General features: G+C 36.8%; 1 protein-coding gene and 1 non-coding gene across 2 annotated transcripts; both read left to right on the top strand.

Moving 5' to 3' along the window:
- The first annotated feature begins 17771 nt into the window (after window positions 1–17771).
- On the top strand, window positions 17772–20372 carry LOC108473242 (pathogenesis-related protein PR-1-like). Its single transcript, XM_017774759.2, has 2 exons — window positions 17772–18303; window positions 20066–20372. Exons 1-2 carry the CDS (start codon window positions 17784–17786, stop codon window positions 20134–20136), a joined length of 591 nt encoding a protein of 196 aa, XP_017630248.2. The 5' UTR covers window positions 17772–17783; the 3' UTR covers window positions 20137–20372.
- A 16051-nt stretch (window positions 20373–36423) lies between these two features.
- LOC128294918 (small nucleolar RNA R71) lies at window positions 36424–36530 on the top strand. The gene has a single exon (XR_008285225.1). It is a non-coding gene; the product is annotated as a small nucleolar RNA R71 (small nucleolar RNA).
- The last annotated feature ends 35559 nt before the right edge of the window (window positions 36531–72089 follow it).

The following is a 72089-nucleotide window of genomic DNA, read 5'->3' as shown; positions in this document are numbered from 1 at the left end:
GGGGTTAGATGTCGATGTCCAGAAACTAGAAGTTGAAAGACTCGAAAAAGGAAAGAACAAGGCTGAAGAGGATTTGGACAGTTTGAAAACAAACTACAAGAAGCTGTGAAGGTTAATTAGAATTGTTGGGTTAGGAAAAATGTCTGAACAGTGGCGGCAGGAAGTTAAAGAAGAGAAAAGTAAAGCCAGCCAATGGGAAGAAAAATTTCTAGATGCTCAAGCTCGAGAAGGTACTCTAAAAAGGAGTTTGGTAGAAAGCCAAAGCGGGAAAGAGGGATTAAAGATTCAGGTGTCAGAATTAGAAAGGTCATTGTATCAGTACCGTACCCGTAACTCTGTAATCGAGTTGAAAGCTAGTCAAAGCAGAATTGAAGAGTTAACAGAAAAGATAGAAGAACTTAAAGTAGCACTGAAAGATCGTGAACTTCAGATTGAACTCCTTGAGGTAAATAACGAGCAATGGAAGGAGCAACTTCATCAATTTCAAGATCAGGTCAAGAACAGGGATTACGTCATGGGCGAAGCTTTGACTCAAGTGCAAGAAGTGGCTGATCACTTAAAAACATTAGCAGTACAGGCCGGTGTGCTGAGTTTAAAATACGAGTCAGAATCGGACTGAGGCCGAGAGCTAGCTTGGCTTCTTAGACAGGTCAAGGCCTTAAGTATCAGGGCCAAGTCTTATATGTAATCTGTTTTATGTAAAGAAACTTGTTTTCTAGAAAAGTTACTCTAATGAAATTGAATTAGAATCAATGCCTTTTTTGCATTCATTGCATTCATTACATTGCATCATACGCACTAAAACTAAAAAAAGCCCTAAAAATCATGGCAGTTACTCTGGAACATCGTTACGGTACAAGAGGAAAAACAAAAGCAATGGACCAAAGGTTAGAGAGATTGGAACAAATGCAAAAAGAGATGCAGGATCAACTACAAACACGTATGCAAGAACAGCTGGCCAAAATCTAGCAAGATGTGAGGGACCGGATGCTGGAGTCCCAAAAAAGTATGATGGATCAATTAACGCGACTATTGGCTGGCGGATTAGAAAAAGGGTAAAGCCCCACGATCAATGCGGGAGATGATAATGAAGATCCTATCTACCCTCCGGGTTTTGCCCCAACGAACGTTCAAACACAACCAGATATGTACCCAAGAAGGCCATCAGTCACAATTAGGCCTCAGCCATTTCAAGCTGGTGTTTCGGTGCCAATGAACTATCAGGCTGGGCTCCAATCCAAGGGATAACTCGACTAAACCTGTTGTCCCCAATCTCAATGAAGTGATAGAAATAGAAAAGACAAAGGTAGAGCTCCCGAAAGAACTCGACGAACGGTGTAGATGGTTAGAAGAAAAGTTAAAAGAAATGGAAAAAGCTGACTATCGTCGTGAAGCTCACATCACTATGTTCTGCAGACGAATGGCAGGCCATGTCAATAATGACCAACTATTGATTCATTGCTTCCAAGAAAGCCTAGTTGAGGCAGCTTCTAAATGGTACAACCAATTGAGTGGTACCGAGATTAATTCATGGAAGGATCTAGGACAACCTTTCATGAAGTAGTACGGTCATGTGGTGGACATAGCCCCTGATAGAATCACTTTACAGAACATAGAGAAAAAGCATAACTAAAGCTTTAGACAATATACTCAACGATGGAAAGAGGTGACCATACAAATTCAACCATCTCTACTAGAAAAAGAAACCACCAAGCTCTTCATTAATACACTGAAAACACCTTTCATTAATCACATGCTGGGTAGCGCAACCAAGAGTTTTTCAGACATAGTGATGTCTGGAGAAATGATAGAAAATGCGATAAGGTGCGGGAAAATAGAGGCTGGAGAAAATGCCAAAAGGTTAGCACCAAGAAAGAAAGAGCACGATGTAAATAATGTGAGCATATATTCAAAATCGATCACCGTAGGCCAACCAAGGTCGAAAACCAGTGGTCAGCATGACGAACCCAAACAAGATCCCAACACAAAGTAAAATAGGGAGAAACTCCAATTTACGTCCATCCCAATGACGTATAAGGAGTTATATCAAAGTTTATTTGATGCACATGTTGTGTCACCCTTTTATCTAAAGCCAATGTAACCCCCATACGCCAAATGGTATGACGTAAATACCCAATGCGAATACCATGCAGGAGCCACAGTACACTCAATAGAAAACTGCACCACTTTCAAGAAATTGGTTGAAAGACTCAACAACATGGGCATCGTGAAATTTGATGATACATCTAGTGCAGAGAATCCATTACCTAACCATGGGGATAAGGGGATAAATGTGATAATCGAGAGTTCGGGGAAAGAAATTAAGATGAATATCGCAGAAGTGAATACCCCGCTGGAAGAAGTATGGAAGAAAGTGGTGGAACGAAGGTTGATAACACAGAATTCAAGGGCCAGACCCCGAGAAGCAAAGAATTATTGCAAGTTCCATAATCAAAAGGATCATGAGATTCAAAAATGCAGCAAATTCAGGGCTTTAGTACAAGGATTGATGGATAATAAGGAGTTAGAATTCTTCGAGTATTTCAGGAGCCCAGAAGGAACAGATGTGTGTGCCTCAGAAGAGGGGTCGACGAATAATGTTTACAAATTCAACCACCCAGTGGTTATCATATCATGTCAGAGAATTAATGAAGCCGGGGTATAAGTTGTACCAAAGGTCGTAATCTAGAAGCTCGTTGCTTTCCCCTATAAAGATAGCAAAAGGGTACCGTAGAACTATAGCTGCAATGTGACGATCCCGAGAGGCGAAATCCTGACTAATGTATCAGAGGAAGGTCAAGAAGTGGGTTTCTATATGCGCAGTGGAAGGCGTTATGATACCCCAAATACAAAAGTTGAACATGTTTAAGGAAAATCATTAGTGACTGAGCAAAAGAAAGAGAAGCCGGCGAGACTTTAACCGACTATTAATGAATTAGTGACGGAAAAAGAAGCCAAGGAATTCTTCAAATTTATAAAACACAACAAGTATAGCGTCGTGGAACAATTGCACAAACAACCAGCTTGTATATCAGTACTGGCCTTACTCTTAAGCTCAGAAACCCATCGTAGCGCATTGATGAAGGTGCTGAATGAAACTTATGTTGCTAATGATATTTCAGTAAATAAATTGGACCGCTTAGTCAACAATATAAGTGCCAACAATTTCATATTCTTCAATGATGATGAAGTACTTACAGGAGGCAGAGGATCGACTAAGGCTTTGCACATCATAACCCACTGTAAGGGGTATGCATTACCGAGGGTATTGATTGACAATAGATCAGCCTTAAATGTTCTACCATTTTCTATACTGAACAGACTGCCTATAGATAGCTCTCACATGAAAGTTTGCCAAAACATAGTGAGGTTATTCGATGGAACATAAAGGAAGGTAATAGGAAGAATCAAAATACCCCTTCTAATCGGTCCGAGCATGTACGAGGTAGATTTCCTAGTCATGGACATCAAGCCTTCGTATAATTGCCTATTGGGGAGGCCATGGATACACTCAGCAGGGGCAGTCCCTTCATCGCTACACCAAAAGTTGAAATTGGTAACTGAAGGTCGGTTGGTAACGATAAATGCTGAAGAAGACATCATCGCAGTAGTGACCAGTGACGTGCCATATCTAGAGGCAAACGATGAAGCAATCGAATGTTCCTTTCAGTCTTTAGAGTTTATGAATGTGACATTCATCACCGAAGGAAATAGGATGCCAATGCCCAAGTTATCTAAGACTGCAAGAATAGGCCTACGGTTAACTCTTGGAAAAGGAGCCCTACCGGGAAGAGGACTTGGGAGATACCTCCAAGGAAGGATTAAGGTACCCATAATGAAGGACAAACAAGACCGTTTCGTCTTAGGATTTAAGCCAGACGTGAAACAAAGAAAGAAGGAGCTGGAAAATAAACAATAGAGAAGAAGAGCGCGATTGAGCAGAGAGGAGATTAAATGGGAATCAATGACCTTTCCCCATATATCAAAGACTTTTGTGTCTGGAGGAGTCATTTACCCTGAGCAGGGGACGTCAGGAAAGGAAACCATGGAAGGAATTTTGGACATTAACGCCACATATGAAGAAGAAACTGGAGTAGAAAATTTGTCAGGTATTCGCCCTTATGAGCCGGGAAGTGTTCTGAATAATTGGACTATAGAAGAGATTCCTGTAGTCTTTAGAACTAACACCGAGTAATGTTCAAAACACACTTATTACTCTAGGCCTAGGAGTAATAAGAGTCCTTTTTGTGAAATAGGCTTGTGTTCAAAATCGTTATTTCAATAAAATGCATACTTTTGTCTTATTCCGTGCAAATATTCTTTCATTCATAATCATACCATACATGTCATTATTCTTAGATTCTTTTGTATCTTCCTTCGTACCTACAACAGGTCTCTAGATATCAATGATATGAGCGATGATGCTACCGACTTAGAATTCCCTTTTGAGCGGGATATGTGTCTAGAGGGATCTCAGGACTTTGAAGATGACAGAGACTGTAACTTATCCCCTGACTTGTTAAGGATGGTAGAACAAGAGGAGAAACAGATTCTACCTCACAAAGAGTCAGTAGAAATTGTGAACTTGAGAGATGAACAAGAAAAGAAAGAAGTAAAGATCAGAGCTTGCATTACCATAGACACCAAGCAAAACCTCATTGAGTTACTCCAAGAGTTTAAAGATGTCTTTGCATGGTCATATCAAGATATGCCTGGGCTAAGTACTGATATTGTGGTACACCGGCTCCCCATAAAAGAAGAGTGCAAGCCAATTCAACAGAAGCTCCGAAGGATGAGGCCTGATGTTTTGTTGAAAATAAAAGAAGAGGTCAAGAAGAAATTCGGTGCTAGTTTCTTACAAGTAGTTAAATACTCAGAATGGGTACCCAATATCGTCCCCGTCCCTAAAAAAGATGGAAAAGTACAGATGTGTGTAGACTACAGGGATTTGAACAAAGCCAGCCCAAAGGACAACTTTCCATTGCCCCATATCGACACCTTAGTGGACAATACGGCAGGTTACTCACTGTATCGACACCTTGTGGACAATACGGCAGGTTACTTACTGTTCTCCTTCATGGATAGTTTCTCAGGGTACAATCAGATAAAGATGCATCCTGAAGACATGAATAAGACCACATTTGTAACCATGTGGGGAACCTTTTGCTATAAGGTGATGCCATTCGGATTGAAAAATGCGGGAGCAACATATCAGAGAGCCATGGTAACCCTATTCCATGATATGATGCACAAAAAAATTGAAGTCTATATTGACGACATGATCGCTAAATACCGGACAGAAGAGGAGCATGTGCAAGTCTTGAGGAAATTATTTTTGAGGTTAAGGAAATTCCAGCTGAAGCTCAATCCAGCAAAATGTACCTTCGGGGCTAGGTCAGGAAAACTGCTAGGATTCGTAGTCAGTGAAAAAGGGATTGAGATTGACCCAGATAAAGTCAAAGCCATACAAGATTTACATCCACCGCGTACTCAAAAAGAAGTTCGAGGATTCCTAAGAAGACTAAATTACATCACTCGATTCATTTCACAACTAATCGAGAAATGTGACCCCATATTCCGTCTCCTTAAGAAACATAACCTTAGATTTTGGGACGAGGAGTGCCAGAAGACATTTGACAAGGTTAAGCAATATTTGTCAAATGCTCCAGTGTTAACACCACCTAATCCAGATAAGCCATTGATATTGTATTTAGCAATATTTGAAAATTCTATGGGATGTGTGCTTAGCCAACACGATGGGTCAGGAAGGAAAGAAAGAGCAATTTATTACCTCAGTAAGAAGTTCACTGAGTGTGAAACAAGATACTCGGTAATTTAAAAGTTGTGTTGTGCCCTAATCTGGACAACCCGAAGACTGAGACAATACATGTTGTACCACACAACTTGGCTAATTTCTAAAATGGATCCTCTGAAGTACTTGATGGAGTCGACTACTTTGAATGGGAGAATGGCCCAATGGCAAATTCTACTTTCTGAATTTGATATAGTCTATGTGAATCAGAAAGCTGTAAAAGGGAGTGCAATAGCAGATTTTCTAGCCAGTAGAGCTCTAGAAGACTACGAGCCTCTAAACTTTGATTTCCTAAATGAAGATCTAATGTACGTGGCAACCACTGAAAGAAGACCCTCAGGAGGGTCATCCTTGGAAGCTAAACTTCGACGGAGAATCAAATGCTGTGGGTAACGAAATTAGGGCAGTCTTGGTATCCTCGAACGGAGACCATTATCGCTTCACTTGTAAATTGGATTTTGACTGTACAAATAATATGGTCGAATACGAAGCATGCATCATGGGAATTCGCGCAGCTATAGAACGTAAAATCAAGGCATTAGAGGTATATGGAGATTCTACACTAGTGATTTATCAAATCAAAGGTGAATAGGAGACGAGAGACCCTAAGTTGATCAATTACCGAAGTCTAATCCTTAAATTAATTAAAGAAATTGATGATATTGTCTTCTGCTACCTCCCGCGAGAAGAAAATCAGATGGCTGACACCCTAGCAACTTTAGCTTCTATGATCAAGGTGAACAAACAATAGGATGTGAAACCAATCCAAATGAGTATTTACAAGGCTCCGGCTCATTGTTACAATATCGAAAAAGAAGAAGAAAAGGATGATCATCCTTGGTACCACGATATACTGCGGTATGTGAAGAATCATGAGTACCCTGACCAAGCTACTAAGAATGACAAAAGAACATTGAGAAGACTGGCCAATGACTATGTCTTGGACGGGGAGATCCTATACAAAAGAAGAAAGGATCAAGTACTGTTAAGATTTGTAGGCGCTATAGAGGCTAAGAAAATCTAAGAAGAAGTTCATGAGGGCGTCTGTGGGACACACGCTAATGGCTTTACAATGGCCAGGTAAATTATGAGGTTTGGTTATTATTGGTCCACCATGGAAGGAGACTGTATTAACTACGCCAAAAGATGTCATAAGTGCCAAATCTATGGAGACAAGATTCATGTGCCTCATTCACTTTGCATGTTATAACTGCTCCATGGCCTTTCTCGATGTAAGGCACGGATGTGATTGGGCCAATTTCGCCAAAAGCTTCAAATGGGCATCGATTCATCTTTGTGGTCATTGACTATTTCACCAAGTGGGTAGAGGCCGCTTCATATGCCAACGTTACAAAATCGACAGTTAGCAAGTTCCTAAAAAAGGAAATCATTTTTCGATATGGAATGCCAGAAAGGATCATATCTGACAATGCATTGAATTTGAACAACAGCATGATAGCAACGGCCTGCAGTCAGTTCAAGATCAGACACCACAACTCGTCACCGTATCGCCCAAAGATGAACGGTGCAGTTGAGGCAGCTAATAAAAACATTAAGAAGATTGTAAGGAAAATGACTGAAACTTATAAAGAATAGCATGAGAAGTTACCATTCGCCCTCCATGCTTATCAAACGTCTGTCAGGACTTCCACCGGGGCAACTCCTTTCTCATTGGTCTATAGAATGGAGGCAGTTTTACCAATCGAGGTTGAGATTCCTTCCCTCTGAGTTTTGTCAGAAGTAAAGTTGGATGAAGCAGAATGGATCCAGTCCCGATACGATCAATTGAATTTGATTGAAGAAAAGAGGCTAAGGGCTATCCGTCATGGTCAGATGTACCAAAAGCGAATAATGTGAGCTTACAACAAAAAGGTTCATCCCAGAGATTTCAACGAGGGAGACCTAGTATTGAAAAAGATCCTACCCATACTAAAGGATTTCAGAGGAAAATGGATGCCGAATTGGGAAGGACCTTATATGGTAAAGAAGGCCTTTTTTGGAGGAGCGTTGATATTGACCGAAATGGATGGCAAGACTTTACCCAATCCTGTGAATTCAAATTCGGTTAAGAAATACTTCGCCTAAAAAAAAAGAGGGAGAGGCCAAGGTGAAAACTCGCAAAGGGCACCTTGAAACTAAAGGGATTTTGAATTGAAAACCCATAAAGGGCGATTCAAATTTTGATCGAAGGTGGGGCATGCGGCAGTCTTACGATACCTTAATTAACAAGGAGGAGAGATGTTACATCTTGGGGCATCTACAAGGGTACTCTAGATCCCCTAAACACATATTGGGCTCAAAAAAGGAGTCCTCAAGAAGTTTGTACAGAGAAGCTCACGCTGCGATATCTGGGGCACCTATTTTCTTTTATTCATTTTGTATTCCAGCAATGTTTGTTGTTTGTGATTAATCTATTCCCTTCAAATTTTGTTTCTGACAAATTTTAGTTCTGTCATTGTTATGATCTTTTTCAAGCATTTTGCATAATGGACTAATGACACTTTCACAAGATGAGTTTTCAGCTTCTAAATAGTATAGGAACCTGAAACAAGGCTATTATTTAGAACTAATCAAACCTAAGGATTGGAAATATTTGAGAAAGAAGAGTTTAAATTGGGACTACCTCTTCAAGTTTTCTGTCTAAGATCTAAGATGAACAAGAAGACAGGATATTGTTTCAATGATAGAACCTTGATGAACAAAGAGCAATTGCAACCCAAACATTAAAAAGGGATCCTTCTCATAACATGTTGCACTCATGCATTTATAGATCATTCATAACACATCTAGTTAGGTGCATTCGATTTATTTCGATCATAGTATCCTAATTATTTGGTACAAGCATAGATACATGAAACCGACTCTACAGGTCATGTCCTTAGATCGGTGAATTCGTAAGCCTAAGTAGTAGGGTAACAGGTTGGAAAATTACAGATCTTGTCTCCCTAAGCAATAGGGGAAGAGATCGAGGACGAAGAGGCTTAACCCTCTAAGCAGTAGGGTAATAGGCTAAAAATTACAGATCTTGTCTCCCTAAGCAGTAGTGGAGTAGATCGAAGACGAAGGGCCTTAACCCCCTAAGCAGTAGGGTAACAGGCTAAAAATTACAGATCTTATCTCCCTAAGCAGTAGTGGAGTAGATCGAAGACGAAGGGCCTTAACCCCTTAAGCAGTAGGGTGACAGGCTAAAAATTATAGATCTTGTCTCCCTAAGCAGTAGTGGAGCAGATCGAAGACGAAGGGCCTTAACCCCCTAAGCAGTAGGGTAACAGGCTAAAAATTACAGATCTTGTCTCCCTAAACAGTAGTGGAGCAGATCGAAGACGATGGGCCTTAAACCCCTAAGCAGTAGGGTAACAGGCTGAAAATTACAGATCTTGTCTCCCTCAGCAGTAGGGGAACAGATCGAAGATGATAGGCCTTAACCCTCTAAGCAGTAGGGTAACAGGCTGAAAATTACAGATTTTTTCTCCCTAAGCAGTAGGGGAATAGATCAAAGATGATGGGCCTTAACCCCCTAAGTAGTAGGATAACAGGTTGAAAATTACAGACCTTGTCTCCTTGAGCAGTAGTGGAGCAGATCGAAGATGATGGGCCTTAACCCCGTAAACAGTAAGGTAACAGGCTAAAAATTATAGATCTTGTCTCCCTAAGCAATAGTAGAGCAGGTTGAAATCATCAGTTCGTATCTCCTGGAAGTTTCAGCGGAACAGATCGAAGACGGCGAATCTTGTCTCCCTAACTAGTAGTGGAGCAGATTTAAGCCACTATCCTATCTCCCTAAGAAGTAGTGGAGTAGGCTGAACATTGCAGATCTTATCACCCTAAGCAGTAGGGAACAGATCGAAGACAATGAGCCTTAACCCCCTAAGCAGTAGGGTAATAGGATGGAAATTCATGATCTTATCTCTCTGAAGTTGCAGTAGAGCTGATCAAAACAAACCTTATCTCTTTGAAGTTGCAGGTTAAAGCTACAAGTAGTTGCAGTGGAGTGAATCACAGCAATAAGACGCAGTAGATTGAGATGAGGCTACAGGAGGAAGAGGAGTACCAAAGGAGTCAGGACTCGGCAAGACCGGGCAAAATTGGCCCTTCTTTATATCTTTGCTCTATTCTCGTTACACGACAACGAGTAAAGAGGGGCAGCTGTAGAAGGCCCAAACTGCCCGGGCCCATTTTACATCCTTAAAACCCAACCAATTAAACCCATTTACAACTAAACCCAAACCTAAATCAACAACCCTAGCCCAACCCAAGAACAAAACAAAACAAAAAAAAACCCTAAATTAACCTAGCTAGCCGCCGCCCTAGGTCTTCAGCCAACTGCCCTCTAACCCACTTGCCCCACCGCCATTGTCGTATCAGCGCCGCCACTGTGTAGCCGCCCACTTGTACCTACAAAACCAGAGAATAAATGGCAGTAAGAATTAAAGGCAGAAATGACAATCAAATAGAAAAATACTTTGTAAATGGCTATATAAGCCTTGTAATATTTTGTATTTTGTCTCTCTGGACACTTTTGAATATAAAAAAAATAGATTCAAATACATCAAATAATAAAAGAAATAGCAAGCAATGGAAGAAAAAACGTGCTAAGGTCTTTATTTTCTTTTTTTGAGTTTATTTCTTTTTATTTTCCTCCTTCGAATATACCTAAGTACATATTTTCTTTATTTTTTAAAAAAAAACAGCATATATAGATATATATATATATATATATATAAAAGAAAATAAAAAAAAATACCTTTTAGATTTTTTGCGATGGCCGACGATGGCCAGCAGCGGAGGTGCGGTGGCTCACCTGGCCGACTTCTGGGTTTACCCAAGGAGAGGGGAGAGCATTCAAACCCTTTTTTAAAAAAAAAACTGAAAAATAAAAATTTTTAAAAAAAAATAAATTTTATAATCTTCATGAAACGGCGACGTTTTGGACTTAATCCCTAGTGCCAAACCGACGTCGTTTTATCCCTTTGCCCATGCACCGACCCGATTCGACCCGACCTGCATCAGGATCCGCGTGTTTCTTAAACGGAAGGGCTAATTGCGTTTTTAGCCCTTCCGCTTTTTTGTTACTTTGAAATTGAGTTTTTTTTCTAGATTTTAATTTTGACCCAAATTCATTCTTGGACTTCAATTAGATCCTACTCGATGCTGCGCGTTTTAAAGGGAGGGTTTATTGCCCGATCTGGTCCCTCTTCTTTGTTTGCATGCTTGATTTAGTCCTTTTCTTCTTTATTAATTTTTAAATTGGCCCCGAACTTTTACTTTAAGTTCAATTTAGTCCCTTTTTTGTTATTTTGATATTTTAATTAAATTAATTAATCTAAGATGTTATTATTACTCTTATTATTATTATTATTATTATTATTATTATTATTATTATTATTATTATTATTATTATCCTTATTTGTATATTACTATTTTTATTATCATTACCCTTGGTAATATATTATTATTATTATTATTATTATTATTATTATTATTTTACTATTATTATTAGTGATCTATTACTATCCTTATTTGTGTATTGTTATTTCTTATTTTTCATATTATTGTTCTTATTAGTATATATTATTATTATTTCCTATTATTATTATTACTATTAATATCACTATTATCATTTTTATTACTATTATTATTATTTTTTTACTATCTAATATATTATTATACCTTTTTATTATTATTACTATTGTATTATTACTATTATTATTATATTTTATTTTTATTACTATTACTATATTATTTTTATTTTATTTTCTATTATTATTAATATTATTATTAATACTAATATTAATATTCTTATTATTACTCTTATTATTATCATTAGTATTATTATTTTTACTACTATTATTATTATCAATATTATTATTATTACTATCGTTTTTGTTATCATTGTCATTTTATTTTGTCATGTTATTTATATATATATATATATATATATATATTTTATTTATGTACTTATGTATTTGCTTGTTTCATTTTCTTTATGCATTTGTTTTATTTTTTATTACTAGTCTTGCTTTTATTTCATCTTTTTATAATTGCTCATATTATTGTTATTGATATTGTCACACCTATTATCATGCTATTATACGTATTAGTACCATAATTTGCTTTTATATTTCACTATAAATCACGTCATATTTTTTCTCGATACATTAAAATAATTTTTTCATAAAAGCAATATTCCATATTTAGAAATTCGAGAAAATCGTGCCCTAACTTACTGGGTTTCGATTTTTCTCATTTAATCTAAATAATGGAATATTCTTTTAAAATCGCAACACGAGTTTTGAATAAAATGCTTATTATCGGAGATACGAGGTGTTGTGTCCTAACTTACTGGATATGATATCTTAATACCTCAAGATAAGATTTTTGCAAACAAAGGCAATATTCGGTATTTAAAAATTCAAGATATCGTGCCCTAACTTACTGGGTTTCGATTTTTCTCGTTTACCCTAAATAATCAAATACCCTTAAAAAAGAGTTAAAATACACGAATTTTAAGTAAAAGGCAGACTCATTTTCAAAAGTTTGAGATGTCGTGTCCTAACTTACTGGATGTGACATTTCATCACTTTGAGACGAGAAGGTCTTTAACATTTGAGCGTTTTTTACAAAAGAGGAATCGTATTTCAAAGTCTTTCAAGTTTTCAATTTTCGACACTAAGACACTAATTAATCAACTAGGTACCAATTTTTGGGCGTATCGAGGGTGCTAATCCTTCCTCGTGCGTAACCGACTACTGAACTCATTTTCTAATTTTCGTAGACCAAAAATTATCGTTTTAGTAAATCTTAACTTTTATTAAAATGATTAATTTGAGGTGACTCGATCACACCTCATCAAAAAGGATTGGTGGCGACTCCCGTTTTTTTCATTTTCGTTTCTAAAATCAAGTCAACCTCCGTTTTCCAAAAAAAAAATGGTTTCGACAATATATTTTATAATCCTTAACAAAAATAGAATTTTAGACATGGGTTTTGAAGAACACAAAGCAACGATCACAAAAACGTAAAAATTATCAAAAACGGATGAAAATTCATACCTTAATCAAGATGAACAAGGGCCAAAACCTAAAAGGGTTTTCTCCTTTTTATTTTCTTTGATTTTCGGTTCTAATAAGTGTTTTATGAACACATGCATGAATTTTGTTTTCTTTAATTCATATTAAAGCATGAATTACCATTGTATCCTTCATTAATAAACATATAAATTACGTGAGACAAGGTCATTTATGACCACTCAAAAATTCAATGGAATAATTGCCACATAAGGCCATATAATCCAAAGCCATGCCAATTAAACACATTGAATATCTGACATACAGATTTTATCATTTACGCGATTAAATCCTTTTTGTAAAATCGAGCACAGAAATAGACAAATTAAATCATATAAATTTCATAGATACAAATTCATATATCACAGACACAGAAAATAATATTAAAATATTTTTCGGACTCAGATTTTTGGTCCCAAAACCACTATTCCGACTAGGGTCTAAACCGGACTATTACATGTTACACGGGCACGGACACTGATTGGGACATGCCCATGTGTCCCTACTTCAAATGCCCACACGCTCTGAGACACGAGCGTGTCTTTTGGCCATGTGACCTCTGCAATGTTGAAAATTTTCATTATTTTCTGAAAAATTCTCTGAGTTCCCGATTTAGTCCCGACTTGTTTCTAACATGTAATTTGGGCCTCAAAAGCTCGTTTAAGGGACAATATGTATGTTTTGAATTGTTTTTAATGTGTTTATTGATATGATTTGAAAATTTTAAAATTTATGTCCGTTTAATTTGAAAACTCTGGTAATGTCCATAACCCTGTTTCGGCGACAGATACGGGTTAGGGGTGTTACATAGATTCACAGGAACTAGTTAATAGTATCTGAAACAAGCAAAAGTTAAAATCTTATCTGAAGTCCTGAACATGTAAAAGGGTTAGCCATCTTCCAGAGCATTGCAAAGATGAAATGACTACAAATAAGGAAGGAATGTAACAGCCCGTTTTCAGTGAAAAGATAACATTGATTTAGGGACCAAAAATTTGACATAGAAATATTTATTTTTATTTTTTTATTTTTAATGGGACTATATTAGGGTCGTATTAAAATTTTGTCAAGAAATTTTGACGTTTGCATGCTTAATTAAGTCAAAAGGACTAAATCGTAAAAGATGCAAAAGTAGGGTTGTAGTAGCTAAAGGTAACTAATGGCTATAGAACCTTAATATAAGAGTACTTAGGTGGTAATTATACCATTTTTGTGTTAGTGGACATTTTTGAGTTTGATTTTATAGAAATCATTAAAGTTTTTAAAGGGTATAAGGTAAATAGGTAATTGAGGTTAAAAATTAATAAAACAAAATCCATTTTATTTCATTCATCTTCTTCCTTCACCGAAATAGAAGAAGAAAGAACACATCTAGGGCTTTGAAGTATTCAGTTCAATCTCTATCTTGCATATCAAGTTAGACCTCATACAGATTTAGATTGGGGTAAAGATAAAGCTTCGAATTAGTCGACTCTGTTTCTACGCCTTTATCGTCGAGGTAAGTTCGTGTAATTGTGTAATGTTTTAATGTTATTTTTTAAGCTATATGTAAATTTTTGATTGTTATGTAATTAATTAATGTAATCCAATGATGTTACAACGACTATCGAGCCCAATTTAAACATTATGAATTCGTAGGATACAAATGACATTTCATTAGGGTTTTCATGTTTTCGGTGTTGGTCTTAAATATCCTAACGATGGCTGAGGCCCTACATTTGTTCCAGATATTCCACAGCTCGTATGAGAAACATTGTGTAGCTTACATTCCGACCACAACTCGTGTGAGCAAGCCCATTTCACAACTCATGTGAGCAACGAAGTAAAGGAAAGGAAAAGGTTACGATTATATGTTTAGCACACTTTGTGTGAGATATCCCACGTATCCAGTGATATTCTAAATGGTTCAACGGGCATGAATTGGAAAGGAAACGCTAAGTGTTCAATATGAACCAAGATATGTATTTATGAAAAAAATTTGAAATGGTGAGATACATGGAAAATATGTTATGTTATGGAAGATGGAAAATCCAATTGAATTATGTTCAAGTGTAATGGTTATCTATGTTAAATTCATATGACTTGATTGTATGTGCAAATGGCTTGTAGGTATGTTCATGATTTGGGTGAAATAAAGGGCTTGAATTTGGCCTATTTCTTGTCCACACGACTTAAGACACGGGCATGCGTCTCAACCGTGTGTGACACACTGCCATGCGACATGGTCGTGTGCCCCTTGTAGGTTTCAAAGGGTTGCAAGTTAGGCAGTTACACGACCTAACACATAGCCTGGCACACAGGTGTGTGAGGCCATTTCGAGAGTTACACGGCCTAGCACATGGGCATGTGGCTTGGTCATATGCCCCAAGTCAGAGAGTTACACGGGTACGGACACAAGCTAGGACACAGTTGTGTGTCCCTATTTCAGATGTTCACACTGCCTGAGACACGGGTGTGTGTTTCAGCCTTGTGAGTCACATGGCCGTGTGACCCCTGTAGTGTGAATTTTTTATCGTTTTTCATAAAGTTCTAAATGTTTCCGATTTAGTCCCGAATCGTTTCTAAGGTCTCTAGGGCTCGAATTAGGGACGATATGTATGTGTTTGAATGAATTATATTATGATTTATGAAATGTTAGGAATTCAATGTTTAAAGTTAAATTTTATGGTAATACACTGTAACCCTATTCCAAAAACGAATACGAGTTAGAGGTGTTACAAGGAATGTGTCGAAAAGAGGAATCTAGGCTTAGATAAACTTTAAGCTTTGAAATAGGTTCAAATTGGGCCTTGTTTTTGTAGGGTAATTTTTTCAGCTGTTCTTTTTTCTTCTTTTTTTTTTGTTGAATAAAATATGCAGACCAGGTTTTATTAAAAAAATTATTTAGTAGATTATCATTAAAATCTTATAAACATATTATTTATATTTATTTAATATATTATCAATAAATATTTTGATGTATAATATTAAATATGATATATTATATATAATATTTTAAAGAATTCATTTTTAATTAATAATATCTTGTATTAAGAAAAATAAGTTAAATATATTTATTTAATATAATGGTTATAATGCCATTTTATGTCTTGACCAAACTACTTAATACCTATTACATTTTTATTTCATTTCCACATAATAACATTCCATTAGTATTATATCTTATTTCAACCAACTAAACATGTGGTTAATAATATTGAAAGGAAAAAATACTAATACATTTACAAAGTAAACAAATAAATATGGTTTTGTGGTTTAAATAATGTTTCTAACATTTGTTCACATGCTCTAACGTGACAATCAAAGGTTTTTCCCTCAAGTATTTTAGAGACCAGCTCTCTTCAATTTGCCATGTGCTTTGGTGTGCCAGATATTCATTAGATTAAAGACTATTCAACATTCATTTCCTTCCCATTAGATTCGTCTCCTCTTATTATTATTATTTACAGCCACCTTATTAAATAATTAAATGTTCAATAAATAAATACTAATCATTTTATTTAATATAAATTTAATATTTGGTATTCGATATAAATTCTAAACTCTAAATTTTTAATAAAATATATGAAATAAATCTTAAATATTAAGCCATAAATTCTAAGTTTAAAACTCGAAAAAAATTATATTTAAATAAATTTATTAATGTTTTTTATTTTTCTTAATTAAATTGTTACATCATTAGATTCCTGCATAATTGCATTCACCAATTTTGGACGAAACTAATGAACAGTGTTGGTTAATCATATGCTAACAATGATTAGAAGCTGTTATTTTTAGTTGAAAGTCTAACCAACCCTCTGTCTTCTATTTTCCCAACGCATGTTATACACCTCAAATCTATTGCAACTTTGCTTCTTACCATGTGAAATGATTCTTTGATACTCTCATAAATATTTTAATGTATTATCAATTTCTTTTTTTTAATTCACCAAACATCTCCAAATTATTATTCAGATTCTAAATTGTCCTTAAACTTTAAATTTTATCTAATTGGGTTCTCAAAGCCTCAAAGTAAATGAATTGTATCATTTATGTCATACTATCAACTTATAATTTAAATGCCAATTTAGATATGATGCTAAACATTTTCAAAAACATATGATAAAAAATGTGAACATGTGTGAATATATATAACATAAATAAATAACATGGACATGACATGTTAAAAAAAACAAAGTCTCATTAAAATCTAAGAGTGCTATTCTTTTAACATGTCAAATTCAAATCGTTTTGTTGATGGGAGGTCAATTCTTTCTAGAGAAATCTTCACAGTATCATCCACTAAATTTCGACGAATCCCTTAACATGTTTTGCATTGTTTCTAGTTAGGATTTTGTCTTCCGAGCCTATGGAGAGCTGTAGTGCTTGAGGCTACCTAAAGAGGTAACAAATTCAATTGAGTGGGAGCACTTTGTAGGAATGGACCGTGCAAGAATTACGACTATTAACCAAATAATGTAAGCATCTTGCTTTGTAGTGTTTGAACCCATACCTTTATATGGCATTGTTAGGCATCTAACTACTTGATCTAGCTAGTGACTCTTTGAAAACTTCTTCAGAAGAAGTCGGTCTCCCTTCAACATGTTCATATAGTAAATGCACACATGTATACAATTGGATTGACAACGTTTTAAATATGCTCCATATGATCATATTTGGAATGACATTAAACGTCTAAGCTAATGGCAAGGTTGATGGAAGTACTTGATTGATACGATACTGATATTTTAATGACTCAATTAAAATATTTTGAAGTTTGGGTCTAATTTAGAATATGAACTATAGTTCGAGGACATCTGATGAGAATAACCCAAATCCCCCCCTCCCCCTCTACCATTCAGTGCAAGGGTCTATATATATACTATTGACTTGTGATCTCCAATCAAAACGCACTTTCAAAATCTATGGAGATGAGAAGCAACTTTACACTAGGAACTTTCCTCCTCCTTTCTTCACTTGTTTCATTATCTTATTCATACTCTACCGACGAAGATTCTTCGCAACTTATGTCCAGACGCTTACTTAACCAAGCTTCTGACATGTCAATTCAACAGTATCTAATACCTCACAACATTATAAGAGAAGAGCGGCGGCTGCCTCCTCTCAAATGGAGCAAAAAGCTGGCAAAATTTGCTTCGTGGTGGGCACATAAGAGGCAAGCAGATTGTGCTTTGATCCATTCCAATAGCGATTACGGGGAGAATCTCTTCTGGGGCAGCGGCAAGGATTGGAAACCAGGCGATGCAGTGGCCGCGTGGGCGGAGGAGAAAGACTACTACGACCATAAAAAGAATGCATGCACCAAAAATAAAGACTGCTTGCATTATACTCAAATGATTTGGAAGGATAGCTTGAAGATTGGATGCGCCAAAGTTGTGTGCAGAAGCGGAGATACGTTGATCGCTTGTAACTATGATCCCCATGGTAACGTGATAGGCCAAAAGCCATTTTGATTTGAAATTTGTGCAAAGTGTGGTAGTGGTACATAGTATGAAGGTGTTAAATCGTTCTTAATTGCTTTCACTGTTAATATTCAGATGCTGTTCCATTTCCAACTGTTTTCGGTATATAAACTAGTATTTAACCCAATATGGTTGGATTTGATGATAGTAGAGTGGACCAAGAAAGACAGAGGTGTATCACTCGTTTCGAATAGGGTTTACTCGTAATTTTTGTTGCCTCTAATCTCAATTCTGTCTTAAACCCCCATTTTATTTAAATTACATATTATTATAAAAATTTATATATAATAGTTTAAATGTTATTTATATTATTTATAAAGCCCTTTACTTGAGTTAATGTTACTCATCAATCGGATCCTAACATAGTTAAGAAAATTATTTTAATATTCTTTCGTATTTGAAATAAATTATATTATTTAAGGTTACTTTAATTTTTTATTTAAAAACAATAAAAATGTGCATATGAATTTATGTCTATTAGGTTAGCAAAACTTTAAATTTACCACTTAAAAATTATGTTTTAAATATATGATTTCGTATGCGTATGGATGTGATAATATTTTTAAAAGTTTAAAAAATTAAAATTAAAATGAATAAAAGTAGTTATAAAATCAAAATCAAAAGGGGTTAGTTTGGTAAAATTTTAGGATGGGCCCACGGATTAATTAAAAACTAATATGTTCTTTTACCTTTTTTATTAAAAAATATAAGAGTAAACCATATAAAGACCTAACAACTAATAAGCTTGAGTTACTTTACCATCTCAATTAGATGTGAGGATCAGACCAAATTAACTGAAAACTTTTAAGATAATTGAGTTAGAAAGTTCTATTTTATCATCCCAAATCAATTTGAATTTTTTTAAATTGAGTAAAATGAAATGAGATTCTAGTTGAGTCAAATAAATATGTTTGAGTTAAACTAAAAAAATTAAATTGACCATACTAAAACCTTTTAACAATATGACTAAAATTCAAGTTAAAAACATTAATACCATCTATATTTGAAAACTCTTTCAAAATAAAATAAGAGAGAAGAAAAGAAGATAATTAATATGATAAACTTGATTGATAATTTACTTTTAAGCTTTCAAATTTATCATTTTAGAAATTTAAAATATACATAATTTAGCATTTTTATATCTTTTAAGATTTTTAGTAATTTTAATTTTCTGAATATATATTTATAAAATTTTAGGAAAAACATTTTATAATATTTTGAAGTTTTGAAGATTGTTTTAAAATATCTTGTACCTTTTAGAGGATCAATTTGTCCAATTTTGAATCATCAAAAATCGAAGGGATATTTACATCAATTTGTTATTTGAGTTATTCGAGTTGTAAAGTTCAACTCAACTTGAACTCAAAAAAATTGACTTATTTAATTTTATTAGAAAAAATCGAATAACCTGATTCGATTAACTTGAAATTCGAAAAAGATAATTGGTATTTTCTAATCAATAGAATTGCTACCCTTCATCTCAATTAAATTCTAAGTAGAGTGAAAGCCAGAGACAAAGAAAAGAATGAATTAACATACTTCCAGAGCAAATACTAGAAATAAAGTGAAGTTGATTAAATCTTTAATTGTATATTGTTCATGGGTTCGGCAACTTGTGATGAGATGGTTATTATTGACTTGTTATTGTTCATTGAGTATACCGAAGTCTAGCATTTGTTGCGGACTATCGTATTATATTTACAATGATTTTGGTATATTACCAGGGGTAGATGTAAGGCCTTCGAGCTTGGCACTTGGTGTCCAGGTGCGTTCTCAGTTGCTTTGGCTCGTTTGAGTGTTTTAGTGTGTTCTGGATGGTTAACTGTGTATCCAAATCCGTTTATATAGTTCATGGGGCAGGTTTTCAATGGTTATACGATTTGTTACTTAATTTTATAAATGTTTACATGATCTCTTGAATGTATAAAATGAGAATTTGCATTGATTGATTTAGAATAATTGATCAGGTTATATAATGTGTGTATAAACATAAAGACTTACCTGTTGAATGGTTGTGAATGACAGGATTATTGTCTATTAACTATTATTGTGCATTTGATATGTTTTGTAACACCCTGATCCCGAGACCATCACCGGTGTCGGACACGAGGGGTTAACAAGTCAAGTCCACATATTTTGCCCACCAATTTGACATTTCCAGTCGGGCTGGAAAACTGCATCACTGTCGCCTTAAAAATCATATCTCGAGTTTCAAAACTCGGAAACTGGTTTCGTAAATTTTCCCTGAATTTAGACTCATATATCCATCCATGGATTTATTTCTAGAATTTTTGGTCGGGCCAATTGGTACAGTTTATTAGTTAAAGTCACCCCTGTTACAGGGATCGACTGCTCTGAACTTCGCGCTTTACAACTTGAATATCTCCCTGTACAGGGCTTTAATACTGGTGCCGTTTGTTTCTAATGAAACTAGACTCAAAATGGAATCTGCACATATAAGGCATGACTCCTAATTCTTTCTGGATAATTTATAGTAAATTTTTAAAGTTGCAACAGGGGACCCAGAAACCATTCTGGCCCTGTCTCACAATAGCTTTAATATCTCTTAACAAGTAACTCCTATGACCATTTCGTTTCTTCCATATGAAAATAGACTCATCAAGGTTCATTTACTTAGCTGATTCACTATTTAATACCATTTCTACAAATTTTGGTGATTTTTCACATTCACGTTACTGCAGCCGGCAGCATCTGTTTTTAAGGTAGGTCTTACCTATTTTGTAGTCTCCATGAACCAACTAGTCTTGCCATACATAGGTCCACATATGATCATTTTAACCATGCCAATGGCTGATCATGTGACCAACATTCCCATTTCCAAATCATAGTCACATCATGACACCATATGTATATATACAAACCGCAAATAGTCTAAGTTCATTCTTGACTTTTACGAGCCGTTTTCGCATGGCCGTACACATATACATCACCACATTTTTAAACCAACAAGGGGTAGTCCTATACATGCCATTTCAAAGTTCAACCAAAATTTATACCAAAATAGAGGCGTTGATAGTGTGGATGACTTGACTTTAATGATCCCGAATCCGATTGCTATCGAGCAAAATCTATAAGACAGAGAGCCAAAGCAACGGGTAAGCATTTTTATGCTTAGTAAGTCTCAAGGAATAAAATCAGCTTTAATTAAAGCATTACATTCACATAACCAAATACATCATTTCACTAATACACATTCACATAATCATACTTACTTCACCATCCCAACTCTTAGGTTCATACACAAATAACGGCTTCGTTAAGGCCGATAACTCGTTCCATCATAGGAGCGGGTATGCATACGCTCTTACTCCTAGCGCATAAAGCACACACCACACTTACCTTGTTATTGGGAAATTTCACAAGTGTATTAGCTGAAATTTTCCAGCAAGCTTAAAATTTTCAAATCACATACCTTGAGCTTAACCGGATATAGCTACTCGTTCAAACGCCTTGGGACATAGCCGGATATGGTAACCCGCACCAAGGCCCACGGGACTTAACCGGATATCACGATTGCACAAATGCCTTGGTCTTAGCCGGATAGAATGACTCGCATACGAATGCCTTGGGTCTTAGCCGGATATAGCCACTAGCACCATTGCCTTGGGTCTTAACCGGTTATAATTTCCAGCATAATTGTCTTGAGGCTTAGCCCGGATATCATTCAATTTCTCATGCACACATACATCAATAATCATTGGACATACATATTTCATTTCCGTTACTAAGGCTCAAACACAATTATAATCATTAGCATAATCGCCTTCGGGACTTAGCCCGGGTATCATTCGAATACTCATACACACATAAATCAATAATCAATACATCCATATTTCATTCCACATAATTCAATTAAGGTCACTTCTTGAGGACTTACCTCGGATGTTGTCGAACGGCTTTTACGGCTATTCGATCACTTTTTCCTTCCCCTTGTCCAATTGTGGCCCTCTAAGCTCTTGAGCTAATTCAAACAAATTCAATTTATTAAAACCTCATTGTGCTAGCTTATGGCGAATATGACAAGGAGTTTAAATGGTCATATGGCCACCCTTTAGCTTGAATACACAATGGTCATGCACATTTTATACTACATCAAGCAATTCAATACAATTCATTCGAGCATCAAGGAAAAGCTAAGGCCTTCAATAGGCTACCCAAGGCCGAATATTCATGTCCATGTTGAGGCCAATTATGCACTTAATACCTCACAAAACAGCATGCATTTTACTAGTTAATGCTTTGCATATTGTAGCTCAAAACTTATATTATAGCATCAAGCACTCATATGTGTGCTAGGCGAATGTGCTTGCAATTTCACAATCATTCTTCAACATCTTCTTCTTTAAAAAACATATTCATCACTTAGTTCACAACCAAAACATCATGTGCAAACATATATATACATATATGAGCATGGCGAATTTCAAGGTGTCCATAGCCATCCAAAACACAAATTTTAACTAACATGCAAGAAGCATGAACCATGCTCATGAATGCATCATGGCCGAATATGACAATCATGCCCCTTTTCAACTTCAATCATGGTTAAACAAAAAGAAAACTCAAAATCTTACTCATGAGTAGACAATCCATCATTGCATGCATCATCATCAAGCTTCACACTTAGCATGCAATGGCTTTATCACCATAACAACTTTGGCCAAATACCATTTCCATGGCATAACAAAGATTTGAGCCATGGCTAACATGCACATCAAGTTAGCAACCAAAACATGCATGAAACTCCTAACACAACCTCATACATACCTTAATCTTGATGCCAATTTAGCCAAATCACCTTCTAGATCTCTTCTAAACCAAGCATGAAGCAAAAATCCTCTTTCTTCCTCCTTATGATTTTCGGCCAAAAAGATGAGAAAGGATGAACACAACAAATTTTTTTTCTTCCTTCTTTCTCAACTCACGGCAAGGGGGGGGATTACCACACTCACACACATTTTTTTTTTCATTCTTTTCTTACCCATGCTTATTTGTTTATTATTTCTCCCTAATGCCCAACAAAACATGTTTCATGACATGTTTAGCCCATATCTCTTTGTCATGGCCGGCCATCACTTGTACAAAGGGGAATTTGACATGCAAGTCCATTGTTTTGCATGCATGCTTTAATTAGTCATCACACATTTCCCCATCATACTTTCAAAGTTCACTACTAGGTCCTTTCTAGTGAAATTCACCTTTATAACACTAAATCAATCATCAAAAATGTCATACATGAATACACACATATTATAGGCATCGAAATAAATTTTAAATTATTTTTATGCCTCAGTTTTGTGGTCCCGAGACCACCTTCCGACTAGGGTCAATTTTGGGCTGTCACATGTTTATACAGTAAGTTTTATCGATTCAATTGTTGAACTTACTAAGCTCTATTTAAGCTTACTTGTGTCATTTTTACTGTTTCTTTGTAGATAATATTTTATGGAATCGGACGATCGGATCAACTTGAAGATCACACTATCTAGATAAATTTTGGTAGGTTTTGATATGTTTATTTTTGGGTTATATGGCATGTAATAGTTGTGTTTGTATTTGTTTTAAATATTTATTTCATGTGTTACTTATGAGTTTGATGCAAAAATGTTTAAGCTTGGTAATAGCTTACAGTTGTATGTGTCTTTAGTTTTGGTATGAATATGTTCATATAAAGTTATTTTGGTCATTTGATATAAAGCTTAGGGAGCTATTTGAATCATGGTAAGAATGAATGTGAATGAATAGGAAGAAATGGTAAGTTTGGCATGAGTTTTATGTACGGACTTAAGAGCTTGAATGCAATTTTGTTTGGTGTGATACATGATTTGAGTTTGATAAGTGAATTGTGGTGCCAATGAGGACACATTGGTTAAGCACTTAAGCTATATGTTTTGGTATATTTTAAGCTTGTTTGAATATGTTTTAAAGGTATGAATATGGTTGGCTTTGAGTTAGTTTGGTACTTAAGGTTTGGATGGAAGTTTGCCTTGTTTTGTACACTTTTTAAGGTGCAAACAGCCTAGGACACGAGCTGCCACACAGTCGTGTGCCATATATGGTCTCACCACACGGCCGTGTGTCTTCTTGATTTTTAGGGGCAGGTTTGTCCACATGGTCGCAGACAGTTACACGGCCTAGTGACACAGCTATGTGACCTTATTTTGAAAACTCACATGGTTTCGAACACGGCTTACGACACAACACTTACTTCGAATTGTACACGGTTTGGCCTTATGGTTATGTTCTTCAGCCACATGGCCATGTGACCTCTGTTTCCAAAATTTTTAAATTTTTCTAAAATTTTCTGTTTTGTTTCAACTTAATCCCTGATTGTTCCCAAATTATTTTAAGGCCCCGTAAGCTCGATTTAAGGCTTAAAAGTGCATATATGCTATGCTTAATGTATGGATTGAATATTAATATTTAAATTGTTTTACGATGTTATTTGATTGAATGTGTGTCGTAACCCTAATCCGATAATAGAGATGGGTTAGGGGTGTTACATTGAGAATAAGCCAAATAAAATATCTAACCCACTGAGGCCCTTGAAACTTCCAGGGGAGCTGCTAAATGACATTCTTAGGATTCCAAAACCCTTTTTTGATTTTCCAGAGAGAGCTCTTGATTAAAATAGATCCATTTGAAGATCTAGCCCAAGTAATCCTATCTAGACCAGCTTTCGACTAAGGTGGAGGGATACCCATAATGTGTTTAACCACATACTCTACCACCCATAAGCAAAATAAATCAATATTCTAAACCCATCTTTCATAACAATTTCACTAATCACAATCTCTCTATATATATTTGAAAATGAGGGAATATGATTAATCGGAGGTCTAAAATTTGGGATCTAAGGATCGTACCAATAATTGACCAAATTACCATTCTCGAAAAACTATAAAAGATTCTCTTTGACAAGTGGCCAGACTTTAGAGAGACTTCTCCATAGAAAAAAACATCGCCCCTTATTTAAGGACTTAGGTAATCCAATAGAGACTTTATATTTGATTTGAGAACTAAACTCGTAAATCCTTCAAGTTTCATCAAGAAAGATGAATTCTGGTATTCAAAATATCTAAAACCAAAGCCCTTACGAGATCTAGGTTGACAAATGGTCTCCCAACTAACAAGCACCATCTTCCTTTCCCTTCTTGATGCCGTCATATGAACTGTATAACCAGTTGTTTGATCTTCTTACAAAGTCCTTTAGGGATCTTCATTGATTGCATAAAGTAGCTTGGTATTGTTAACAAAACTAACTGAGCCAAGGTGGCTATACCAGCTAAGGAAAATTTCCTAGCCTCCCAACTTTGTAATTTGTTACGAACCCAATAAAAAATGAACCTCGAAGTACTATTGGTCATGATACGTGATATTCGTGACAGGTTTTAAAAATTTATAATTAATCGTTCTTGAAACTAACTATTATCACGATGAAAGCAAGTGTACCTACCGAACAGTAGTATAGCTTTAGCAAGACCGGATTGTCGAACCCAAAGGAGCCAGGAGTACTAGTAATTACTTTCTTTTTATTATCTAGCCTAAAAATTAAGGGATTTGTTTATCTAAACTAATTAATTAAACTAAGGGTGCACAGAGAGAAAATTGGGGAAAAGCTTTTGGGAAAACTCGATTGATTAAAACAATACCCAAGGAAAAGTCCACCTAGACTTCACTTGTTATTTGACTCTGAATTAGACGATTTATTCATTTGACTTGATCTGTAGAAATCCCTAAGTTATATTATTATCTCTCTCAACACTAATAACGTCTAACCCTAGATTGATTAATTGAAATCTCTTTCGAATTAACACCCTAGTGTTGCATTAACTCGTTCTATGGACTCCCTTATTAGGTTTCACCCTAATTCGGCAGAATCTTGTCACCCTATCTCTAGGCGTGCAATCAACTCCGCTTAATTACGACAAATGTACTCTTAGACAGGGACTTTTGCTCCTCTGAATAGGCGCATTAACTTGAATCAATATCCTGGAATATTAAAGCAAGAATTAAGAACACATAATTAAGAACAAGTCAAATATTTATCATATAATTAAGATAATAACAACAAGATCCGTCTTAGGTTTCATTCCCCTTAGGTATTTAGGGGGTTTAGTTCATAATTATGAAAGACAACATCTCAGAAGAATAAAGATAACAAAACATAAAGAAAATCCAAAACTCCTGAAGAAAATTGAAGGGAGATCTTCAGTCTTGACGATGAATCAGACTACTGAGATGGATCAATCAGTTTTCCTTGAGTAATTTCTTTCCTCCTACTCTCTGTGTCCTCTTCTAAGTGCCTCCTCAGGTGTTTAAATAGGCTTTAGAATGCCTAAGAGCCGTCAAAAGTGGCCTTTTCCGAATAGGACTATACTTGGGCTCGACAGGGACACGCCCGTGTACGATTGTCTCAGACCGTGGTCAAGGCTGTTAAATAGGCACGGGCGCGTAGTCTACCCGTGTGAGTCGTGCTTCGATTCTGCCAAAAGGGCACGGCCATGTGGCCTACCCGTGTGAGGAAGTCCAAGCCGTGTTGATCTCCCATGTTGGTCTATGTTATCTATTTTCGGCCTATTTCTCGCTCTTTTTAGTCTCATATGCTCACCTAAGTATAAAATATGAAATTAAAGGATTAGGAGCATCGAATTCACCAAATATAAGGATAATTCATCCAAAAATATGCTAAGCATGAGGTAAAAATATGTATAAATTACGATTTATCAAATACCCCCACCCTTAAGCGTTTGCTTGTCCTCAAGCAAAATTCTCAATTCACAATCAAAATAAATTCTTCTCAACCTATAATCCCTATCGATAATTACTCAAAATAATCCATAAGTAATCATACATTGAGAATTCAACTAGAAGAACATCAAAGTTTCAAACATTCCAAGTTGAGCATTTTATCATGAAAACATAGGTGTCTCCCCTCATTTAAGTGATTACCTTTGATTCAAATATCATGAAGTTTAACATCCTCACTAAAGATTCACTCAAATCACTCGAGGTGTTTAAGTACAATAAATGAAGCACTCATTAGTCAATATGAAAAGTTATTTCCATAGGTTTGCATGAAAATCAAATCTCCACCACTATATATTGAGATGATACGTCAATCAAAATGTCTTTAGAGGGTTGTAACGTGGCTTTGGTTAGGGGGTGTAGTCACAAGCTGAAAGAAAAGGTTAGAATCAAGATTGAATTGAAAAATTACCTAACTAGAAAAATAACTAATCATTAATTGAATACAAGTGAGCTTCTTCTTAGAATATGGAATTAACACTTAAGCTCAAAAAACGACGAATTACTACTAATATATATGTATGTATTGTATTTTTTTAAGAACAAGTCAAACAACATAGGATATCTATGAAAAATAAAACATAGATAAGCAATTTATTCAAATTAAATCTCGACAAAAATAGGGATCAAATTAATTTAGAGGATTTCAACAATAATGGGTTAAGGGTTAATGTTGAGGGTAAATCAATGGATGGGTTGTTAGGCTAAAGGGGTTTCACTAAGGGTTAATTGTGAAGGTAGGCTTTTATGGAGTGAGTGGGTTAAACCTAAATGCGTTTATCATCTTGTCATATCAAATCAAATGGTGTGGTCTTGACATGCATAATCAAGCAAGTTCTAGAGTTACAAATCAAGATTGACGTACTCAAAGCAACAATAAAAGTGAGCATGAAAGAAATAATAGATGCTCTAAAGGCTCAAGACCTCACACAAAATTATGGCTTTTTATGTTTAAACTTGTGAATTTTAACTCAAGATAATACCTATACTTGGGGAAACAACCTAAAAATTTAAAAATCAACTTATCATGTTTGATTCTCTAATTCCTTAAAGTTTAAACAATTAATGCATGAATGCCTATGTTTTAATTCAAGACATATCAATTAAAATCATAAATTAATCAAAATTCATTCTAATACTAATATGAGAAGATCACATGAGAATAAGACAAAATTCAGGGATTTTTCTGATAAAGATATAAACAATCCCCCCAAACTTAAGATGTACATTGCCCTCAATGTATAAAGTTAGATTTACGACGATATAGATATAAGATCATAAGATAGGAAGAGAAGTGAAACTTCCTGAATGATGAATGGACTCCTTGAATTGGAGTTATGGAGAATAATCGACCAAGGCCATGATAAGAGTGGAGGAGGATACTCCAGTGGTGGTAGAGGTTCATTAGTCTATAAGTCCTGCGCCAAAAGAATATCATATCTGGCAGTAGCTATGGTCGTGGTCGAGCAGGACATGGCAGTCGTGGAGAACCTTTTCCAGTGGAGTTTCAAGTTCCTAAATGATGATGAGCTTTGGAGCTCTTTATAACTGTGATAAAGTAAAAAACTCTTTAGGAAATATAAGGAAGCATAATTACTCGTAATGAAATAGCCGAAACTATAAATGGTTCAATAAAAATTATAAAACCTAAAAAAGAAATAGTATTAAAGGAAAGTAAAATAAAAAGTACTTTAAGAGGATAAATAAATATAAAAGTGAAAATAAAAATGATAAATAATAAGTTTTTAAACATCGTCATCGCCGGATTTAAACATCGTCATTGCCAGATGGTTCGCGAGGTGGTGGTGGCGATGAGATGTGAAGGTGCTAACAAATCTGGTGTAGGGTAGCATCAATGTGATCAAATCGCTGAAAACACTGCTGCTCAAATCGAGTAAGGCACTCAGAGATGTCAGAGTATGAAGCCGCCGGATGAACTAGATGATAGATGGGTGGTGGCTGAGACGGTGGATCCTCGTGTCGTGGAGAGACATCATCAGGAATGTCCTCTGAGTCCTCCTGCTCGGCTGACTGGATGAAACGGTACTAAGGAGGGTCGGTTCCATGTCGTCGCTCGATCATCCTCATATGAAGCATGCTCGGGATGCCCTGTGGGGACATCTAGCCAATGAAGGTGAGAGAGGATGATTGTACTGCTGTAGGGGCCAATAGAGATGACTCATCTCCTTTGCCGCTCCGTCTGATGGTAGATGGCGAGGGCAATGAAATAGGCAAGGTCAAAAACGTACCCGTTTGCCATACTCTATAAATAGTAGACGTCGTGAGTGTTGACGACGTCAGTGCTCTCTCGCCGTCTTGTCAGAATGTGGGCCAAGATGGCGTGTAAATACCTCAAGGATGGGTCGAGGGCCGATGCCTTAGAGCGGCTAGGGTCGTAAGTGGCCGAGACAGGGACTAAGGCTTGCCAGCATTTCGAATGAGAGTAGTGGATGTGGCGATGGAGGGTGTCAAGTTTGTTGTCATCCATGAGTTCCTCCGTATATAGCCTCAGTGCAATTCCAAACTTAAGTACGTTCAATTGGCGAACCAAGCCACTGTGGCGAAATTGGATCGTTCCTGGATCATCGAACTTTGTCATAACGGTTTGGAAGTGGAATATCGAACAGAGTTCCAGTGTGAGCTCGAGGTACGTCGGTTCGATAATCCCAAAGAAGAGCTCCCATGGGTCTATCGACAAATGGGCTTTGACTGCGTTAGCTAGTTGGACTCGTTCAAGTGTAGCCCAGTTAATACAGCGGCCCACACCTAAGGGTCGAGCCCGAAGTATCTGAAAGAGTTCTTCCTGGGGTCCTAAGGGAAACTGAATAAAGGGGTGCCTGATCTCCGCGGTAGGACTTGAAGATGACATTGTTCTTTTCCTCTTCTTTGAAGCGGGGACTGCGGTTTTCTTACCACTATTTGACATGATATCTGCAATGGCAAGGCAAAATAAACAATAATAAAAATAAAATTACTCCCCAAAAATAGCATGGAAAAAATATGCAATACATGTTAGAACTAATAGAGATACTTAATAAGAGTCATGTACTAAAAACAATTATCCTGACAGATAACCTAATCAGATATTTTAAGTCATTACTACGAATAGGAAAACGAGAATAATGCCTAGTGAAGGAATGCATATAGGAATGATAATATGGGAATTAGATTGAAGTCCATGGCAACACAAGAATGAATGTACCATAATCCATCAACTAGAATAGAAAGGAACAAAGAGCATAAGCATGGCTATTATCAGAACTATGAAGATTAATAGCCAAAATAACACAAGCAAAATCAAATTAGTAAACGAAATGAAGAGGAAAGAATGAACAAACGCAATGGCTTGGTGGAGGGAGGGGCTTAGGACATCGATGGTGATGCTGTGGTTGGCACACGGGAGTGGTAAGGATGGCGTGGGCAAGAGTTGCAGCGGCTAGGGTTAGAGATTTTGGGGAAGGGGATGATGAATTGTAACACCCCAAACCCGAGACCATCGCCGGTGTCGGACCCGAGGGGTTAACAAGCTAAGTTCACATGTTTTTGCCCACCAATTTGACATTTCCAGTCAGGCTGGAAAACTGCGTCACTGTCGCCTTAAAAATCATATCTCGAGTTTCAAAACTCGGAAACTGGTTTCGTAAATTTTTCCTGAATTTAGACTCATATATCCATCCATGAATTTATTTCTAGGATTTTTGGTCGGGCCAATTGGTACAGTTTATTAGTTAAACTTACCCATGTTACAGGGATCGACTGCTCTGACCTTCGCGCGGTATAACTTGAATATCTCTCTGTATAGGGATTTAATGCTGGTGTCGTTTGTTTCTAATGAAACTAGACTCAAAATGGAATCCGTACATATAAGGTATGTCTCCTAATTCTTTTTGGATAATTTATAGTGAATTTTTAAAGTTGCGACAGGGAACCCAGAAACCATTCTGGCCCTGTCTCACAATAACTTTAATAACTCTTAACCTGTAACTCTTATGACCATTTCGTTTCTTCCATATGAAAATAGACTCATCAAGGTTCATTTACATAGCTTATTCACTATTTAATTCCATTCCTATGAATTTTGGTGATTTTTCACATTCACGCCACTGCAGCTGGCAGCATCTGTTTTAAGGTAGGACTTACCTATTTGGTAGTCTCCATGATTCAACTAGTCTTGCCATACATAGGTTCATATATGATCATTTTAACCATGCCAATGGCTGATCATATGACCAACATTCCCATTTCCAAACCATAGCCACATCATGACACCAAATATATACATACAACCCACAATTAGTCTAAGTTCATGCTCCCTTTTTCGAGCCATTTTCGCATGGCCATACATACTTACATTACAACGTATTTAACATACAAGAGGTAGTCCTATACATGCCATCTCAAGTTCAATCAAAAAAAATTTATACCAAAATGGAGGCTTGATAGTGTGGATGACTTCGACTTCAACGATCCCAAATCCGATTGCTTCGAGCGAAATCTAGAAAACTAAGAGCCAAAGCAACGGGGTAAGCATTTTTATGCTTAGTAAGTCTCAAGGAATATAATTAACTCTAATTACAGCAATACATTCACATAGCCAAATGCATCATTTCATTAATACACATTCTTACTTCACACTTCATCATTACATAAGTTCGCAAGGCATCAATCAATTCAATAACTGAAATTCATTAGTCGATTGAGCGAATGTTGCTCAAGCACGTCGACTTTCCAATGCACATATAACGTACCTTATCCTTTGGGCTTACCGAGTGTACTAAATGAATTCATTTCAGCAACCAACACTCACCTCCAGCCCAAGATTCTTGAATATAACCGGATATAATCACGTGCACAAATGCCTTGGTCTTAGCCGGATAGAATAACTTCATACGAATGCCTTGGGCCTTAGCCCGGATATAGCCATTAGCACAATTGCCTTCGGTCTTAACCGGATATAATTTCAGCAAATTGTCTTGGGCTTAGCCCGATATCATTCAATTTCTCATGCACACATACATCAATAATCATTGGACATACATATTTCATTTTCGTTACTAAGGCTCAAACACAATTATAATCATTAGCATATTCGCCTTCGGGACTTAGCCCGGGTAGAATTCAAATACTCATACACACATAATCAATAATCATACACAACCATATTTCATCTCACATAATTCAAGTAAGGTCACTTCTTGAGGACTTACCTCGGATGTTGTCGAACGGCTTTTTCGGCTATTCGATCACCTTTTCCTTCCCTTTGTCCAATTGTGGCCCTCTTAGCTCTTGAGCTAATTCAAACAAATTCAATTTATTAAAACCTCATTGTGCTTGCTTATGGCGAATATGACAAGGATTTTAAATGGTCATATGGCCACTCTTTAACTTGAATACACAATGGTCATGCACATTTTATACTACATCAAGCAATTCAATACAATTTATTTGAGCATCAAGGAAATGCTAAGGCCTTCAATAGGTTACCCAAGGCCGAATATTCATGTACATGTTGAGGTCAATTTTGCACTTAATACCTCACAAAAACAGCATGCAATTTACTAATTAATGCTTTGCACATTGTATTTAAAACTTATAATATAGCATCAAGCACCTACATGTGTGCTAGGCGAATTGTGCTTGCAATTTCACAAGCATTCTTCCACATCTTCTTCTTTAAACCAATATATTCATCACTTAGTTCATAACCAAAACATAATGTGCAATCATATATATGCATATATGAGCATGGCGAATTTTCAAGGTGACCATAGCCATCCAAAACACAAATTTTAACTAACATGCAAGAAGCATGAATCATGCTCAAGAATGCATCATGGCGAATATGACAATCATGTTCCTTTTCAACTTCAATCATGATAAAACAAAGAGAAAACTCAAAATCTTACTCATGAGTAGAAAATCCATCATTGCATGCATCATCATCAAGCTTCATACTTAGCATGCAATGACTTTATCACCATAACAACTTTGCCCAAATACCATTTCCATGGCATAACAAAGATTTGAGCCATGGCTAACATGCACATCAAGTTAGCAACCAAGTCATGCATGAAACTCCTAACACAACCTCATACATACCTTAATCTTGATGTAAACTTAGCCAAATCTCCTTCTAGGTCTCTTCCAACCCAAGCATGAAGCAAAATCCTCCCCTTTTCCCTTAGTAATTTCGCCAAGAAGATGAGAAAGGATGAACAAATTTTTCTTTTCTTTCCTTAGTACATTCGCCAAGCCTATGGAGAAGGATGAACATTTTTTTCTTTTTTTTTTTCATACTCTTATTTTATTATTTCAAACATGCACCACTAGCAAAACATGTTTAAGACATGTTTTCTTTTGCCCATATTCATCACCATGGCCGGCCACTATAGTCAAGTTTGGGGAATTTGACATGCAAGGACAACATTTCCTAGTGTGCATCAATAGGCCACTTCCACATTTGCCTATCTCAAATTCTAAATTTTCTCACACAAGTCCTTTCTAGTGAAATTCACCTTTATAACCCTAAATCAATCATCAAAAAATGTCATACATGAATACTCACATATTATAGGCATCAAAATAAATTTTAAATTATTGCTATGCCTCGGTTTTGTGGTCTCGAAACCACATTCTGGCTAGGGTCTATTTTGGGCTGTCACATGAATAGTAAGGGGTTTTATAGATTTTGGGGCACACAGATGTGGGGAACACCCATGTGCCCTTATTTCAGCCCGTGTTTATCGTGATTTTCAAATTTGGGCACGTCTAAAATTTGTCCCACCGCCGTGTCCCTTAGGCATGTTGGTGCACACAGCCGTGTCGCACAGCCATGTCCTAGTTCGTTCGCTTCTCCCACGCCCATGTGTATAGGTGCACGCCCTTGTTGTTTATCAGTCTTGAGCACGGGTGGTGGGACACGTCCATGCTAAATTTTCAGTTTCAACCATGGTTTCTAGACACGGGCGTGTAGGACGCCCGTGTTGTTTTGACAGTCTCGCCCACAGCCACGTCGCACGGCCATGGTAACTTATCGCATCCTGTGTTTGCGAGAAATTTTACCCTATTTTCACATGGCCGTATCACAAAGCCGTGTCTCCGCTCTTGGTGTGAGCATGGCCTAAGGCACGCCCGTGTGCCTGGCCGTGTAGTTCTGGAAAACTTGTGGCCAAGTACTCAGTTAGTGATTAAATGTTAAAAACTAAAATTTAAAGAAGTTAACACCGTTGTGCTCGGGTTACCTCCCGAGAAGCACTTATTTATAGTCTAAGCTCGACTTACCTTTCTGCTGCATGGTCATAGTGGTGCAAGGAGTTTACACTCCTCCTCCCTGCTATCAATTTTATCAAAATAAGGTTTAAATGAGTACTATTTACATTAAAAGTGTCGAATTTAGGATAAATTACCTCGACTATACCGTATGGAAAAATATTGAGTACCGTGAGAGGAATTTCTCCATTAGATTCAGAAGTGGCAATACGAGGATTTGTTGCATCCAGTAGTACTTTGTCTCCAACCTTAAGTTGATTTGGTGTAATATTGAGCTCATCCAGGTGCGGTTTTGGTTTATGTGTCCGCCATTCATCTAGTTCATCAACTCGTAGCCTTCGTTCTTCATAGATAGGTCCTTTGTTGTTGCTTGAACAAGGATCATGTGCGCTCTTCGAACCTGTTTTCTGTACAGAAGGTTTCACTAAATGATCAGTACTAGTAGAATGATTTATGCAATCACCCTCGATTTTTGAGGTGTTACTCAAATTACGAGCTTGAAGATTGATTGTGTCATCACCCACACGAAGTGTGAGTTCACCTGTACCAACATCAATTATTGTTCTAGAAGTTGCTAAAAAGGGCCTCCCTAAAATTAAAGACACGTTACTATCCTCCTCTATGTCTAGAACAACGAAATCAACTGGGAATATAAATTTGTCAATTTAACGAGTACATCTTCAATAATACCCCTAGGAAATCTGATTTTTTTATCTGCTAATTGAATGCTCATCCTAGTTTGTTTGGGTTTCCCAAGACCTAGTTGCTTAAACATTTTGCAAGGCACGACATTGATACTAGCCCCTAAATTAGTCAAAGCATTATTAACATCTAAGCTACCAATTAAACAAGGAATTGTAAAACTCCATAAATCTTGCAATCTGTTGGCCAGCTTATTCTGTAGAATGGCTGAGGAAATTGTATTCATCTCCACATGCGACGCCTCGTCTAACTTTTTCTTATTTGCTAAAAGTTCCTTTAAAAATTTAACTGCGTTCGGCATCTACGAAAGAGCCCCAATAAACAGTAAGTTAATATGTAATTTATTTAAAAGTTTAAGGAATTTACCGAATTGTTCATCTGAGTGGTCATTCCTTGTCGCATTTGGGTATGGTACACATGGTTTGTACTTTTTACTTACCTATTTTTGGTCATTGTGGTTCACCTCACCTTTACCTTTACTTACCACAGTTTCTTGCCTTGGTTCTGGTTCAGGTGCAACTATCCCTTCCTCATATTGAATGGTAATCGTATTAAGCTGCTCTCTTGGGTTAGATTCAGTGTTACTCGGTAAGCTACCTTATGGTCGTTCAGATATCAATTTAGCCAGCTGGCCTATCTAAGTTTCGAGCCCTTGGATCGACGCTTGTTAATTCTTAAGTGCTATCTCAGTATTCTGAAATTGAGTTTCTGACACTGAGATGAATTTGGTTAGCATCTCCTCAAGGTTCGGCTTTTTCTCTTGTTGGTAAGGTGGTTGTTGGAAGCCTGAAGGTGGTGGTGGTCTCTAATTCCCTTAGCCCCCCATGAGAAATTTGGGTGGTTCCTCCATCCTGCATTGTAAGTGTTGCTATAAGGATTATTTTGAGGTCGAGTATTAGTACCCATATAATTTAATTGCTCATTTTCCATGTTGTGTCCATAAGGTGGGTATTCTGAATTGCTTGTTCCTCTTTCACTTGCATTGCATTGCATTACTGGGTGAACATGTGAAGAACCAAGAAAACCATCAATTTTTCTATTCAAAAGTTCTACCTGATTAAAGAGCATGGTGAGCAAATCGACGTTAAAAACGCCAGCTGCTTTTGTTGGACTTGTCCTCAAGACTTGCCACTGATAATTATTCAGTGACATCTCTTCTATAAATTCATAAGCATCCTTAGGTGTCTTATTATTAATAGTCTCACTAGCGGCTGCGTCAACCATCTGTCTAGTCGAAGGATTCAGCCCATTGTGAAAAGTTTGAACCTGTACCCAGAGTGGTAACCCATGGTAAGGGCACCTTCTCAATAGGTCCTTGTATCTCTCCTATGCATCATATAATGTTTCTAAATCCATCTGCACAAAAGAGGAGATATCATTTCTTAATTTAGCCGTTTTAGCCAGTGAAAAATATTTAAGTAAAAACTTTTCGGTCATTTGTTCCCAAGTAGTGATTGACCCAAGTGGTAACGAGTTCAACCACTGTTTAGCCTTATTCCTTAATGAAAAGGGAAATAATTGAAGGCGTATGGCATCGTCAGAGACTTCATTGATTTTAAATGTGTCACAAAACTCCAGAAAATTTGCCAGGTGATTGTTTGGATCCTCATCCTGCAAACCATCAAACTGAACAAATTGCTGAATCATTTGAATCGTGTTAGGTTTTAGTTCAAAATTATTTGCAGCAATAGAAGACCTAACTATACTTGACTCAGTTCCTATTAAATTCAGTTTAGCATAATCATACATAGTGCGTGGAGCATGATTCTGATTTACTGGATCAACGGCAATCGCAGGAGGTAGCAGATTTTCCTAATTTTCAGCCATCTCCTCGGTTGTGGTTTGAATATCGTCCTCTTACTCTTCCTCTGTGTAGCTTAAGCTTCGACTTATTTCTCTTTGGTTTCTATAAGCTGAGCGATCGATCTCACTATCAAAAAGTAATGGTTCCGACGGGTTTCTTCTAGTCATACACTATAAAAGACCTATCAGAAGCGAATAAAAGAGAAAATTAGAAAAGAAAATAAAAATTTAAGTTGCAAATAAAGTAAAATGGCCAAAGTAATAAAAATCAATTGTTCCTAATATCTTAATTCCCCGAAAACGGTGCCAAAAACTTGAGACTTGATATTCGCAATAGGTTTTAAAAATTTATAATTAATCATTCTTGAAACTAACTATTATCACGATGAAGGCAAGTGTACCTATCAAACAGTAGTATAGCTTGAGCAAGACCGGATTGTCGAACCCAAAGGAACCAGGAGTACTAGTAATTACTTTCTTTTTATTATCTAGCCTAAAAATTAAAGGATTTGTTTATCTAAACTAATTAACTAAACTAAGGGTGCACAGAGAGAAAATTGGGGAAAAGCTTTTGGGAAAACTCAATTGATTAAGACAATATTCAAGGAAAAATCCACCTAGACTTCACTTGTTATTGGACTCTGAATCAGACGATTTATTCATTTGACTTGATCCATAGAAATCCCTAAGTTATATTATTATCTCTCTCGAGACTAATAACGTCTAACCCTAGGTTGATTAATTGAATTCTCTTTCTAATTAACATCCTAGTGTTGCATTAACTCGTTCTATGGACTCCCTTATTAGGTTTCACCCTAATCCGGTAAAATCTTGTCACCTTATCCCTAGGCGTGCAATAAACTCCGTTTAATTACGACAAATGTACTCTTAGACAGGGACTTTTGCTCCTCTGAATAAGCGCATTAACTTGAATCAATATCCTGGAATATTAAAACAAGAATTAAGAATCCATAATTAAGAACAAGTTAAATATTTATCATACAATTCAGGTAAAAATAACAAGATCCATCTTAGGTTTCATTCCCCTTAGGTATTTAGGGGGTTTAGTTCATAATTATGAAATCCAACATCTCAGAAGAATAAAGATAACAAAACATAAAGAAAACCCAAAACTCCTGAAGGAAATTGAAGGGAGATCTTCAGTCTTGACGATGAATCCGGCTTTTGAGATGGATCAATCAGCTTTCCTTGAGTAATTTCTTGCCTCCTACTCTCTGTGTCCTCTTCTAAGTGCCTCCTTAGGTGTTTAAATAGGCTTTAGAATGCCTAAAATCCCTCAAAAGTGGCCTTTTCTGAATAGGACTATACTTGGGCTCGACAGGGACACACCCGTGTGACACGCCCGTATGCGATTGCTTCAGACCGTGGTCAAGGTTGTTAAATAGGCACAGGCGTGTGGTCTACCTGTGTGAGTCGTGCTTTGATTCTACCAAATGTACACGGCCGTGTGGCCTACCCGTGTAAGGAAGTCCAGACCATGTTGATTTCCCATGTTGGTCCATTTTCTCCGTTTTCGACCCGTTTCTCACTCTTTTTACTCTCCTATGCTCACCTAAGTATAAAATATGAAATTAAAGGATTAGGAGTATCGAATTCATCAAATATAAGGATAATTCATCCAAAAATATGCTAAGCATGAGGTAAAAATATGTATAAATTACGGTTTATCAGGTCACTTTCTCATGAAGGAAAGGGATTGCCAAATAAGAACGAAGATTTTATAACCTATTAAATCCCAACATGCCGTTAAGGAGTTTCCTAGTCTCTTCACTAACTCCTTTAGAGAAGAAAATATTATATTTCCTTGCACTCACCTGATGACCAAAAAACTACAAAAATCCTTTAGGATTCTACTCAGCAACCTAGCTTGATTATTGTCCATTTTCCTAAAAATAATAAGGTCATCTATAAACACCAAATGAGAGATAGTTGGACCTGAATGACTAAGGCGAATAGGTTTCCATTTACCGCCTTATATTCTCAAATGAATGTTTTGGCCAAGCCACTCCATACACATAATGAATAAGTACAATGATAAAGGGCACCCCTGCCAAATACCCCTGGCTAGTCTGAATTTCGAAAACGACACTCCATTCCAAAGAATCTGCATAGTAGAACTAGATATAGCAGACATAATAAATTTATTTAAGATAATAGAAATACATGTTGCTTTAAAAGAACCCTTAATAAATTCCCAGCGAACCTAATCATAAGCCTTCTCTATAATAGCCCATTTTTAGTCGAATCGTAATAGTGATTTTGGAACCACAAATTCAAGGTCAAAATAATTATTTTATTATTATTTTAATGTTTACAGTATGATTTTATGATTGTGTAAAAATTTCGTTAAGAAATTTTATCGTTTGAGTGTCTAATTTGATAAACAGGACTAAATCGCGTAAAGTGTAAAACATGAGTTTTATTAGCTAAAGGTGTCTAATAGCTATAGAGCCTTAAAGTGGAGGTCCTTATGTAGTAATTAGCCTATTTTTAATATGAGTAGAAAAATATGGCCATTAATTAAGTGATTTTAATGGTTTATTAATTAGGTTAAAAAGGTAATTTAGTAAAATAATAAGTAAATTAATAAAAAAGAAAAGCTATCATCTTTCTTCTTCAATTCTTCCATCAAAAATTTCAAAGCATAAAAGCCATAGAAGTTTTCTAGGGTTCGGCTACCTTCTAGCTCAATTAATGAGTATATTTTATCTCGTTTTTAATGATTTTTATGTTTTTGAGATCATTGCAGCTTAGTCTAGTTAGCCCAGCGACTATTTTGCAAAATCGTTAAAGGTTTACGATTTTTCAATTGATGAATCTATGTGTATTTTGATGTTTGATGATAGAAAATGTATGCTTATTGTTAGATAAAAAATATTTGTAAAATGATTTTTGACAAAATTGTCATTTAGGGATTAAATTGAGAAATGTTAAAATTTTGTTGTTAAATTGTGAAATAAATGGAAAATATGGGCTGCTATGGTAATAAGAGAAATTCGGCTTGCATGGGTAAGGACTTAATTGCATGATTTTGTATTTTTATGAGATAAGGACTAAATTGTAAAGAAATTTAAATATTAAGGGCAAAAGTGTAAAGTTACCATAATTTGATATTCGGATTAAATTGAATAGATTGATAATTAAATAAGTTAATTTTCGTTACATATAGATCAAGAAAAGCGAAATTCAGATTGAGATCAGGGAAAAACAAAGTGTTGGACTAATCGACTCATTTTATTGTTTTTGCATTCGAGGTAAGTTCGTATGTTAATAGGCATTAATATAATTGTGTTTTAAATTCTTTATTATTGAATTATTTGAGAATATGACCTTGAGAATATATTCGACAAAGATTTGACATTAAGAAATCCCGGTTGAACTTTAGGAATATATTAGGATACGAATGACATGGCATTAGGGGTTATGTGAAGTGTCAGAAATTCTCATCAGCTTGTGTGTGCAGCACCGTGTAGCTACGACATGACCGTCAACTTGTGTGAGCAGACCCGTTAATAGGTCGAGAGTGATCATTATATGTGATATAAGATTGAGATAGCTTCGGCTATGTATTGGCACTTAAAGTACGAGATTTCTGAGTATCTGATAGTATTCTAAATGGTTTAATGGTATATCGTAGATATGAAATGGTGAGAAATAGATACGTATCAGTACAGGTATGTATGGAAATTGTACGAGCTTTGAAACTATGAAAGTTATGAGATCTTGATTAATTATGTGATTGAATATATGTTAACCTTATCATTACATGAATTCGAAGTATACTATGTTATATTACTTAAATGGTGATTAAATGATGAGTTTTACTTATTAATTATATGAGCTTACTAAGATTTATAACTGACTTTGTTTATTTTTCCATGTTTTATAGAGATATCGAAGCTAGCTCAGATTTGGGAATCGTCGGAGCTTGCATCACACTATCGAGCTTCTGTTTTAATATTTTTGAACTTCTATTTTGGTTATATGGCATGTATAGGAATTACGGTAATTTTGGTTTATGGTTTGGTAATGAATTTAGCCATTTGAATTGGCTTGTGTCTCAATCGTGAGTGATACACGGTCAAATGACACGGCTATGTGTCTCCTGCTGTTTAATTAGAAATCAAGTCAGTATGCTCCACATGACCCAGCACACGGGTGTGTGACTTGGCCGTGTGGCATAAGTTAGTATACCTTACAGGTTTGGCACAGCCTAGCACACGGGCTGGCACACGGGCGTGTGTGGGAATTTTGAAGGGCACACGGGCTAGTCACACAAGCGTGTGGTTGGCCGTGTGACCCAAGTCAGAGATTACACGGGGTCAGACACGGGCTGGGACATGGGCATGTGATCCCATTTCGAATGTCCACACAACTTGTGACACGTGTGAGACACACGGTCGGGCCACACGGGCGTTTCGCCATTGTATTTTGTAAAATTTTCTAAGTTTTCCAAAAATTTCATAAGTTATTGGTTTAGTCCCTACTACCCTGAATGCATGTTTTGAGCCTCGTAAGCTTGAATTAGGGACTTGATGATTGATTATGAATGATGTTTATTTGGAAATGGAAAATGTATATGAAATGTATCTTTATTTATGAAATAAGTCTGGCAATGCTCCGTAACCCTATTCTGGAAATGAATATGGGAGAGGGGTGTTACATTTGTTAGTATCAGAGCTACGACTTAGTCGATTCTAGGGCTAACGTAGTGTGTGTGGGAGTCTAGCTATACATGCCATATATAACCTGTGATAGTGTGATATCTCCTGATAATTTAAAACGTGTTTTTTTATAGTAAATGGATTTCAATCAACCTGTGCCTGATGATGTTAAGAGTAATACACCAGCCTCCGTTCACTGAGTAGCACAGTCTGAGTAGAGACCCGTATCGGGTAGTCAGGGAGGAGAGGCCAAGGAAGCCTTCTTCCATATGATGAATGAGTGGTTCACTGAGTTTGTCCGAACAAGTCCGGCTGCTCAGCAACCTCCACCCTCACCTATTCCCCAACCGGTCCCCGTAGCTCCTCAAGTAGTTGAACATTTACGATTGAGTAAGTTGCCATTTGATAAAATCTGAAAGTATAGGGCTGAAGAGTTTAGAGCTATCGTTGATGAAGATCCTAAGAGAGTTGAGTTTTGGCTTGATAATATGATCAGAGTATTTGATGAACTATCTTCACACCAGCTGAATGTGTAAAATGCACCGTATCACTTCTGAGAGACACTGCATATTAATGGTGGAACACTTTGATATCTGTGGTACCGAGAGAAAGAGTCACGTGGGAATTCTTTCAAGCTGAGTTCAGAAAGAAATACATCAGCCAGTGTTTTATCAATCAAAAGCGAAAAGAGTTTTTGGAATTGAAGCAAGGTCGAATGCTTGTGATAGAGTATGAGAGAGAGTTCGTAAGACTCAGTAAATATGCTCGAGAATGTGTTTCCATAGAGGCAATTATGTGTAAAAGATTTGAAGACGAGTTGAACAAAGACATCATACTGCTAGTTGGGATTTTGGAATTGAAAGAGTTTGTGGTACTAGTTGACCGAGCTTGCAAAGCTGAGGAACTTGGCAAAGAAAAGAGAAAAGTTGATTTCGAGGCTAGAGACTCGAGAAAGAGGTTAATGAGTAAACCATATCAGTCTTCATCAAAGAAATCACGAGATTTATATAATCGTTCAATAGCTTCAGTGGGATATCCAAATAGAGATCTTGGGAAGTAATACTCGAGTCCTAAAGCTCAAGCTACTTCGATGTCAAGTGTTGGTAGTGTGAAAACAATAAACCCAAGTGTCAACAGTGTGGACAATGACATTTTGGGGATTGCTGGATGAATAATAAAGCTTGTTTCAATTGTTGTTCGTTAGATCACTTTATTCGAGATTGCCTTGAGTTAGTCGAGAAAGATAAATTTTAGAATGCAAGACCAAGTAACACAGTTGCTAGAAGGAGACCACCTAGAAATGTGGGAAATGTGACCAGTAGTAAAGGAACGACAAAGGACTCTGCCGTGAGATCTGAGGCTCGAGCGCCAAAGAGTTTATGTTATTAGTGCTCGTGAAGATGCGTCGTCACCAGATGTTATCACCGGTACATTTTCTCTCTATGAAACTGTAACGCCCCAAAATCTAAGCATTTATTTTTGTTGTTGTGTTGCACAAATATCTATTTGCTTCAAAGGTTATGTGTTCTAGGAGTGTCTGAGAAGTCCTGAGTTCAAGCCTTGGCTTGTACTAAGTTTTTTTTTTTTACTTGATTAAACATTGTCTCTAGTCAGTAGGCTTCTTAAATAAAAGTTGGTAAAACATGTCATAAAAAGCCTGATGGTCTAAGGGATAGTGTTGTGTTACTATTACTAAAAGACTGGAGTTCGAGTCCTGCTTGGAGCAAGGTGTGTTTTATTTTGCAAGTTACCGTGTAAGAGGTTGTATGTCAGTGGAACTCTGTGGCTTGGACAATTAGAGTGTTTGAGGGGTATAGGGGATTATGTAGTTGAAATTAGGAGGAGAAAAGGGGGATTTGGACAGTGATTGGTTTGAGGATGTTGTAGAGAGATTTTAGGAGAGGATCAAGGGGATTTGAAGTGGAGGGAGTGTTGATGCCAAATTAGAATTGTAGACAACCAATGAATTTGGTTTGGGGTAGAATTCGACTGAGGGTGAGCTTGAGTTTTGATTTCTGTGCATTTTTGTTGCTTTTCCTCCTCACTTTGATTTCTAACGAGTGCTTTTTGGGTTCTTTCTTACACTTAGCAATAGCCAAATTCACATTAAGGGACCATTTAGGTACTTTCATTTGGACTATTTTGGTTTTTGTTCTCTTCTCTCTACTTTCTGACAACCATACTTCCCTTGATACCTTTGTGACCAAATACTTTTCTTTTTTCCTCTAAAGATTTCTTCATTCTTGGTGAACCAATTCTCTTCCTCCTCTTTTCCTTTCAAATCGATTTTTCATTGATCTATTGCCTCTCTTTCTCTGGCTTCTCCAATCCGTTGTGCTTGGCTGAACACCATTCTTTCTTTTCCCTCTGTGCTGACTCTTCTCTCTTCATCCATATCGACTTTGGTGGTAATACAACTATTCGGTTAGGCATTTTTTCTTCCTTTCTCCCTCTTTATCTTTTGTAGTCTTACACCTAACTCTACCTGTGTTGTCGTTTTGTGATAGGGGTACAATTGTTTAGTTTGCCTCCAACATATTGTGTACTTTCGGCTCTTCTATAGGGATAGGCCGATTGTCCTTTACCTCTAACCTTAACCCTACGTTTTCGGTAAGTGATTATTCTTTTAGTTCAAACTGTTCTTTTCTCTAATGGTTGACAAGGCTCGGCTATAATACAGGCAATCCCTAAGGCCTAGGGATTAGGTTCTTGCAGCAAAGTAGGTGGGCAAGCTTCAATTGACCTATCTAGTAAGTGAAAGGTAATTTTCTGATTAAGGGTGTAACACCCTAAACTTGTCCTAAAAGTTAGGCTCGAATCTGGCATGTCACATTGAAGTGTTTTTCAAAAACCATGTTCTCATTGAAAACCCTTCTTACTACTCAAAACCTCTGGCCATTTTAAAACTTGGAAACATTAATTCCCTTAAAACCTTACTTGCTGTCGAAGCTTACTTTTAAACAGTTGCAAAAACATGATATTTTGAAAACCAGTTGTTGTTTTGGAAAACCGTGCCCTACTTCTAACAGATATTAAGCATACTAAATAAATTTCCCCAAATAAAAAGGTTAAGAAAATAAAGAGGCCTTAATACAACCCAAATCAAAAACCAAAGTGCTTAACTAAATAAACGAAATAGAAACAAATGTGCAGTTGTGTGGTAGTCTCCGAGTCCCTCTGTGACACCGATCCACCTAACGTTGAGGATTACCTGGACAGTTAATAAACGGGATGAGTTTATGAAAACTCAGTGTGTAATCCCCTTACTAGAGTAACAACCAGTAAACAGACAGAATTCAGAATTAGTCTGGGCCGGAGCCCATTACAGTAATAGTACAGTCTAGTTCAAAGCATACGTGGGCCAAAGCCCGTTACAATATCATTTGGGTCACAGCCCATAACAGAATCAATTGGGCCTAGCCCATCTTAGCCTTAATTGGGCCGAAGCCCACATCGCAATAATATCACAATAATATCATACATGCAATGTTGTGCAGCCCACCCCAATAATCCAACCACTGCACACCAACTCCGTCCCCGGTACACATCATATGGGGATATAAATATCGACCCACCCATTCGATACACATCAATGGCAGCCCGATTGCGGTACTACCTTCATTGAAACAAGCTGCTAATCAAATATTAGGCTTAATAGCCATCGGTGGATCCACGGTCGTCAAGCAACCATGCGATCCTCATATACTTCATCCGTTCCATAATTCCCAACCCATGCAATATGCCGTGTATGTCATGCTCAATCATCACACGTGTATGCAAAATGGCCATACTCAGTAACAGTCTTTTAAACATATATTAAGAGCATATCAGTCATACAACCACAGTCAAGTCAATTAAAACGCAGTCATACATTAATAATCAAATCAATCAAATTCGAAGTCTAAGTCGTTCATTTACCCTCAAGGGCAAAACAGTCATTTTACCCTACAGGGGTATGTCGGTCACTTTACACGATAAGGGTATTTCAGTAATTTTACACTACAAGGGTATTTCGATAATTTTAAAAATCGGGGATGTTTCGATAATTTTATAAATCGAGGGTGTTTTAGTAATTTTACAAATCGAGGGTATTTCGATAATTTTACAAATCGAGGGTGTTTTGAAAATTTTACAAATAGAGGGTGTTTCGGTAATTTTACAAATCGAGGGTATTTCGGTAACTTCACAAATCAAGGGTATTTCAGTAATTTTACAAATTGAGGGTATTTTAGTAATTTCACAATCGAAGGTATTTTGGTAATTTTACAAATCGAGGGTATTTTAGTAATTTTACAAATCGAGGGTGTTTCGATAATTTCACAAATCAGGAGTATTTCGGTAATTTTACAAATCGAGGGTATTTCAGTAATTTTACAATCGAGGGTATTTTGGTAATTTTACAAATTGGGGGTATTTTGGTAATTTTACAAATTGAGAGTATTTCAGTAATTTCTCTTTATTATGGGTTTATTACTTACCTTGGCCCATTAACAAGTCCTCGTTGGCTAAAGTGAACAGATACTATGCACCAGGTAGGATTCTAGAGAAGAGGAGGTGAGTCATTAAGACCGCTTAAGTACCAAGCTCTCTCTAGATCCAATCCTAGACATGCATATACCCATTGCCACACCTTAACCTTATGACTCGTCCACGGTCGCGATTAATTAATTATTTAAGTTTTATGTCTCCTTGAGTAGTTACCAAAAATTAGGTCCACAACCGCTTTACTAAACACTAACAGATCCACACTTATTCATTTGGCCCCTTTAGACCCAATCTCGTTCACATGGCCCATCAGGCCCAATTACATTAATAAGGCCCATCAGGCCCGATCACATTCATATGGACCATCAGGCCCAACTACTTCCCACCTAACAGTTAGATTTACACAAGCGAGCCCACGGGCCCATCGAGGCCTAAAACAGCCCCAGCACACGAGAACGCTAGTGCTAGCTTTCAACTTTTGCCGATTTCTAACAAAGAAGGGTGTGAATACACATCTATTTATGAGAATGCACCGAAGTCCACGATCACCAACCTTGGCACATCCTGCATTGGGTCTTAATCACCTTTTTCTTTTTCACCAACTCATCTGGTTCGCTTTATTTAAAGCCAGCTTCTCATCAATTCCCATGTTAGCTTCCCAATGTTCAATTACTTTCAACCATTAGAAAAATTTCTTATTTTCTTATGACCACCTCAACCACAGAGTTCCAGTCCAACTCCACCTCCTACATAGCTCAAACAGCAAAATAAATACTCCATTGTGCATCCCAAGACTTGAACCTTAGACCTCACGGTTACACAACACGCCACCTTGCCACTCCACCACAGGCTCGTTCTGTGTCATATTTTATCCTCAATTAAATATAAGGTCTATAGGCCAAAGTTCAGGTTCTATTAAAAGAAAAATCAAAATAAATTGCAAGAGCCAAGACTTGAACCCAGGCTCCCTTACAACCTTAATGACGCCACAACCACTAGACCACATGCTTCCTTGTATCATTTATTTACCACAATAATTTAACAGGCCTTCATCCAAGCATCCAGGGTTTTATTCACTTAGTACCAAAATTTTTGCTAAAGCTTAGGTTTGAACCCAAGATTTCTCCAACACTTCTCAAGGCCATTAACCACTGAAGCAGACATTTAATTGTATCATTTCCTTGTACAATTAAATGCTTAAATACAACCTCCTTAGGGACCCATACCAAAGGCCCAACACTTCTAGGCCCAAATTCGGGGCGTTACAATTCTACCCCCTTAAAGAAATTTCGTTCTCAAAATTTCCAACTATCTGAACAAGCGCTTAGCTCAATCTACACCACTAGGCTCCCGCTGCGCACTCTAGTTCCAAACTACATGAATACACTTTTAACTTAATCTCAAAACCTCTCACACCCAACAAAAACATCTAACCACAGAAGCAAACAAATATTTACCATAGATGCCTACAATTTCTATATTCAAACATCACATCCAAACAAAACACACCTGACTTAAAAGGAACTGTGATCCATCTTCCTGTTGCACTCCAAGTGCCTAGCCTGAAGTGTTTCACCATACGCCTTAACTCTTGCCTCAAACACTTCTTCCAGCACTTCCCTTACCAACTGGATCAGTGCCGACCAAGCTCCGAGTTATTGGTACCCGAAGTTAGCGGACTTACCTTGACTACAGTTTCCTGAACCATCTCATGTTTCGGGGGGACGGGCAACTCCTCGCGACCTTGCTTGTCTTAGAAATCCATCACAGTATTGTTGCTAACTAAAAAAAAAAAGCTGATTTCCAGAACATACACTGAATAAATACAAAATCTAACTTTAAGTACTGTCTAACAGAAAACTTATGGATTCGGTGCCAGAGACTTGGTAACCACACTTTCAGGAAAATATTTAGAAAAACATTTCAAATATTTCAAATCTTTTCAAACTTTTTTGAAACAATTCTTTCGAAAATCCAATTTTAAAACCCATTCCACAGCCTAGTTTTGTAACTTGATCTGATACCACTAAATATAACACCCCAAACCCGGCCTAGAAGTTAGGCCCGAATCTGGCGTGTCACATTGAACTGTTTTTCGAAAACCATGTTCTCATTGAAAACCCTTCTTACTACTCAAAACCTCTGGCCATTTTAAAACTTGTGAAACGTTAATTCCCTTAAAACTTTACTTGCTGCGGAAGCTTACTTTTAAACAGTTGCGGAAACGTGATATTTTGAAAACCAGTTGTTGTTTCAAAAAACCGTGCCCTACTTCTAGCAGATATTAAGCATACTAAATAAATTTCCCAAATAAAAAGGTTAAGAAAATAAAGAGGCCCTAATACAACCCAAATCAAAAAACAAAGTGTTTAACAAAATAAACGAAATAGAAAAACATGTGCAGTTGTGTGGTCGTCTACGAGTCCATCTGCGACACCTATCCAACTAACGCTGAAGATTACCTGCACAATTAATAAACGGGGTGAGTTTACGAAAACTCAGTTTGTAATCCCCTTACTAGAGTAACGACCAAGAAATAGACGAATTTAGAATCGATGCAAATGGAGCCTATTACGATAACGATGCAGATCGATTCGAGCATACGTGGGCCAAAGCCCGTTACAATATCATTTGGGTCACAGCCCATAACAGAATCAATTGGGCCTAGCCCATCTTTGCCTCAGTTGGGCCGAAGCCCACATTGCAATAATATCACAATAATATCATACATGCAATGCTGTGCAGCCCACCCCAATAATCCAACCGCTACACACCAACTTTTTCCCTCGATACACATCATGTGGGGATATAAATATCAGCCCACCCATTTGATACATATCAATGGTAGCCTAGTTACGGTACTACCTTCATTGCAGCAAGCTGCTAATCAAATATTAGGCTTAATAGCCATCGGTGGATCCACGGTCGTCAAACAACCATGTGATCCTCATATACTTCCTCCGTTCCATATTTCCCAACCCATGCAATATGTCATGTATGTCATGCTCAATCATCACACGTGTATGCAGAATGGCCATACACAGTAACAGTCGTTTAAACATATATTAAAAGCATATCAGTCATACAACCCCAATCAAGTCAATTAAAATACAGTCATATATTAATAATCAAATCAGTCAAATTCGAAATCTAAGTCAGTCATTTACCCTCAAGGGAAAAACAGTCATTTTACCCTATAGGGGTATGTCGGTCATTTTACACTACAAGGGTATTTCGGTAATTTTAAACTACAAGGGTATTTTGATAATTTTACAAATCAGAGGTGCTTCAATAATTTTACAAATCGAGGGTATTTCAGTAATTTTAAAAATATTTCTGTAATTTTACAAATCGAGGGTATTTTGGTAATTATACAAATTGAGGGTGTTTCAGTAATTTTACAAATCAAGGGTGTTTCGGTAATTTTACAAATCGAGGGTGTTTCAGTAATTTCACAAATCGAGGGTATTTCGGTAATTTTACAAATCGAGGGTATTTTAGTAATTTCACAATTGAGGGTATTTCGGTAATTTTTAAAATCGATGGTATTTTGGTAATTTTACAAATCGAGGGTGTTTTGATAATTTCAAAAATTGGGGGTATTTTGATAATTTTACAAATCGAGGGTATTTTTGTAATTTCACAATCGAGGTTATTTCGGTAATTTCTTTTTATTATGGGTTTGTTACTTACCTTGGCTCGTTAACAAGTTCTCGTTGGCTAAAGTGAACAGATACTATGCACCAGGTAGGATTCTAAAGAAAAGGAGGTGAGTCATTAAGACCACTTAAGTACCAAGCTCTCCCTAGATCCAATCCTAGACATGCATATACCCATTGCCATACCTTAACCTTATGACTCGTCCACGGTTGCGATTAATTAATTATTTAAGTTTTGTGTTTCCTTGAGTAGTTACCAAAAACTAGGTCCACAACCCCTTTACTAAACATAGACAGATCCACACTTATTCATTTGGCCCCTTTAGGCCCAATCTCGTTCACATGGCCCATCAGGCCTAACTACTTCCCACCTAACAGTTAGATTTACACAAGCGAGCCCATGGGCCCAGAACAGCCCCAGCACAAGAGAATGCTCGTGGCGGCTTTCAGCTTTTGCCGATTTCTAGCAAAGAAGGACGTGAATACACACTTGTTTATGAGAACGCACCGAACTCCATGATCACCAACCTTGGCACATCCTGCATTGGGTCTTAATCACCTTTTTCTTTTTCACCAACTTATCTGGTTCGCTCTATTTAAAGCCAGCTTCTCACCAATTCCCATGTTAGCTTTCCGATGTGGGATTACTTTCAACCATTAGGAAAATTCCTTATTTTCTTATGACCACCTCAACCACAGAGTTCCAGTCCAACTCCACCTTCTACACAGCTCAAACAGCAAAATAAATACTTCATTATGCATCCCAAGACTTGAACCTTAGACCTCACAGTTACACAACACGCCACCTTGCCACTCCACCACAGGCTCTTTCTGTGTCATATTTTATCCTCAATTAAATATAAGGTCTATAGGCCAAAGCCTAAGTTCCTTTAAAAGAAAAACCAAAATAAATTGCAAGAGCCAAGACTTGAACCTAGGCTCCCTTGCAACCTTAATGACGCCACAACCACTAGACCACATTCTTCCTTGTGTCATTTATTTACCACAATAATTTAAAAGGCCTTCATCCAAGCACCCAGGGTTTATTCACTTATTACTAAAATTTTTGCTAAAGCCCAGGTTTGAACCCAAGATTTCTCCAACACTTCTTAGGGCCATTAACTACTAAAGCAGATAATTAATTGTGCCATTTCCTTGTACAATTAAATGCTTACATACAACCTCCTTACGGACCTATACTAAAGGCCCAATACTTCTAGGCCCAAGTTCGAGGCGTTGCAAAGGGCTTTGATTAAGGCTCATTTCAACTCGATTGTTAGGATACTAACCGAAGCTTTTATTGAAATAGGTTGGAGTGCTCGTTGTCTAGTTGTATTTTCGCAATCAGGTGTGTAACCATACTGCCATTATCACAAATTGGAAAAAGTCGATAATTGTGACTATTAGTGCTACACGAGCGTACGCTCACTCGTATGGTAAACCGAACACATAAACGTGGGCGTTGATCATAAAGGCCACCATGAGCGATTTCACGGGCTCGTGGGCCCACACGGGTAAACCAAACGAACGTGTGGAGATTATTGGGCCAGGGTGTGTAGTTTGCACAGTCAAGGCCATTTTTGGGCATAGTAGGCCACACGGGTGTGTGAGCCCGCATTGGCCTACATTATAGGCCTTGGGCCCATTTCCACTATTTGACTGTTAGGGTTACACGGGTTGCTTGAGACGACTGTGGACCTATTGTTGGGTCAGTAAGCATACCTAGACCCTAAAATTTATAAATGACTATTATGCCCTACAAGGTAAAATGTCTATTATGCCCTTATGAGATGTATGACTGTATTGAGCATGCCATTTGATATATGTTGCATACATGCATGATATTATGATATGTTGCATGGGGATGGGTTATTATGATTAGAGGAAGTGTACTGTATTGCCAGCTCTGCTACAATCTCTGTTTTGTGCAGCAATCGGTGCTATTTCTAGTGTGTAGGGATGGGTGGGTTGATTTTATCCCCTCATGGTGTGTAGGGCTTGACGGAGTGGTGTGTAGAGGCTGGTTGGGTAGGATTTCCGATTACAAATCTGTACTGTGTCCACTACGAAATTGGGCTAAGGCCCACACTGATTCTGATACTGTAATGGGCTAAGGCCCTAACTTAAATTAAATTGTTACTGAAGCGGGCTTAGGCCCAGACTGTAAATGCCTACTATATGACTGACTGTTGTTAAGGGATTACACACGAGTTTTCATAAATTCACCCTTCTGTTTTCTGCGTAGGTAATCCTTAGGCGGGTCGGTGCTGCGAGGGACTCAAAGATGGCCACACAACTGCATGGACTTTTTTATTAAATTTTACTTTATAATTTAATTTGGTTATTTGGTTATGTAATAAGACCTCTTTAATTTTGAACTTTTAATTTGGGATTTGTTTATTATGATTCATATCTGTTAGTAGTAGGACACAAGTTTTAAAAATGATAAATGCTTTTCAAAACACCACAAGTACGCATCCTATTTCAAAAAGCTTTCGCAAACAAACAACGATTTAAAAAGGTAACTACGATTTAATTGATTAAACATTTTGCTAAAACAACTTGGGTTTTAACACTGAACAAGACAACCTAAATACTAGCTAAGATTACAAAGAGGGTTAATACAAAATGGGGTCTTTCAAATGAAATTTTATTTTACGAAAAACATTTTCATGTGACACCGTCAGATTCGGCCATAACGTCTAGGCTGGGTTTGGGGTGTTACAGACTCTAATGTAATTACCTTGATTGATCCTGGATCGACTTATTCATATATTTGTGAGAATTTAGTATCTAGTAAGAGTCTACCTCTTGAGTCTATAAAGTTTGTGATTAAAGTATCAAACCCCTTAGGCAAGTATGTTCTAGTTGATAAAGTTTGCAAGAATTGTCCTTTAATGACTCAGGTTACTGTTTTTCGGCAAATTTAATGCTATTACTGTTTGATGAATTTGAGGTAATTTTCGATATGGATTGGTTGACTCTGCATGATGCCATCATGAATTGTAGACAAAAGACTATTGAATTAAAATGTTAGAATAATAAAATCCTTCAAATTGAATTTGATGAGTTGAGTGGATTACCTGTTGTGATATTGTCAATGTTAGCTCAAAAATATGTGAGAAAAGGTTGTGACACTTATCTTGCATATGTACTAGATAAAAAAGTGTTTGAATCAAAGATTTAATCATGCCAGTAGTTTGTGAATATCGGGATGTGTTTCCAGAAGAGTTTCCTGGAGAAGTCGAGTTTGCTATTGAATTAGTACTAGGAACATCACCAATATCAATAGCTCCGCACAGAATGGCTCCTACTGAATTGAAAGAATTGAAGTCTCAGTTGCAAGAGTTAACAGATAGAGGTTTTGCACGACCTAGTTTTTCGCCCTGGTGTGCCCCAGTGTTGTTTGTAAAGAAGAAAGATGGATCGATGAGATTGTGCATTGACTACCGTTAACTCAATAAGGTTACGATTAAGAATAAGTATCCTTTGCCGAGAATTGATGATTTGTTTGATCAGTTAAAAGTAGCAATAGTGTTTTTGAAGATTGATCTGAGATTTGGCTATTATCAGCTATGAGTTAAAGATTCGAATATGCCGAAGACTGCGTTCAAAACAAGGTACGAGCATTATGAATTTCTTGTTATGTCTTTCGGATTAACTAATGCTCTTGCAGCTTTTATAGATTTGATGAATCGGATTTTTAGACTGTATTATACAGATTTTTTGTTGTATTCATTGATGACATTCTGATCTATTCCCGATATGAGTCTATACATGCTTAACATTTGAGAATCGTATTAAAAACATTGAGAGACAAGCAACTATTCGCTAAATTCAGCAAATGTGAGTTTTGGCTCAGAGAGGTTGGATTTTTGGGACATATTGTTTCTGCGAAAGGCATACGAGTTGATCCAAGCAAGATTTTCGCAGTTGTTGACTGGAACCACCAAGAAATGTGTCCGAAGTCTGAAGCTTTCTAGGACTAGCTGGCTATTATCGCTGTTTTGTAAAAGGATTCTCAATGATTGCTACACTGATGACTAGATTACTACAGAAAGATGTGAAGTTCAAGTGGTCCAAAAAATGTAACAGCCCGATTTAGGGCCTATTCAGAACAGTGGTCTCGGGGCCACAAATCCGAAGATAGAAGAATTATTTTTATTATTTTTATGAGGTTATAGTACAATTATATTAGTGCATGAAAAAATTTGGTGAGTTAATTTTAATATTTTCAATCCCGATTGCGAAAAAGGACTAAATCGCATAAAAGGCAAAAGTTACATTTTAGTACCCAAAGGTGCCAAGTAGCTAGAGAATTAAAATTAGGAGTATTTAAAGGGCATTTAGACCCTATTGGAATAGGTTGGTCGGCCATAAGACAAGAAAATAGGTGGTTAACATGTTAGGTATTTTGATGACCTCGTATGTAATAAATTGATGCCTAAAAGCCTAGTTTTTATTTTTCCCTCACTCCTTCTTCCTTTTTGACCGAAAATATCATCAAATATTGAGGTTTGAAAGCTAAAAAATCTGCAGCAACTTAAAGCACTCATAAGTGATTTTAATTAGTTTTCTTCAAGATTTTTACACTTTTTGAGACCCTTGAAGCATGAGCTTTCAAATGAGAGTGATATCTTACAAAATGGTCAAGAGTTTAAGATTTTTCCATGGATGTATTTGGGGTATATGCTAAGTTTTTATGGAGGAAAATGAGTCCTAGTTGTGTTATAAACAACTTTTATGAAGGGTGTTGGCATGAAAACACCTAAAGGAACTATTTTCATAAGTCGCAAATTAAGTAATAAGTGTGTGAAATAGTGAGAATTTGGGGTTTCTCTAGTAGTAAAAGAGTTTAGCTAGGCTTGAAATACGAAGAAATTCGATAAAAATTGAATTTTGGGCATGGGGGTAAAATGGTTATTTTGCTAAAGTCTACCGGCAAAATGATCATTTTACCAAAGATGTAAATTTTAGATAGCCTAATTGTGTTTAATGACTGAATGAGTGCATTGTTTTATTATAGATCAAGATTTTCCAAAATTGAGCCTAGACCAGGGCAAAGCCAAGCAATCCGATTAAGTCGACTAGTCGAGTACTTTTTGTAAACCGAGGTAAGTTGTATGTAAATAATACAACTATATCGTTAAATGCATGTATTCGATTGTTATTGATTTGATATAGCATGAGTTTCCAGAATTTGAACTAAGTATATGTATTTATGATTGAGAAAGTCGAAAGATCCAGTAAGAACCCCAGGAAAAAAATTGGATACTCATGCCATGACATTGGGTTATGTGAGAGCCAGTATAAGACGATGTCTGGGACATGGCACCGGCATTGAGACGAGGGGTAGTGTAAGACGTGTCTGAGACATGCATCAGTCACATTATGATAGCCAGTGTAAAACCATGTCTGGGACATGGCATCGGCGTAGAAATGAGTGCTAGTGTAAGACATGTCTGGGACATGCATCGACCTCGATGATGATAGCCAGTGTAAGACGTGTCTGGGACATGCATAGGCTAAGTTTCGTGCTAGTGTAAGACATGTCTGGGACATGCATCAGCACGTATACACGAAAGCTAATGTAAGACCATGTCTGGGACATGGCATCGGCCTTGATGGAGATAGCCAGCGTAAGACCATGTCTGGGACATGGCAGCAGCAACTTAACCCATGTTTGAGGCTTATAGAATATCCGGTAGTATTCCAAAAGGTTCAACTTTAAAAGTTAAGAAAGAGATTTAATAAGGAAAGTATGATAATGTTGTAAGTGTTACAGGTACCTATTTGGTAGGCATGAGTAATGTGCTCGATTAGAAAATATGATAGAGTTGACGGTAATGAGTAAGTTCAATTTATACTTACCTTTGAGCTATGAGCATAATTTATAAATGGTGAAGTTTTTGTTGTATATATATTTATATGCAACTTACTAAGCTTTATGCTTACTCTCTTCCCTTCCCTTTTCTTTCAGTCCTGCCATTTTTCTTGAGGATCCCTTGAAGTCAGAGATATCGATCACACTATCAGTTGTAATACTCAGTATAGTTGGATTTATATTTTTTATTATGGCATGTATAGGGCTAGACTAGGGAGTTGTATTATTGAGACTTGTTTATGTATATTGGCTTAAGATAAAAGCCCTTCATTTTGTATTAAGCCTAGATAATGGCTATTATTCATTTTGGAAAATGTATATGATGTTCCTTCTATGGATGAATTGATGTCTTTTGGGATGGAATTAGCATATTGAAAAGATCTTTTGTAGGTTGTGCAAATTGTACAAATTGGGTAACAAAATGGCTTGGAAGATAGCCTAGTTTGTCCACACAGGCAAGACACACGGGCATGTGATTAGACCGTGTGTAACACACGGCTCACCTACATGGGTGTGTGTTATGGTCGTGTGTCCCCATGCACTTAAACTTTTAAATCAGTATTGTCCACGGTTAGGCCACACGGGCGTGTGTCATGGTCATGCCCTAAAGTCAGTGTCACACTCGGGCTGAGGATGTGGGTGTGTCCCGAGTCACACGGACGTGTGGAACTCTAAAGCATGAATTTCACCAAGTTTTTCTTAAATACTCAGTTAAGTCTAAATCATCTTGAATGTATGTTTTGGGCCTCGTAACACCATTCAAGGAACTAATTGCTTATGAAAGTAAAAGTTTTAAAATTTATCAAAATTTTACCGCCTGATTTTGTATAGTTGATTGAGTTAAGTCATGTAACACCTCAAACCATGTCCCGACGTCATATATGGGTAAGGGGTGTTACAAGAAATGTCAATAAAGTTTTGAATAGTTGAAAGCATTGTTAACTGAGGCACCAGTTTTAGTTCAGTCTGAGTCGAGTAAAGAGTTTGTGATCTATAGCAACGCGCCATTGAACGGTTTGGGTTGTGTTTTGATGCAAGAGGGAAAAGTGATAGCTTGTGCTTCCAAATAGCTGAAACCGCATGAAAAGAATTATTTGAAGCACGATTTAGAATTTGCCGCTATTGTTTTTGCATTGAAAATTTTACGACATCATCTATTTGGTGAGAAGTGCCACATTTTTACCGATCGCAAGAGCTTAAAATATATAATAACTCAGAAAGATTTGAATTTACGACAACGAAGATGGCTCGAGTTGATGAAAGACTACGAATTAGTGATTGATTATCATCCGGGGAAAGCGAATGTAGTTGCGGATGCTTTGAGTAGAAAATATTTGTTTGTGTTGCAAGCGATGAATACGCAGTTAACTTTATATGATAATGCTATGATTTTAGCTGAGTTAAAAGCTAAACCATTATTTCTTCAACAAATTTATGAAGCTCAAAAGTGTGATAATGAATTGCAAGTTAAAAGAATGCAGTGCGAGTCGACAACTGATTTAGAGTATCAGATCGGTTCCGATGATTGTTTGATCTTTCAAAATAGAGTTTGTATACCAAAGAATTCCAAGCTTATTCAGAAAATTCTACACAAAGCACATAGTGGTTGTTTATCTGTTCATCCAGGAAGTACTAAAATGTACAATGATTGGTGGTCAGGTATGAAACAAGACACTTTAGAGTTTGTGTCGAGATGCTTGGTTTGTCAACAAGTTCAAGCTAAACATCAAGTGCCTTCGAGACTACTACAATCGGTGATGATACCAGAGTTGAAATAGGATAGAGTTACGATAGATTTCGTATCGAGATTACCCCTGTCTCTGAAAAAGAAAGATACTATTTGGATTGCCGTTGATCGACTGACGAAGTTTGCACATTTTATTTCGGTACATACAGACTATTCACTTGATAGATTAGCTGAGTTGTATATCGCTGAGATTGTTGGATTGCACGGGGTGCCAGTTTTTATTATTTTAGATTGAGACTCTAGGTTTACGTTGCGATTTTGGAAGAAATTGCAAGAAGCTTTGGGTAAACGGTTGCACTTTAATACTGCTTTTCATCCGCAAATCGACGATTAGTCTGAGACAGTAATTTAGATTCTCGAAGATATGCTTCGTTGCTATGTTTTAGAATTTGAAGGCAACTGGGAAAAATATTACCATTCGTTGAATTCGCGTATAATAACAGTTTTCAATCAAGTATAAAAATGGCATCGTATGAAGCATTGTATGGTTGTAAATGTCGAACTCCGTTGTATTGGACCGAGCTTAGTGAGAAAAAGATTCAAGGGGTTGATTTGGTTAGAGAGACCGAATATAAAGTGAAAGTAATTCCCGACAGTTTGAAAGCAACTTCAGATCGACAAAAATCGTATGTGGATTTGAAACGTAAAGACATTGAATTTTAAATCGGCGACAAAGTACTTTTGAAAGTATCTTCATGGAAGAAAATTCTTCGATTTGGTCGCAAAAGAAAATTGAGTCTATGATTTATCTGGCTGTATGAGATTATCAAAAGAATAGGACCAGTGGCATATCAGCTAGCTTTACCTCAGAGTTAGAAAAGATCCACAATTTGTTTCATGTTTCAATGTTGCGTCAATATAGATCAGATCCATCACATGTAATTTCTCCGACAGAGATTGAAATTCAACCTGATATGACATATAACGAATAACCGATCAGAATTTTGGCTAGAGAGAAAAAGAGTTGAGAAATAAAAGCATAGCTTTAGTTAAGGTTCTCTAGCAATGTCACATTTTCGAAGAAGCTACGTGGGAACCCGAGGAAGCTATGAGAAAACAGTACCCTAATCTCTTTTTTGGTAAGATTTTCGGGGATGAAAATTCCTAAGGAGGGAGAGTTGTAACAACCCATTTTCAATCGAATCAAAGCAGTGGTTTCGGGACCACAAATTCGAGATTAAAATAATTATTTTATCATTACTTTAATGTTTATAGTATGATTGTGTGATTATGTGAAAATTTCGTTAAGAAATTTTATCATTTGAGTATTTAATTGGATAAAAATGACTAAATCGCTTAAAGGGTAAAACTTGAGTTCTACTAGCTAAAGGTGTCTAATAGCTATAGAACCTTAAACTCGAGGTCCTTATGTAGTAATTAGCCCATTGTTAATATGAGTGGACAAATATGGCCATTAATTAAGTGATTTTAATGGTTTATTAATTAGGTTAAAAAGGTAATTTAGTAAATTAATAAGTAAATTAATAAAACGACAAAAGCTATCATCTTTCTTCTTCAATTCTTCCACTGAAAATTTCAATACATAAAAACATGGAAGCTTTCTAGGTTCGGCTACCTCCCAACTCAATTGGTGAATGAATTTTGTCTCGTTTTTAATGATTTCTATGTTTTTGATATCGTTACAGCTTAGTCTAGCTAGCCTAGGGACTATTTTACAAAACTGTTAAAGGTTTAGAGTTTTGGCATTGATGAATCTATGTGTATTGATGTTTGATGATAGAAAATGTATGCTTATTGTTAGGTAAACAACATTTGTAAAGTGATTTTTGACAAAATTGTCATTTAGGGATTAAATTGAGAAATGTTGAAATTTTGCGGTTAAATTGTGAAATAAATGGAAAATATGGGCTGTTGTGGTAACAAGAGAAATTCGGCTAGCTTGGGTAGGGACTTAATTGCATGAATTTGTATTTTTATGAGATAAGGACTAAACTGTAAAGAAATTGAAATATCAGGGGCAAAAGTGTAAAGTTTCCATAATATGCTATTTGGCTTAAACTGAATAGATTGGTAATTAAATAAGTTAATTTTCATTACATATAGATCAAGAAAAGCGAAATTCAGATTTAGATCAGGGGAAAAACAAAGTGTTGGACTAATCGACTCATTTCATCATTTTTGCATTCGAGGTAAGTTCGTATGCTCATAAGCATTAATATAATTGAGTTTTAAATGCTTTATTAATTAGTTATTTGAAAATACTATATTGTGGAAGTATTTGACGAAGATTCGGCATTCAAAAATCCCGGTTGAACCTTAGGAATATATTAGGATACGAATGGCATGTCATTAAAGGCTATGTAATTTGGGTGCTGGTCCGTACGTCCTACCGGTGGCTGAGTTATCCGACATGTGTTTTGAATTCTCGTCAGCTTGTGTAAGCAGCACTGTATAGCTACAACATAACCGTCAGCTTGTGTGAGCAGGCCCGTTGATAGCTTGAGAGTGAGCAATATATGTGATATGAGATAGAGATAGCATCGACTATGTATTGGCACTTAAGGTGTGAGATTCCCGAGTATCTGATAGTATTTCAAATGTTTCAACGAGTATATCGAATATATGAAATGGTGAGAAATAGATATGTATCAGTATAGGTATGTACGGAAACTATATGAGCTTTGAAACTATGAAAGTTATGAGATCTTGATTAATTATGTGACTGAACATATGTTAACCTTCTCATTACATGAATTTGAAGTATACTATGTTATGTATTACTTGAATTGTGATTAAGTGATGAGTTTATTTTCCATGTTTTATAGAGATATCGAAGCGAGCTCGGATTTGAGAATCATTAGAGATTGCATCACACTATCAAACTTCTACTTTGGTATTTTTGAACTTGTGTTTTGTTATATGGCATGTATAGGAATTATGGTAATTTTGGTTTATGGTTTGTTAATGAATTTAGCCATTTGAATTGGCTTGTAAATGTTAAGTGTTTGGTTTTGTGTATAGCCATGAGAGTTGGCTTATTTTGGTATTTTTGGTGATGTATATATATGTGCATATGGCTTTTATTATGTGTTTGATGATGGACATGTGATGCTTGTTGATAATTGGCAATTAGGGATACTAAATGGTTGAGATTTGAATTTGGTATGTTTGTGAATTTTAGGTAAAATAATGCATATTTGAAAGTGACCATATTGATAATTTAAGAATGTGAATTTTTTATATGAGATTGAATGGTATAATATGGTATTTGTGTTTCTTGTAGTTGCTAGTATTGAAATGGTATAAATTATGCTTGGTTGAGGTTGGTTTAATGCCTATTTATGCTACACAATGTGTCAATTGGTTTGGTATAGGTGTGTGCTATTTGGGTGAACAAAATGGCTTGATAAATAGCCTATTTTTATCCACATGGGTAGAGACACAAGCATGTGTCTCAACCGTGTGCAACAAACAGTTACGTGACATGGTCGTCCGTCCCCTAGTGTTTAATTAGAAATCAAGTTAGTATGCTCCACACGACCCATCACACAGGCGTGTGACTTGGTCGTTTGGCATAAGTCAGTATACCCTACAGGTTTGGCACAGCCCGGCACACGGGCATGTGTGGGCATTTTGAAGGGCACACGGGCGTGTGGTTGGCCGTGTGACCCAAGCTAGAGAGTTACACAGGATTGCACACGGGTTGGGATACGGCTTTGTGATCCCATTTTGAATGTCCACATGGCTTGTGACACGGGCGTGTCTTTATCTGTGTGAGACATACGGTCGGGCCACACGGGCGTGTGTCTCCTGTATTTTGTAAAATTTTCTAAGTTTTTCAGAAATTTCATAAGTTATCTGTTTAGTCTCAAACCACCAGAAATACATGTTTTGAGCCTCGTAGGCTCGGATTAGGGACTTGATGAGTGATTATGAATGATGTTTATTTGGAAAAGGAAAATGTGTATGAAATGTATGTTTATATATGAAATAAGTCTAGTAATGCTCTGTAACCCTATTCCGACGTTGAATACGGGTGAGGGGTGTTACATTCTCCAAATCGATCTTCACGGCCTTTCATTTCCTACTTATTTTCTTGCTTCTCATAGATTGGATGACTTCTTGTGCAATAATGATACTGTAAGAAATGTTGCGTTCTACTATGAACTTGACTTGTTCTTGTGCAATAATCTTTGGAAAAACCACCTTAAAGTGACTGGCAATAACTTGTTGGAAAAAACAAATTTCAAAAACGCAACAGAAAATAAATTTAGGGAAAAGCCAGAGTTTTAATTTTTTTTTCCAAAACAAGATCTTGATTGTGATATCTAAAGTAATAAACACTTAATCCAAATTGCACCTTTTCGATTCGTCTAGGATGAGCGCTTCGACCAAGTAGTCTTCTCCATTATCCTCAAGCTTACGTCTGTCGAGTGTGAGCTCGCTTCGAATCAGAAAATTTTTCACAAAAATTACCAGTAGGGTAATTTTACAATTTCTCTAAAATTTTGGGTCAAGTTGTAAGTCAGAAAAATATCTCTAGAAATTCTCTGGAACAGTCTCTTCAGAGAATTTTCTCTCTACAACATTCTCTTGAATTCAAGAGTGTGTAAATAATGACCTAAGGCTCCATTTATATAGGGAGAGTTTAGAAACTTCAACTATGGTTAAACTTAATCAATTTAATATTAAATTAATATAATATCTATCAAGATAAATATTAGATTAAATTTAATATTAAATCTTATTAAAATAATAGAATTTTTATCGCAAGATAAACATTCAACTAAATTCAATATTAAGATAATCACTTTAATATTAAATTAATAAAATACTATTAAGATAAGTATTAAATTAAATTTAATATTAAACTATTAAAATAATATTATTTTTGGAATAATTAATCTAAAATCAAATTCTCTAGTAAAGTTCTAATATGAGTGTAACTCTTCCACTACTCAACCACAGAATGACCAACCGTCGCCGGCCACCGGGACGTTCCCGTCACCGCTATGTTCGGTGATGCAAGTGTGAAGTCAGTTTCACATATCAAGCTTAGTGCGACCAATTTTTGGGTCTTAGTCTCAGTTTTGGGCTCCCGGGCCTAATTTACGATCTTAGGTCCAATTTTCAAGTTCAATTACCCATTGTGCGCAATTGTCTAACTTAAAAATTAACTTCTAAAAATATCATATTAATTTTAATTGATTTGATTAATTTAATTTTACTTGGTCAAAATTAATTTTTCCAAAAATCACTTAGATTTTCCAAATTAATTTTTCAAGAAAATTCTTTAATCAAATTCTCCAGTTAAACAATTTTTACAACCCCCTAATTTAATTCCAGATCGAATAAATCGACTCAATTAAATTATTTTCAAAGTCGTAGAATTTTCTTCTGATTCAAATGCAGTTCGATTGAGCTTTTGTTGAGCTAGCGGAGGGACCAATCGGACATATACAATTAGGCTCTACTGATTGCAATTATGTCCAGAAACATCATTCCGATAATTTGCAATTACTTAATCATGGAGTCAGTCCACAAGAAGTACTATGGTTGAAAATTGATTTTTGTATACTCTTTATGAAAGCAATTTATCCAATTGTTTTATCCAATGACCTCGTCATGTGTGTGTTACCCTCATATTATAACAGTGATTCCTTTAAGTTAAATCTGTTCACTGAATACAATCCTATTTTATCTCATTGTCACCATTGTGTCTTCTAAATGATTAATATGATCACTATCAACAAATGTCTGTGATAAAGTGCTCGTTTGAGAACAAGCAACTCGTGGTCACATTCCATATTTATCAATCCACACAATGTTAGTGAGAGAATATCATTAACTATTTAATTGAGCTATGAATTCCATCGTTGCTAGTAAAGTCATGCCATACACAAGTCATGTACCCAACATACCAACTATGGGCTCAATCATCTTTAGAGCATAAGCCTCCACTTATATCAAAGCACATGAGTTGCATATGCATGGTCAATGACAAACTCAAGATTTAGGTAAATTACATCATAGGCGTCACAAATGGATTATTTCACAAACAGATTTAGAATTAATTCATCTTAGGTCCAGTCCAATGTATCTTTCTACCAATGAATACATCAATGTCTCTACTCGTGGAGTCAACTGCTCCAATAGCCAAAACTAGTCATCTCCCCAATTGGAATTGTAGACGACATAATAATCCTTTTCAGTATTTAAATCAAATGCTTACTTTGATTCTTTTATGGGATTACGGACTCATTTAGATTAACTACTGATGTAAGTTGTCTTTCTCTAACTGTAAATGTTCTTTACAATATCACTTATCTTTAGTTTGAACTTTAGACAATTAATGAGCTAATTTACAATATACTTATCTTTAGTTTGAACTTTAGACAATCAATGAGCTAATATTTGCTTGTCACAATTTCGCTATGCATGCAAAATATAAAAGACATAATAGTGAAATGTGAAATTAACTTTATTTATTTACTCATCGTTCAAATAAATAGAAAGTAGTTACATGTTTACTACAATATAGGCACATTTCCCAACAATCTTCCACTTGCTTTAGTGAAGTAAATGTGTCATGTTTTGCATTCCCATATCCTTGACTTGTTTGTTAAATCTCCTAGTTACAAGTGTATTAATAAACAGATTCACAAGGTTATTTTCAGAAGCTACTTTCATCACATCTACAATTCATTTGGCTACTTCCTCTAGTATCAAGTGATACTTTCGATCAATGTGTTTCATCCTCTTATGACTTCTTATTTTCTTGGTATTTTTTATTGTAGCACTGTTACCACAATACAGTGTTATAGCTTTTTCTATACCAGGAATAACTTCAAGTTCAGTTAAGAACTTTCGAAACCATATTGCTTCTTTTGTTGCCTTAGAAGCAGCCACATACTCGACCTCAATAGTAGAGTCAGTAGTGCAAGTTTATTTTACACTTCTCCATATAGCTTTGAAAGTCTGAGTCTTTGAATCCAATACGAGTAAGGTCCTCCCAAGAATATAGAAACATATAATCCCTGGTTCTTTTAAGATACCTTAATATATGCTTTACAGCTTGCCAATACCTAAGAACTGGATTCGCATGATATCAACTAATCATTCCTACTGTGAAGCAGATATCTGGATGTATGCAAAGCACCGCATACATAAGGCTTCCAACTGCTGAAGCATATGGAATCTTACTCATATGCTCTTTTTCTTCCGCTGTCTTAGGATAATCATCTAAAGAATGATGAAATCTTGATGCGATTGGTTAAACGCATAGCTTAGCATCGGACATTGCAAAACGTTCCAATACCTTATCGATGTATGAAGCTTAAGATAGACTTATCGTTTTATTCTTTCGATCCCTAAGGATTTGAATTTCAAGAATATAACTAGCTACACCTAAGTCTTTCATGCTAAACTATTGAGCTAACCATAGTATAACCGATGACAATTCTCCTACATCTTTTCTTATAAATAGTATATCATCAACATACAAAATGAACACCATCTTTTTGTCTTTTATACGCTTATAAACACAAGGTTCATCAATTTTTTTCTCAAATCCAGAAGTCTTTATTGTTTGATCAAATCTTTTATTCCATGAGTTTTTCCTGCTTAAGTCCATAAATGGATCTTAGTAGTTTGCAAACTTTTTTCTCCTTTCCTTTGACAACATAGCCATTGGGTTGAGCCATGTAAATGGTCTCATCAAGATAGCCATTCAAGAATGTTGTCTTGACATCCATTTACCAGATCTCGTAATCAAGAGTAGTGGCAATGGTTAAGAGTATGCAAATAGACTTGAGCATGGCTACTGGAGAAAATGTCTCATCGTAATCGATGCCTTCTTTTTGTGTGTAGTCTTTCCCTACAATTATAGCTTTGTATATTTCCATTTTCCCTTCTACATTTCTCTTCTTCTTGTAGATCCACTTACACCCTATGGGTTTAATCTCAACAGGTAAGTCTACAAGTTCCCACATGGTATTGGATTTTATAGAATCCATCTCAATATCCATGGCCTATTTCTTGAGCTTGGAATCAACGTCCTATATAGCGTCCTCATAAGTGAGTGGATCATCATCCCCATTATTGACTTTCGTATTATAAACACTACCATCATAGATGAAAAAGTCTGGTTTCTTAGAAACTCTCCCACTACAATGGATTCTCCTAATTTGTTGATCGTTTGTAGGTTTTTCTACAACTTTCTCGAGAATTGAAATTGGTGATTATTCTACCAATCCCAAAAGTTCCTCAAATACCGCTTTACTACTAGGCTTAAAGTTATCCATGTAGCTTTCCTCAAGGAAAGTAGTATAAGTAGCAACTTTAATTGTATTATCTTTCAGATTGTAGAATAATCCTTCCTTTGTTCCTCTTGGATATCCTACAAACATGCACAATTTTGTTCGTGTATATAACTTATTTGTATCCTTATCCAGAACGTGTATTGGACAACCCCAGATTCTAAAGTGATTTAGAGTGGGTTTCTTTCCATACCACAATTCATAAGGTGTTTTACAAGAAGATTTGGTTGCCATATCATTCAGAATATAGCAAGTCGTTTGTATCACATATCCCTAGAAGGAAGACAGAAGTTGTGAATAACTTAACATTAAACGAACCATGTCAAGCAAGGTTCTATTCCTTCTCCCAGCTACGCCAGTTTACTGTGGAGTGCCTGGTGCAGTCAATTGGGATAAAATCCCATTCTCTATAAGGTATTCTACGAACTCATCGAAAAAATATTCCCCACCTCGGTCAGACCGAAGATTCTTTATGGATAAACCTAATTGCTTTTCCATTTCTGCATGTAACTCTTGAAATTTATCAAAGGTTTTGCTTTGTCAGTGCATTAGATACACATATCCATATCGAGAATAGTCGTCGATAAGAGTCACATCATAATCATAACTTCCTTGGGCACTGATGCTCATTGGACCATGTACATCAGTATGCACAAGTTCTAAAGGTTGGTTGGCCCTTGTACCTTTCGCATTAAAAGACCTCTTAGTCATTTTACCTTCCAAGCAAGATTCATATTGTGGAAGACTAACTTCTTTAAGCATACTTAAGGGACCATCTTTCACGAGTCTAGTGATTCTTTCTTGATTAATATGACCAATTCTTAAATGTCATAGGTACCCCTCATTAGAGTGAGAAGTTTTAAGCTTTTTATTCACTATTTCAGTTTGAAACATCGAGTAGTTATTTGATTCGATAAAGTAGAAATTATTTTCCATCCATCCATTACAGATTAAAGAATAGTTGTTTAGAATAGCAATCCCTTTATTGAATGTCACGGCATAACCGTCATAAAATAAACATGCTATAGAAATTAAATTCCTCTTAAAATGAGGTACATAAAAAACATTCTTTAAAACAATCTTTCTAAAATTATCAAAGTGTAAAATAACTTCTCCGACTACTTCAGCTGAAACATAGCTCTCATCTCTAATCCGTAACTAGATGCTCTTGTCATGTAGATTTCTCGTTTCACTAAACCCATGTAAAGAAACACACACATGGTTAGTGGCTCTAGAATCAATAACCCAATTGTCAATTGATTCTTCCATAAAGTAAGCTTCAACCACAAAGAGTTTATACCTTTCCCATTTTTGGCTAGGTAATACAAATACTCCTTGCAGTTTGATTTGAAATGCATTTTTCAGTTGCAAAAGAAATATTTTATCTTTTTAGGAGTTTTTTACTTCTTTTTCCTATCCACACAAAGTGGAGCCGAAGACTTAGTCAGCTTCTTCTTTCCTTTAGATTTTTGTTTCCCTTTAGAAGATGAAAGGTCCACAACTAAGGTTGCCTCAGGTTTCTCCTAAATTGGCTTACCACCATTCAGCATCAAATCATAGGATGGTAATTCCTTCATGAGCTAAGTCAAGGTAAGCGCATTGTTCCCCAAGTTGTAAGTGGCCCTAAAACCAGTAAAGTCATTGGTTAAGGATTTGAACACTATTTCAATTTGATTGGTCATGTCTAGTTCAGCCCCATTGTCCTTTACTTCCGCAAAGAATCCCATAAGCTTAAGCACATGTTCTTTTACCGGAGTGTCAGTTTTTTATTGAGAATTCATCAAATTTGTAATAGCAGATTGTCGAGCCAATGTAACTTGACCTCTAAGAAAATCCTCCAAATTTGTTATGATCTCTTTGGCAGTATGGAAATTCTGGTGTTGCTTTTGCAACATACTACACATACTCGCTAACATGTAACATCGAGCAATCAAGTCAGAATCTCTCCAGCGATTTCTCACTTTAGGCTAAGCTTTAGGAGGGCACGTTTTGTCAAGAACGAATTTGTGTTTCTCACAACTGAAAACTATTAGCAAGTTCCATTTCCATTCTTGAAATTTATCCTCATTTAATTTAGTCTCAGTAAGAATGCTAATAAGAAGAGTATGAGACATATTTGAATAGAAAAAAAAATATTTCACTAATTACTATTTTTGTATTCAGCAAATATTTTTCGTTTCAGCAACATATCAAGAATGCAGTATGATGCACGCGTCTTTTATTAAATCCTTGATTTTTTTTTCTTTTGCTATGATCATTCTCACACTCATCAACCATGTTGCCTTAGGGTTCCAAGATTAACTAGCTAGAACATGGATTACATCCAATCAGTTCGTGAATCTTAATTCTCAAGACTCTACACAAACTAATGATCGTTTAACATTTGACCATCATCTCTAGCTTAAATATCATTTCTTGGGAAACTATTTAATAAGAGATGATCTTGAGTGTGTAACCATTGACTCAACACCCATCTTAAACATGCTTTCGTTTATGAGTCATCTTGGGACAATCTCTTTGAAAGCCATGCATGACTAGTTGTCCTTAAAAGGAAATTTCATCTAGTGAACCTACATGACAAAGTTTACCTTAGGGTGCAGCCAGGGTAGGAACCAGTTTGAAACTTTATCATGCTATCACTTAAGGACCATCAATGGAGCCGTAGGTCTTGTTCAAGGACCTTCTCCTATTCAATAATTTAAAAACATGCAATGTTTTTTATCCCAAATTTCAATAATGATCATACAATAGTCCTAGTGGCATTCTTACCTAATCTAAATGACATGATTCAAATATATGCATGACATGCTATGCCAATTTTATAATATGCACATTTATTCACAATAATCAATCAATCATAACAACAAACAATTTTGATTCTCCATAATTTTTCTTTTAAGAGAAAAACCAAAGACGTGAATGTGAACCGTGCACTAGGTAGGTCCTAGGAAAGGGAGGTGAGTCAAATTTGACCACTTAAAAACCAAGTCTTTCCTAGCCAGAGCCTATCCTAGACATGCACCTTCTGTAACACCCTAAACCTGGTCTAGACGTTATGACCGGATCCGGTGCGCCACATCGATGCGTTCAAAACATTCCGTTTTACTTAGTTTGGAAAACTTTAGATCTGCATACGACTTTTGCCTATCAGACGCTTCCTTTAACCGATCTCTAATTAACTTGACCTTATCCTCAGTATCTGCCACCAACTCAGGTCCAAGAACTTGTCGCTCCCCCAGTTCAGTCCAACAACTAGGTGTTCGACACCTTCGCCCATACAGTGCTTCATAAGGTGCCATTCGAATACTCGACTGATAACTATTGTTGTATGCAAACTCTGCCAAAGGCAAGTAATCCTCCCAACTACCTCGGAAATCAATAACACATCTCCTCAACATATCTTCCAGAATCTTAATAACTCTTTCCGATTGACCATCAGTTTGGGGATGGAAAGCCGTACTAAAGTTCAATCGCGTTCCCAACGCCTCATGCAACTTTTTCCAAAACCGAGATGTGAATCTAGGATCCCGATCAGAGATAATCGAAACCGGAACTCCATACAGTCGCACAATCTCTGCCACATACAACTTGGCTAACTTCTGAAGAGAAAAGTCTGTGCGAATAGGTATAAAATGAGCCGACTTGGTCAACCTATCCACAATCACCCATATCGAGTCTTTCTTCGATGGTGTCAAGGGTAGCCCACTCACAAAGTCCATGGTTACCCTTTCCCACTTCCAAAGTGGTATTTTTACTGGCTGCAATAATCCAGAAGGTAACTGCTGCTTAGCTTTCACTTGCTGGCATGTCAGACATTTCCCCACAAATTCCGTTACCTCTCACTTAAGTCCAGGCCACCAATACAATTCTCGCAAGTCATGGTACAACTTATTCCCTCCAGGATGCATGGCACAAAGTCCCCATGAGCTTCCTTCAAAATTGATGTCTCAAGTCGAGTCCTTGAACACAAATTCTTCCTCGAAACACGAACCCTTCATCATTTAACCCAAACTCGAAGTTTCCTTCCTTAACTTGTTGAAAACGAGGGACCAAAGACTCATCTTTCAACTGCTTTTCCTTAATCTGATCCACCCAGGTTGGCCTTACTTGCAATTCATCCAACAGACTTCCATCATCATACAGACTTAGACGAGCAAACATTGCTCTCGGATCGAATCTGACTCTACGACTTAGAGCATCGGCTACCACATTAGCCTTGCCTGGGTGATATTTGATTGAACAATCATAATCCTTAAGCAACTCGATCCATCTCCTTTGCCTAAGGTTAAGTTCTTTCTGAGTCAGCAAATACTTGAGACTCTTATGATCTGTCTATATAATACACCTTTGTCCATACAAGTAATGTCTCCAGATTTTAAGTGCAAAGATCACTGCTGCTAACTCCAAATCATGAGTGGGATAGTTCCCTTTGTGAGGCTTAAGTTGTCGAGACGCATAAGCAACCACCTTACCCTCTTGCATCAACACACCACCCAAACCTACGTGTGATGCATCACTGTACACAGTAAAATCTTTCCCAGACTCTGGTTGAATTAACACAGGTGCTTCAGTCAGAACTTTCTTCAACCTCTCAAAAGCTTCTTGCTGCTTCTCCGTCCATACAAACGGTACTCCTTTCCTTATGAGTTTTGTGAGAGGTGCTGCCATCACAGAAAAACCTTCCACAAATCTTCTGTAGTAACCTGCCAATCCTAGGAAACTTCGAATTTCTAAAACCGACCTAGGTGGCTTCCATTCCAAAATTGCTTCAATCTTTCGAGGATCCACTCTAATCCCCTCTGCAGAGACCACATGCCCCAAAAAGGTTAACTCCCTCAACCAGAACTCACACTTGCTGAACTTCGCATAAAGTTCTTTCTCCCTTAACACTTGTAACACAGTGCGAAGATGCTCATCATGTTTTGCTTCAGTCTCAGAATATACCAGAATATCGTCAATAAAAACGACCACGAACCGATCCAGAAATGGTTGGAACACACGATTCATCAGATCCATAAACGCTGCAGGAGCGTTTGTTAGTCCAAATGGCATAACCAGAAACTCATAATGACCATAACGAGTCCTGAATGTTGTCTTATGAATATCTGCCTCCTTGACCCTTAACTGATGATACCCAGATCGAAGATCGATCTTGGAAAATACAGAAGCTCCTTTAAGCTGGTCGAATAGATCGTCAATCCTTGGCAGAGGGTACTTATTCTTAATCGTCAGTTTGTTCAACTGACGATAGTCAATGCACATACGCATCGTCCCATCCTTCTTCTTCACGAATAGCACTGGTGCTCCCCATGGAGACACACTTGGTCTAATAAAGCCTCTATCCAACAATTCTTGAATTTGTGCCTTTAACTCCACTAACTCCTTCGGTGCCATCCTATATGGTGCAATGGATACTGGTGCTGTCCCAGGCAACAGGTCGATTCCAAATTTGACTTCCCGATTTGGAGGCAATCCCGGAAGCTCCTCCGGAAAGACATCTTGGAACTCTTTTACAGTTCTAACCTTATCCACTATTAGCCCCTCTACATCTGTTTGACTTACAAATGCCAAATAGGCCTCACACCCTTTCCGAATCCACTTTTCAGCCCTCAATGCCGATATCATATTAGACAAATAGTCCCTTCGCTCACCTATCACCATAACCTCATCCCCTTCCGTGGTCCTTAGCACCATTCACTTAGCAGCACAGTCCAAAGTCGCCTTATGCTTAACAAGCCAGTCCATTCCCAGAATGAGATCAAAATCTCTAAACGACAACTCCATTAGATCGCCAGGAAAGATCCTACCTTGAGTTTCTAAGGGTACATCCTTATACAGCTTGTCTACCCTAACCGAGTGACCCAAGGGACTTAGCACAGATACCCCACTCACTATCTTCTCAGAATGCACTCCCAAAGACCCAGATATGGCACACGCAACATAAGAATGAGTAGATTCAATATCCACTAAGGCAGTATACGACATATTAGAAACTAAAAACGTACCGGTTATGACATCAAGTGCGTCGCCCTCCTCTCGACGACGAGCTGCATACACCAACGCTGGCTGTCGAGCCTCAGCATTTTCGGCTCCCCTGCCTGGCGCTCCTCGACCTCGACCATTTCCATTCCCATTTCCTCCCCTACCTTGTCCACGTCCTCTCGGTGGTTGTGGTCCACCTCTCATGGGTTGAACAACCCTCATGACAAAGAACTTTGAGCTGATCGCTCTCTATGGACAGTCCTTAACTCTATGCTCCATAGATCCGCATCGGAAATAAGCACCAGAACGTTTCCTACACTCACCCAGGTGTACCTTACCACAGTCCCCACAGATTGGCGGTCTAACCACATTCACCGGAACTGCTCGAACTGGCTCCTCCACTCTCGCCCTTTTGGTATTCTTG

The sequence above is a fragment of the Gossypium arboreum genome, chromosome 6 (genome assembly GCF_025698485.1).
Source record: "Gossypium arboreum isolate Shixiya-1 chromosome 6, ASM2569848v2, whole genome shotgun sequence".
In the NCBI taxonomy this organism is placed as follows: domain Eukaryota; kingdom Viridiplantae; phylum Streptophyta; class Magnoliopsida; order Malvales; family Malvaceae; genus Gossypium; species Gossypium arboreum.
The sequence above is the reverse complement of the archived record's forward strand: the minus strand, read 5'-3'. Positions and strand labels throughout refer to the sequence as shown.

Bases quoted from the DNA above. Each gene is read 5' to 3' on its own strand.
- LOC108473242 (XM_017774759.2), top strand. From the start codon at position 17,784: ATGGAGATGAGAAGCAACTTTACACTAGGAACTTTCCTCCTCCTTTCT. The intron at 18,304-20,065 runs GTAACGTGATAG...GTATATTACCAG, and splicing joins TTGTAACTATGATCCCCATG to GGGTAGATGTAAGGCCTTCG.